Below are 72,089 nucleotides of genomic sequence, written 5' to 3' on the forward strand. Positions count from 1 at the left end.
CTGTTTTACTTGCTGCTGTAAGTACTGCTCTTTGAAATATGAAAAAAGACTGACTGAGAGGAATTTGTTAAAATTATCTGATAATATTTAGTAATCTGATAAATCTAATAAATAAATGCAGAGGAAATGTTAACCTTCTAAAACTCTTAGCCATCCACTAGGCTGAATGGAAACTGGATGGCATCTTATTTCATCAATTCAAAAAACGATCTTGTTTCAATGGAGTATGTTTTCCTACATAGACAGGACTCTGAATAAATATCTTTTTCTGAATCTGCGTAATCTTTGAGATTTGACTTCTTTATTTATTTCGTATTTTAAAATACACATTAGTTGCAAAAATTTATTCGTTAATAAATTAAAAAGGAGCCCTCATGGAAGACACTACTGAAGTAGAAAGTAACCTAGTATATTATTGATAGCAACTGTAGAAAGTGATAGCATTCCAGATCATTTTCCCTGGAAAGTAGCAGCTCAGAGAATGTGTTGACTGTCCCTCAAAATCTTCAAAACCAGAAAGAAAAAAAAAAAATTAGTAACTAGAGTATAATCCTGAAGGAGCTAAATAAGCCATTGGCGTTTAAAAGTGAAACCCATACCACTCACTTCTGTCCCAGAAAAGTGAAAGATCTGTGCAGATTATGAAAGGCACCAGCAGTACAAGGATATTACTAATCAATGCAAATTTTTGCTTTGGGTATACTGATAGAATACATAATAGTTCCTTTATAATATTTTCAAAAACATAGTTAATACAGCGTACTACTGTTTTACTGGTCTCTTCTGAGATTTAAGCAGTACATTGACATTATTATCCTTAATGTAAATGTTAATGTCTTTATCCTGACAGTAAAACACTGTGGGATTTAGTTCGAGATTAAGATATCTAAATGTATGTGTCCCACAGTAGCATAGTAGGCATTCATTTGCCTAAATTCAGGTGTCTAGGACTATTTGTGATGCCTTAGGGTGCCTGAGACATCCACAGGTTTCTGGCAGATGTGATAAAGGACCTATGAGACATCCACGTGTTTTTGGAGACACAGCCAGGTGGGAAGCTCTTCCCACTTCTGGTAGCACCAAATATTTGGGGGGGGGCAACAGATGGATCCACAAACGGTTGTAGCTGAGCTGCCCTCCAGTCTCCACTGACTTTGTTGACTAGATCACTATCTCTGTGATGAGAATTTGGATATCTAGCACATCACATCTGCCTAAATCTCAAATTGAATCCTGACATAATTAATTGCCTGCTGAAGCGTGAGATGAGCAAAGGAGAAGACTGGAAATTGTTAGGAAATATACAGTGAATAAAGTGTTAGAATGGGAATCAGCTTCCAGAACTACACAACTGTAACATGATTTCAGAATAAATGATGAGGAGAATTAAGACATTACAGACTGAAGGACTTGGATTCTGTCCATCTTAAACCATCAGGGATAAAATCAAAGAATTTAGAGAAGAGGGTAAAATTATCATAATAAACAACATGGAAATTACAGTTCTGATATGTATCAGTTTTTCACAATATAGCACAAAATCATAAACGTACAATTTGGTTGAACAAAATTAAACCAGAAATGTATTGAGCTAAAAAGGTTGTTAAACTAATCTAGGATGCATTTGATGTTCCCTCATAGCTTGGAGCAAGAGCTGCTTTAGAGACCAACAGATTGGAAGGGAAAATGACACTTTAGTTAATTTTTCCTGTAAAACAGCTGTGCCTTGGAGTCTTAATCATGGAATAGAAACCTTTTGTGCTGGGCATTGTAAATGAAAATTATTTGCTGTAAAAGAGCAAATCCTGTTGCCATTATCTGCTTTCAGAATGTAATCTTTAAAGAAAAGAAATGGGAATCTATTAATGAATCTGAGAAGTATCAATGTTTTGACTCTAAGTTAAAATCAATGGGAATTAATAAATCATTGTCACTACCTCATAAAAAACTATGACACTTTCAGAGTTGTTAGCTGATATAATTTCTTTAATACAGTCAGTATTGTATCTCCTCCTACAGTTCTTTTTCTTTCTCTGACAGTTCTTGTTCCTGAGATCCTGTAGTTCATGTAGCCAATGTAGGTATTACCAATTTTTCCTAGAGTAGATCTATCCAAACTGTGTGTTCTTAACCAATGACATCACAACCTGGCTGGAGGTAATCAGAGATTTCCAGTGTCTCCAGGGAAGCCAAGGCTTTGGAGGCTACTAGATGTGATAGTGAGCAGTAAATTAGACATGGAGTCTGCTTTAGGTATGTTAACAACATTAGAAAGAAAACCTAAGAAGCTGGGATTAAAAGTAGGTAAGATCATGCACGTTTTGGGTAAAGAATTATACAGTGTATGACTGGAGCGCTACGCTGAATCTGATAAAGTCACTGCTAGGAATAAAAAGAGCAACAGTAACAGGTATTTGTGTGGCAAATTGAGAAAAGAATAAGTTAAAATATGTAGACACTAACAACCTAGATGTGTGTAGGGCTCAAATACCAAGCAGAAAGAGAAAATTAAGTGTCATATATTAGTCTATAGAGAGAACAGGGGGAAGAAGTCCAGGAAAGAAAACATCAAGAAAAAATATCCCAACAATGAAGTAATTTAACATCCTGTGGGATTCATTCCCAAGTGGAGATGACAGAGACTTAAAAGTGAGTTGACACATTCTTGGACAACATCCATTAGAGAGCAATATTACGTTTTCTGGAAGATGACCAAAATAATCTAATAGCACTTTTTTGTCTCTTGCTTTTGTGATTATTCCAGCTTGATATTTACTCCAAAATGAAAGACATTTCAAAAGCAAACAGATGCTAGACCTCATTACTCACAGAGACAGGGAATCTATTAGGGTTATTTTTACAAAGCTTTAGACCATTAATGTCCCCACCTTTGGTATTTTTTGGAAAAGCTTTCAACCTTACCCCCTCCAAAATTTCCATTTTTATTAAGAGGAAAAAGAAGAGATTTTAAGGAATCATTACGGAGAAGGTCTGCCTATCAATTACCAAAAATCACTTTAAAAATGGAATTTTCTTCTGTCTGAAAAAATATTCTGTAAGAAATACACCACTTAGCTTTTCCTAAAGAAACTATCATGATCTTAAATCAAAAATAACCTTCAATAAAAAGAAGTCATTTCAGCAAATTGCATTCAGTCCCCTTTGGGAGAAAAAGTAAGCAAGATACTTCCATTTACTCAAGGGAAACCAGCTCCAGCTGACTCTGTGAAGAGAATTCTGGTACTCTTTCAGATAAAAGGATGAGTACTTGTGTGCTTCCATAAAAGGATTTTAATAATTTTATGTCCAGTTTTATATAGTAGAGGCACCTTAGCTGTCCTTTTCAGTAATAACTTTCCCTTGTTATTAACTCTGCAAGAGTAGGCCCTGAATGCACAACACTGCCTGACAGTTAAAAAACTAGAATGTGGAAACTATTTCAGTATTCTTCCACAGAATTGAAATTGGTTTTGTCTGAACATTTCCTAGTTTCTTTTTCAAGAAACTGTATCACTACAATGAATCACTTCACAAGAGAAGTAGAAAGAAAATTTTCAGAAAAATCCATAGTAGTTGATAATTAAATACCATTGAATAAAGCAGTAAAAAAGCTAGAAATACAATCTAACACAAGAAAAAGGGTTATCAACAGTGGCTTCAAAATGGAGGTGTTTTGTAGGAGAACAGAAACTAGATTCTAGCATGCTTACATTCAGCTTTGTGGGTAAAATGCTGTTAACAGCAAATACAGCAAAGACATCTGAAGAGTGTGTTAAATAATAATATAGAAACTGACTCCTTAAGACTGAAGATGTCAACTAAAAAGAAATAAGGCCTTAAAAGTGAAGAAGAATGACAGGTCTCAGATCTCAAGCTATTAATTCCTGCAGATCTGTCAATGTTACTGGAAGCCAGTGCTTTGCGTTAACCGAGGAGTTAAACTCTTCACTGAACACCAGTGCTCTAGGAATCAGCATTCTGCATCATCTTTCTAACTTCTGACATTCAACAATTTATATCTAGAACAGACACTTCTCACATACTGACAGTCCCCATCTACCAATCAAAAATACACAAACAGCAAAACACAATTTTAAATCATTCCTGCAATGTTTTTCCAACCACTTCAATTCACAGTTGCAGTTTCCAAGTTGCAGTTTCCAAGTTATACAGTTTGTAGGTTGAATGTCCCGTTCACTGACATCACTGGCAAAACTCCCAGATTTACAGGAATAAAGCTAAGATTTGTCTCTGATTTGTTTGTTTGTTTGTTTTTGTTCGCAATGTCTCCTCTCTGTCTTTCTAGAGTCGGGGTGCACTGAAGATAGAATTGTGTCACATCCTATCTTCACAGACAGAAGCAATGAATTTGTTAAAAAACAGCATACATAGAGGATGTTTAAAGGAAACATGTGTATTCTGTTTTTAAGGTTACGGTCTTTACTCGTTTTTTGCTTTGTCAGTTTTTTCCTAATTTTCTTGTTTTTTCAAATATTTTCATTTCTGTTAACTTCTGCATTCACAAGGATCTTCAGGTCAAATAAGACAACTAGAAAACTTTACATAACTTCCCATACAACCACAACATAGACTTAGAATAAAATATATCAGTTGGAAGGGACCTACAATGATCATGTAGTCCAACTGCCTGACCAAAAGCTAAAGCATATTGTTAAGGGCATTGTCCAAATGCCTCTTAAACACTTACAGGCTTGGGGCGTCGATCACCTCTCTAGGAAGCCTGTTCCAGTGTTTGACCACCTTCTCGGTAAATAAATGCTTCCTAATGTCCAGGCTAACACACACACACACACACACACACACACCCCGCCCTGGCACAGCTTTGAACCATTCCCACGCGTCCTATTACTGGATACCAGGGAGAAGAGCTCAGCACCTCCCTCGCCTCTTCCCCTCCTCAGGAAGCTGTAGAGAGCAATGAGGTCGCCCCTCAGCCTCCTCTTCTCCAAACTAGACAAACCCAGAGTCCTTAGCCGCTCCTCATAGGACATGCCTTCCAGCCCTTTCGCCAGCTTTGTTGTCCTCCTCTGGACGCATCAAGGACCTTCACATCCCTCTTAAATGGTGGGGCCAAGAACTGCCCACTGTACTCAAGGTGAGGCCGCGCCAACACTGAGATAATCCCCTCTCTTGACCGGCTGGTTATGTTGTGTTTGATGCACCCCAGGATGCGGTTTGCGCTCTTGGCTGCCAGGGCACATAAACCATGGGATTCCCACAGTTCTATATTTAAAGAGATATTTCTGACCCTTTCCATCTCTGAAAAAAAATGTTGGTGATCAAACAAGACTTGGTGAAGTCCAAATTCATCCAATTCAATTTTAGGGAACTGAGACATTTGGATTAGGAAAGAACCACTCTCTACTGTCAAGAGAGAGGGATACCTCCTGAAGATAATTGATCCCACCTAAGTGCTGACAAACTGGACTCATTTGTCTCTCTAATACTGTGCTTTCTATATAGGCATTGTGAATTTGCTGTCACCACACCGGCCAAACAAACGATGAAATCTCTTGGGCAAAAATACTGTCTTCTCATAGACTACATATACACAGCAACAGTATACAAAACATTACTCAGTCCCTCTCATCTTGACCTGACTTATTTTAATACCAAAGTTCTGCTTTCGTAGAAGGCTCACAGTACCTCCTTCTCCAGAAAAAAAGGGAGTGGGACAGAAATACCTGTGGTCTAAAACTTTTCATCTCACTTTCTTCCCTGGTCGTATAACAGCCATAATGCTACCAGACAAAAAAGGTATAACTATTACAGGTTATGTCCTATTCTTAGTGCTGTAACACAAACTCCTAGTACCTTTCAAAGATTAGGATTTTCATCTACTCAATTAGACAAAAGTTTAGTTCTTAATCTTTTATTAATAAGAAGGTGGTTAGGGTCACTGACTAGTGTTCTCCACGAGACAAAACTTCTTAGAAAATGGTTGCTGGAATTTGAAACTATGGTTTTGCTTGGACTTTTCAGCATGAGAGATGAGTCAAATTGTCAATGAGTCAATAGTTAAATCATTCCCACAAATCTACCGTAATGAATTACATGGGAGATAGTCTCATGGATTTAACTGCATGAATCATCAGACACTGTGTATCTTTTCCCCATGATCTTTTATTGTATTTCTTTTTTCTGTGAAGTATTTTTGGGTGTTGCTGTTTCATTTTTAAACTATAATATCTGATGTTGATTGTCTGACAATAGTAAAGTAGATTTTTTCCCCCCATGAAAGAAAAAGGGAACTCAACCCAAGGTTTCTTTAGTCAGGAAGAAAATAATTTGGGTCATGACTTTTGGTGGTTTAAGATTTGCTTGTTTGTTGTTATTCTGAGTCTAAATTCGAATGTGGACAAGTGAAGAGGAAAATGAAGAGAAAAACAGTGTCTTCAAAGCCAAAACCTGAGACGTCAATAACAGTAGTCACTGGTATCTTTTTTAAGCCTTTGGACTTTGCACACGTGAGTCATTTAATTGTGTATTAAATCTTAGAGGGCTGTTGCTCTGTCTGGCTCTCCCCTCAACACTAAACCACAAGTTTTTGCCGCATGTGTCAATTTTATCTCCTTTAGTATGGCTTTTTGTGTTAAGAAACATTCAACAAATATTTTTTCAGGGCATAGATATTTCAATGCCATTTAATCTGCTGCACTATTGAATTTAAAGCTTCCAGTGAATCATTGATAAAAATAGAGGGGAAATGTGTTTCCAGTTAATGTACTTCTCTCAACGTCCTCTTATGAAAGTCCTTTGTCATTCTGAGCACCTTCTAAACATCTGAAAATCTATCGTGTTCATGAAACAGTATCTAAGGTTTTTAACAAAATTATTCTTGTCCACTCCAAGCCTTAAGGTGACAGTCCATAGATTTGATTATAGCCAAAGACTTTTGGGCTTTTGGGGCCTTTCTGAATTTTTCAGTGTCAGGGGATCAGCAGATACAGCTTTTTGAGTGAAGGTATGAATCAGATATTGTGGCTTGGCACTGATACTGAAGTGATGCAGAGGAGAGAATCTGAGAGAAGATTTGTCTGAGCAGGATGCAAACATTAATGATGGATACTTTACTTCACTATGCCTAACTTTGAAAAGAGATGTATTTGAATTAGAACTGTAGCTATTCAAGCCAATGTACTTCCTCTATGCTGAATAGACTCTGACATCTTTACACCATCAACAAATCTGCCTCATGTTTTCTTTTCCTATGGATACTACATTTCTCTTCTATCGTCTTTTCCTAGGTGAAACAAAGAAAACCAGAGAAGCAGAAGGAAAAGAAGATAAAAAAAAAAGATGCACCAATTTTATAGAGAATCTGCTATGGAATAGACTTGACAGGTTTGTTCAGTAACTCTAGCTTAAATGTATAGATCTGAGAGATAAATCTGCTACCAAGTTCATCTTTGATGTGAATTCAGTCTACTTCTATTATTAAGAGATCTTGAGATAAAGATGACAGTTTCACGTGTCATTTTTCAGTCATTACTCTTCTTAAAGTAAGAGCGCAGCTGAAAAAGTGAAAATAACCAAACTTTGACCAATTTGTCTTCCTTAGTCCCACTTACTATTTGCAGTTTCATTGTGCCTCTTTAGCTTGTTTTCATTCTGGTGTCATTAAGACTTGTAATTGTATGTGTATATACACATAGATCCATGTATGTGTGTGTGTACATATACACAAACATACATATGCAAGACATCCTGAAGATACTATCTTACTATAAATATTATGTACCAGTCAGACAGTCATTTTGTTTTTAAGCTACTCTATGATACCATTACAAGTGAGATTCCTCTAGTCTAACCTACACATTTTAATGTTAGCTATGTAAGTCTGATGTTACCCCACAGGTTCTTTTATAGTCAGCAAAGAGAAATAAGATCCAACAAAGCAATTCAGCTCACCTTAAGATAGATACCTAGGATAGAGCAGATGAATAACCATGGAAGATAAAGGGAACTATGGCTGCCTAGCAGAGACATAGGAATTTAACTTTTACACATCAAAACTTAGCTGTTGTGAATCCCAGTCTCTGTTCCTCACTTTTTCTGCTTACCTCCCTGTCTCTGGAATACAGACACAGAAACTGCTTGAGAGATCCTACTCTTTCTAAATGTCAGTGGGGTCAGTCCATCCTGCCTTCAGGTTGCTGAAAACCCTATTTCACTCTCCATAGAGACCATGATCAAACCCAAATGGTCTGCTACCCACAACGCCCTCTGCCTGGCTGTTCCACATTTTCCTCTCCTGCTTCCATGCTGTTTTGTCTTTTCCCATAAACTCACTGTACCTCACTGGAGATAGACTTATAGTCCTATCAGAGCTGATTTTATAAATAAGAAGCCTTCAAATGATAGAAAATAGCTAGCAATTTCAAGTTGCAGAACAAGGGAAGCCGGTCAATGCATTTACAATCCTTATGATCCAATGATCAATTAGGCAGTTTATATGTGCATTTCTGGTTTTGTACAAATAGCTCTTGCAAGCTTCACCAAAATTTATTTTCATTTTATGACTCCATCACCTTATATGTTGTACAATTCATGGGCAGTTTAAGGCATTCTCAAAAACGTTTCTGAGAGATTACAAATATCAATTCAATATGGTCATTCATTATTATGGCTGCCTTTTACAAATATTGGATCTCTTTTACAGAAGGGATTATAAACAAAAAATCAGAGTACAATAAGCATCAGCCCACACAAAACTGCATTTTTTACCCTATGTGTCAGCATGTCTCAGCTCCTTTTCCTCTCTCCAGGAATAATCTCATCTAAGCAGAATGCAAATAATCATAAATATTTTTATTTTAAGTCCAACTTTAATGAGATTCTCATGAGTTTTTTATTTAGGTCAAGGAGTTTGCATTATCCTTTGCTCAAAAAACCCCACCCAAGCTATATATGAGTGGCAAAGAACTTATACTTGGGCCACATATTTTACATTCAAATTAATTCAAACAAATGCATTATATGAAAAAGTGATAGCTTAATCCTGAAGACATTAAAATCTATACAAAAGAGTGTTTTAGACTTCATGGTGCAGAATCACATTTTATGACTGGATTTATCATTGCTAGAAACTCAAGTACACCTAGCCTTGGGCTCAAACAGCCTCCAACTTGCCAAACTTGAATTCAATTTTTACAGCTAAACGCCTCTGCAAATATTTTTATAGGGCATAATCTCAGAGGTCAGAACACTTATGCATTAGACAATGAAAGGATGGGTAATTCGTTATATTGTTGGATCCATTGGATACTTCAGCAATGTTCAATGAAATTTAGTAAGTAAATGCATTTCCCACGTATTAAACCTCAAACCAAGCTGAGGTTTCTGAAATATTATTGCCTTCAGTTTTTTTCTTTTTCCTTCACTTCTAATGTGCTTCTTCAGTACCAGACCACTTGGCTTTCCTCCTACTCAGTGTTTTGCACTGACCATTCAACAAAATCCTCTGCAGGGAGCTGCTGGTCTCAGTCAAGGTGCTCAGTTTTTTGCTGAGGAGCGGCTCTCTGCCTAAGGACTGCTATCTTTTCCTTGCACAGCCTATCAGTTCCCATTTAAATCAGCATCCACTTTAGCACATTAATAGCCCTCCTCCTTCCTCAGGCACCATTTTGTCCCCCTGTGCCATTCTAGCTTAATCACTCACCTCAGTAGGTTATTCAGTATATATTTGGGGCAGCATGTCTGAGGGAATAGCTGTCATCACTCCACGCTTGCACCAAACATGCTTCATAGCCCTCCCAACGCCTGCACTCACAGCCTCACAGCAGCTCACCTCTGAACCGAGGTATTCAAATTGCATTGCAAATTTTACTGTCTAATTTTACTGATTTCTCATAGCCTTCAGATATACCTTAAATACACACACATAAACCGATACATACCGGCTGTCCTTCATAAACATCTTTTCCTAGTTCAGTCCTCCATTTTTCCAAGCTAAATTCCAGTTTCTTCTCTTTCTTTCATTATTTCACAACATTCACTACAAGCATACTTCAGGAGCTTTTCCTCTACTAGTCTGAGTCAATACTTTTTGCAACAGTATAGGGTCAAGGATGATCCTGCATAAGCCTGCTGCTTCTCTTTGCTGCTGTGCCACGATCAGGCACACTCTTGTAATTCATAGCCAGCAGTTTCCACAACCGCAGGCATTTCCATGTCCTTTACAAGGATATCTTCACTAAGATCACAAACACAAAACGCACTTCATTTCATGACTTTATTTTCTTGAACTACATGTTGAAAAGGCTCTCAGTAATCTTCCTAGCACAGGCCTGAATCATTATTTATTTGATATTTTACATCACCTATAAAATATTTGTTTGAGACTCTCCAGTCATTTCTCTGAGTAACTACTCATTCGGTGATTTAATAAATTAATCCTTGCATATTCCCTCCATGTCAAAGAATAAAGCCCTGTGGTGTGTTCTGTAATTTGAGTGTATGCATTATTAGATACTTGTCAACTTAATTATAGTGGTACTGGTCTACATTTGAGGGGAAGTCCACTAGTGTATTACACACACTCTTCTGCAGCAGTTTCAGTCCTGAGTGTGTATTTCTTGTGCATCCCAAATAAAATCAGCAGCATCCCAGCAGCAGTTGATTTCTGTTTCGGGCATAGAGAGCCCAGACTGTTGTGCCAGTAAGCTGTGCTTGTTAATTAGGAGGCCATTGGCAATTTTTATGTTTCCATTTGCATTCTGCTTGGTGGCATGTTTGGAGGAAATTTGTTGTTCACAACTTGATGTGTACATGGAATATTTGTGAATACTCAGCAAAACATTTTCTTCTATAAACCAGCATATTTGAAGTTTTAGAGCGAATGTTAGCGTAGATTAAAAGACAATGGGACTATACCTCTTTCAAATGCTCTCTAAAATTCTCAGATATACAAAAATGAAACAACAACAATCTTATGTTGGGAGCACTGCCAGTGCTCCACCTCTGACAGTGAAACTTCTCGGTTCCAAACTGGTTATTGACATTTTACTATGTTCATGACTGGCAGAGGAAAAGGGTAAAAGAATACACTTTACTCACCCAAGGAGTTTGACTGAATGAGTTTTCCATTTAGATCCTGCTTTCTGGGAGTGTCTATAGATTCCCTCTTTGTAAAGGAAAAAATCTTCATACACTTTCATTATAGCTAAAAACAATAGGAAAAATCAGCATAGTCAGCAAATATGGCTTCTATTCTTGTTTGCTCCTTCATTTTACCAGTGAGATTTTTTTGTGTGTTGGACTGCATAAGTGTACTTTGTAATTACACCAAATTCATTAATTGCTCAGAAGTGCCCTGCTGTGAGTGAACTGAGGGAAATATTCCAACAGAGTTCTCTCAAAGGTCTCTTGTCAAGTTAATTGGGTTTCCCTGTCATGGAAACTCCCTATCATGGACTTCTTCCAATACAGTAAGAAGAAATATTGCCTCGTGTAGGCTTACATAAGTTTTCTCAATTCCGGTGAAATCCAATTCAATAAAACAAGTCTCCTCAAGGTTCATGTATAAAATCCTCAGTTCTGACAAGCATCTGCATATTCAAGAAAAGTATTTAACAGACAATGTATATCCTGTGAAATATGGTGGAGTGATATGTATGCCTTTTTCTGAAACTCAGAGTTCATAAAGTACACAGCAATCTCATAGAAAACTAGATTGTCTGTATACATGTTCATCCTGACTTTCAGCTAAAAGTGTGGAAAAAAAATCTTTGTGTCCATAAAAATGTAAGATCAAAGAGCTGATGAACTGGAAATTTTGTGCAAGAGAATGAAGATTACAATTTGCATTTTATGTCTTCATGATGCATTCATTATTTCCTATGAATACCATTCTCTTGTTTTTTAAGAAAAATTTTTCGGGTTTCTTTTCCACATTTGTTCTGACACCTTAGTACGATCTGAAGAGAAACCGGAGTACCATTTGCTTTGCTATATGGTGGGCTACCAGATCCAGAGAAATGAAAATATTTTCCAGGTCTACATTACCTTTAGATTCCAGTGAATCAGAAACATTAAATACAAGCTTAACTCCGACTTACTTTTAGCTTATGATTTTAACAGTCTTAGACTGCCACACAGCTTGGAGCATGAGAATTAGTGAAATCCAGTTTCCTGAAGTCTTGCATCTTGGGAGTCCCATAAAGTACAAGTTTCACTGACCATTTTTATGTGGTTAGAGCATTTATAACGTATGTGCCTGCTATAGATCTGCAGTATCCAGTAAGGTGAGCTCATGCTGCAGTTTTTTCTGTCTGGCACACTTTCAAATTTATTTTTCCTTCCTGAATATTTTCATAAATTTGAAGGAAATTAACTATCTTTAAAACCTCTTGGCCTCTATCATACTTGGCTGAAAACAGAAAACATTCACAAATTTTAGGGGATAAAAGAGAACAGCTCAAAATGTGGTCAAATGAGCCCATTTTCCTAGGAAACCTGGCTGAAAATACACTTTGCTAATGAGGTCACTCACATAAAATATGTATGCCTGTAGCAACACATGGGGAGTAAGCAGCCATGATGCTACCTAGGTGGCAAGTCTGGGGAAGAGCTATATCAGTTAAATCAGAAAAAAAGTTAAATGCTTTTAATGAGTAATGTTACAGCGTCTGCCGAGCTGCCTGCAGAACCAGAGCTCACACATATTGACAGCAACAGACCAAGTGGAAAATAGCACAAACTTTATTCTTGGTTTCTAGCTGCAAGCTCAGGACTCCATTAGAGCTCTCTGCAAAGGTTTCCCCACTCCCTCAGCCCCCAGGCTCACCAGTGTGTAGAGCTAGGAGTTTAATTCCTGCGGATGGCCCTGTACCGCTATGTAAAACACCAGCTGTTGAGGCTTCTGAGCTGCAGAGGAGCCTGTGGAGGGAGAGCTTTAAAGTGGTACAAAGGAACTGAAAGGGGGAAGAAGACTCCCACCGGCCTAAGTCCAGGTGAGGGTGTCAGAGGAGAATGAAGGGGATGAGTCATTCAAAAAATTACTGTAGAGGCTTCCCTGGGTCTTGTTTTGACACCTTGGCCAAAGGGAAGCAAAGAAAGAGGGGTGAGTGCAAGGACAGTAAAATTCACTTCTCCCATGGGAGTTCTGAGGTTAGATCTCATCTATCATCAGGCTGAGACAGGAGAAGGTAGTTTCATTTCTAAATCACATTGTTCTCTGAAATCAAGGTCTGTATGTTCAGTTTCAGAAAACAATTTATTCTTTATCAGCAACTCTAAATCAAACACAGGTTCTTGGCTCTCTGAAGAAACATCATACCTAAATTATTTCCACTGACATGAAATAGAAAATTCTGAAGTGTGTTTCCAGAATAACTTTAGTCTACATGAGAGAATTTTATCCGTTATTACATATTATATCTAAATTTTGTGTGTGTGTGTGTATGTATATATATATTTGTATATATATGTAAATACATATACTTAGTGTATGTATATGTATATCTATACGTATATACCCTGCAATCAGGAGCTAAATAATGGTACAGTCTTTGGAGTTAAGTGGGCTGGGTACATGAAGCATAGGGTGGACAGAGAAATGGTAATTCAAAATGAAGCACTGAGATATTTTTATTTTTTCAGTTACTTTTTCCTGATATGAACTGTAACTTGGACAGGATGAGATGATCACAGTCCAACTTTGTTCCCTCCCACATAGAAGAGATTTTTGATTTTCCAAAATGAATGGATCAATTATTAATGAATCAGAAGAGGTAGCAATTTTCATAAGGTTGACTGTAGCTCATGCATGAGCTACCTCACTCATGCTGAGCTGTCAGTTCTATGCATATAAATGCAGCAGATTATAAGATTCATTTGACTATGGATTCCTCTGAATAAAATTCCTAAACAAGAATTTGTGTCTCTAAGGCATACGAAGATACAAAAAACTAAAAGTAGTTGCTACAAAAGGAACTAAAGTGTAGCACTGTACATTAATGTAGCCTAGTGCTTTCTCCAGATCTTTTTCGTGTGTCAGCAAATTAAAAACTCCTGTTTTTTTCCAAGATCATCATAGTTGAAATTATAAGTTTTGTAGGGTCTAAATTTTGATGTATTGCCAACAATGTGTTAGCTTTTCTTTTGATTGAGACTGACTAATGTGACAGAAAGGATTCTTTTCCTACATCAGCACTGTAACTATTAGAGTATTTGCTAAAGTCCATTAAAAAAAAAAGATGAATGGGCAATATTAAATTGTCCATTTGAATGTTTTCAAAGCATTAATGAAACTTCACTATGTTTATTTGAAAACGGATTTTTTAAAAAGCTAGTGTTTCATCATTTGCATCTGAAAGTGCTAATTGCTCTGTTCCTGTACCATGTAAAACAATGACGTATGTCAGAGAGAAATTGTCATTCAAACTTGAAAGCTGTATAACATAAAGTTTTCAATTACATTCCTACATCTACTGTTTCACAATTGTTAAAAAACATTTTTTTTTCTTAACTTTGAATATGCCCAAAAATCCAAGTACATTCATCATCAAACAGGATGACTTTCTACATCATGATCTTGAAAGGATCTTGAATGTTTTCCAGCTGCTAAACATTATTTAGTACATTAGATAGGATTGGCCATAAGCACTTTGTAAGTTCTTGAGGAATGACAAGTGAACGAATAATGGAAAAATCTCTCTCAGTAGCTGAAGATAATTTGCAGGATGTTTTGAAAAAAAAAATATGATATGGTTTTAAAATTAGAATTATGCCTGATGGCATTTGTTGTATGGGAAGATAGAAGAGAGAATCAGTGACAAATTATTGGGTCATAACTGTGACTCATTTAAAAATTTCATTATAGCAAAAAGAAAAAATGGAAAGTGATTTCACTCAGTGATATACACTCTCGGTTATATACTCTTTTATAGATCTTGGTTTTTTCACATACAGCATTACCTTAACGTGATACAGGCATTTTCTCTGAAAAAGCATTAACATTTCAAAAAATTGTGTGAATTATTGAGTGGTTAAAACCTAACAAATGGCTGAATAGAGATTATTTTATGTGGAAGATTTGGTACTGACAGATTAGTCCAGCAAACTGTGTATACATGGACTACGAATGCAATATTAGAGAGAGGTCTGAAATTTTTTCTTGAGAAACCTAATTTTTTCATTTTCTTAAAGCCAGCGGAAATTCCTGTGTTCACTTCTAGATCAAATGCAGCATGGGAAAGAATATTTTCCTTGAGCAAACAAACTTGGGCAGAACAAAAAGGACTGATAATATTGATCTTGTTAAGTCTGAGCTTCAGATTAATTGCAACTGCCCACATAAAGAGCTTTAAGAAGTAATTTCAACTCCATGATACACTGAAATGAATTCAATCTAATAATCAAGACCATTTCAATAATAAATTGGAGGCTATGATAATTCATTATATAATTGAGGGCACTAGAAATGCAGCAGTCCCCTGAAGTAAAATGCTTTGGTTTTGCATCAGCCATCCACCCAAGAGGGGTGGACATCCAGCACTATGACCTTTCCCATCATCCCTCAACCTCTCCAGTTACACTGGCCTGGGGTGTGAGCAGGACCCTGTATTTTCAGGTGCTGCCAGCACCATCCATGAGTGCAATCAGACAGTATTCAGGCTAAACAACTCTTTTGCAGTCCTTCATTCCCTGCTGAAGGCTCTTTATTTCTCTAAGAGGTCAGGGATCTTCATTGCAGGGTTCAGCGGAAAAATTCAAAACTGATAGCCGTCTACAACCAACAAGAGCATTTGGGCTCTGAAAGGGGAAATTCTGGGAGTATTCCAGCACTGAATGATTTGTTGGAGGGCCCATATACCGCAGCATTGCCTTCAGAGGAGAGCAGGCTTGGTGGGTTGGCCTCAGCCAGTGGGGAAATCGATCCCAGCCCTAGAGAGCAGAGCTTTGCTAACACTTAACTCCTTCTGCACAGCCCCAAATTGCTATTTCATCAACAAGCAAAGAACTGTCATGGGAAAAAGGCACATTTGCAGCACACAGATTTTGCGCAAATTTTCCACAAATCCAGCTCAAGGTCATTTTACTCGTTATGGACTCTGGTGCAGTATAGCTGCCTTTAAGGGCACTACTTGCCCACCAAATGTCCCTGGATAAATTACAGTGCATATGTCTGTTTTATTCACTGTGGAATGCAATTTGTGTTTTCTAATATTTTGATACAAAGACATTGCACGCTTTAATTATTTCAATAATAATGTTATCATCTTCCAAACTTACCATACCTTGCACTGGTCCTTTGTCCATGATTTCTTTCATTATATCGGTTTCCTGAGGGGAGGTGACAACAGCAGCAGAGAGGGCAAGGGAAGATAATACATTCTATTAAATGAAATTAAAACTCATACTAATTTATTGTTGTGTACATATATATATATGGTATAAATGTACCATTGTACTTGTATTTCTGCTAGAGAATATATGCTTTACCAAATGAATAAAACCTTCAGAAACATGTTTAAGAAGTGCTAATGCACAGTTATGACTGCATACTTTCTTTTCTATCTCTAATTTCTATAGGACCACAAAGCAGCAGCTTTAAAGAGATGATGTAAAACTGAGAAACCATAAAGAATTAAAACTCTTCTGAAAATACAAGGGCAATATAAAGGAAAATTCACAGCTCTAGTCTTCAAGTAAAGTGAACGTATTTCCATATGCTGGATAATTTTCAAGCCCCAAAGGAGAAAAATGGATGAGACAATGGGTGAACAGCGTGAACTTACTTTTGAGGAGACCCTGTAGTAAGAGGCACACCGATATAACCGATTAGATTCCTCTAAAGCATTGGGACATGGCCCGTTTGTATAGTTTTTTCCATATTCACTTGACACATAACAGTGATTTTCACCTGATGGCTCCAGGTGACTGTTCCAAAATGATGGATAACAAGCATAAGATACAATCCTGTTCAGATATTTTAAAAAAAAAAAAAAAAAAAAAAGTTGATAAGAAGCTTGCTTAAACATTTTTGCAGTTTTATTTCAAGCTTTTAACTATTTTACAACTGTTGCATTTCAACTAAATTTACAGAGTCTCTCATTCTTCAAAAGTGTGAATGTCTTATATGTTCAACTGGAAGGTGTTTGCTTGGATTGATGTGCATGATGTTTATGATTAAATGTCAGTTGCAGTAGTTCTCTCCCCACCCTTCTCCAAAGAGAGGTAAGGTAGAAAATGTGTTTCAGCACTTGTCACCTAGTACATCCATCTCATTAATGATGCATGAAAGTTCACACTGAATAAGATCAATAAATTACCAATTTGTCAACAGGATCCATTTAGCAAAAATGGCTTGTAAAATGGGCATGTTTGCAGCAGAAAATTTTTAAGGGAAAGTAACCTTTTTCTATTTTATCTACATTTTCTACATGAATGCTGGTGAAAAGCTACAAGTCTTTTTCTTTCTTTTAGCTAAAAAGTTCTCTGACCTTCCATTTTTCTGACAACATAAAGGAAACATTTGCTCACATTTTTGTGAATGTTTGTTGAGATAAAAAGTCCTATGTTCATTTTTTAAAGGTTTGTGTACAAATAATTGGTGTCCTGTTGGCATATGAGTAAATGTAGTGCTTCTTCCCTGGAGAGGTATAACCCTTAGTGATTAATACCAATAGCTTAGTTGATACTAACAACAAACAACTGTACCTCCTTAAAACAGAACTTAACCTCTACTACTAGAAATACATGGGAGATCAGTACAAGCGAGAATAGAGCCTCAGAAGGTGTTAAACACTGAGCTTTTGGTAAGTTAATGAACAATCCAACCGCAGAGCAGTACTGGGGGAAGCATTTGGACAGGGGCTGGTGACTGGGTTCCTCCATCTTGATTCACAGGGGGAAATAAAAAATAATAAATAATCTGGAGTGATGCTGGCAGGAGGGACTTTGCCCAGGTTGAAACACTGACAAAATATATGACATAGAACAAGTGAGATTGGGTAGGTGTCAGAGAGGTGGGACTTATTGCAATTTCACAATTTTTCTATTTTGCAGTAACGTTCATGTTATAAGTCACTTTGTGACTTATAAACATGTGGCATCCAGTGTGCACAAAAGGCTGGGGACTATCCCAGGGGGCTCAGGCCACAGGGCTCCTTCTGCCAGTTCCTGGTTATTGGCAGCAATCAGCCTCTCAAGGAAACTAACATGACAGATTGCGCCATGATATCACAGGGGTATGTGTCTGGTCTCTACAGCTCCTGAAAACATTCTGGCTATTTCTTAGAAAAGCATCTATCTCAAAACGTTTTCTAAATAATGAGAGAGTTTTTGCTCATACATACAGCAGTTAAGTTTTTCGTACCACTTATTATAGATTTGCATTAAAGCTTTCAATTTCAAGGTTTTAGAGTTTATCTACAGGAAATATGACTCATTTTTAACACTTTTAAATGAAATTCTATATTCTACGAAGGTGTTAATTTAAAAAAAAAATATTAAGTCCAGTAATCACTGGGCAGCTTCTATTCTAACAAAGATTTCAAAACCACAAAAATCCATTTATGAAAAGAATCATCGGGAAAATGTGCAATAGCAAATATGTGAATTGTATTTATTGTTTTAAAAGAAACAAAGACAAATCTTTGAATAACAAAGAAAATTTCATCTGTCTGACACGTTTCTAGTTGCAGGCTTCAAAGACTCGAAGGCATTTAACACTGATGCTGTCAGAGAAGTGATTGTGGAGGAGCTGTGATAACTCACCTGAGACTTAAACCCATGTTAAATTTGGATTTGAAAATCTCCAAAGTGCTAAATCAAAAGAGCTTTGAAGCACAGGTTAAGAGCCCTCATTGCATCCAAGAATTGAGAGGGGCAATGCAAATATGAGGTGGTTTCAAGGAAAGGTAAGGAGGGGTTTTAATTCTTTACCTTGGCAGTACATCAAATGAACTGCTGATTCATACAGGAAGTTTGTTTCTTTCACGTAGCTTATCCTGAATTTTTCAGCCATTTTGACTGTTTGACTAACTGAACATCCTTTTTACTTCAATAAAGTGAAGGAAACATTTATGCACTTACTAACAATCTGAAATACCCAAATAAAGGCACACCAAATCTTCCACTCATTATTTCATCCTTTTTATGAGATATTGGGACCTCTTAGTTTTCTAAGTTATACTGCTAGATGTTTCCAAAACAATATACACCTTTCTGTGACAATGCCATGGAGGCCAATGAGAGGGTTTCTTTTAAAGAAAATAATTAAATAGTTCACTGAAGCAAAATATTTTAAAATAGGCAGTCCTATAAAAAGGATACGCATTTAAGTAGCTTGCCAATAATACTGAACTTTCTGAATCTGAAGAACTGGAAACTGTAATTCCGTGCAATATGGAGGATAATTATGTTTGCCTGTGTATACATAGCTGTCAGGATTTTTACAAGATGAGCACATGTATGCTTCAGCTACTTTGAATAAGACATGGCATTTTCCCATTAGCATTTGGTGGTAGAAAAATTGACCCTGAGGAGAATGTCTTTTTGCTTACCAAAGTCTTTCTGCCCAAACTAGACTAACACACCCAGGAGCTGCAAAGAGCAATAATTCTGCCTACATGAAAAGGAATTGTCCATCTAAGGTTGTTAGGTTGTTAGGCTGTTATTGCTTAGGTCTTCAATCTACTCACTGGCAACCCCTTTTAATCCCTTCTGAATGTCTGAAGGTATTCTGGATTCCCGGATTTCCAACAGGGAATAGTAAGTATTTAGGCCAAATATACATGGGTTGTTGTTTTTACTCTTTTTAAAATTTATTATGCTTTGTTTCTATTGCTGGGTAGAAAGAAACCTTTGGTTTATGTATGTATACATATATAATGTTTTTTAAATGTATTTATCTCTATATGCATAATCATTCTAGTCACCATTGATCACAGATTTCCAAAAGAAATAAAGGATTACTGCTGAGTGCAATCAGGCCTGCAAGGCAGGTACGGTGAGCAAATACAGTCCTCAGAGCACAATCTAGCATAAGCAGGGCAGGAGTAGGTGATTGCAACCTAGTGTAAGGAATGGTATGACACCTATTCCTCAGGTGTACTTAGAAACACCTCAGAGGGAGACAACAGAGGAGAAATTCATTCCTGGGGTAGGGATTTTTTTTCCCCTCCTTTCAGCTGGATTGTCCTTCTGGAGTTGTCACAGGTTCTGTATGGATGGGTCTTACTTCTGTGGCAATGGAAGTGAAGCACCAGATGACGCACTGTCACACTGGAGCTGTGTGGTAATCCCGACGTGATGACTCATTCTGAACTAACAGTCAGTTTTGAATCTTTTCACTAACCATAGTTTCTGCAGTCATGATTAACATAATTTCACAGCTCTTTGCTGAAACATGAGTTTGTACATGCTGAAGCATCAGCACAACAGTAAAAGTTAAAAATATTTCAAGACCTTGCCAGAAGAGTCATAGAAGAAAAACAGAAATAAATGTGAATGTGTTTATGTGCACATATACATACACATACAAAAATACTACTAGGTGCAAGCAGCATCCAGGGAGAAGCAGCAAAATTCTGCAGTGTATTCATGCATTCTTGGCAGAATTCATCTGAAGTCATGTTTATGTGTTCAATTTAATGAAAATTTGTGTGGTTTTATATGTTTGAATTATGAGATAATGTTTTAAATTATGTTATTAGCAAGTTGCCAAAACTAATAACAGTAATATCTTATCCTTATACTGCAACTGCTAAGAGCCCAAGGTACAAATCAGATGAAGCCCTGATTAGAAGCAGTATTTGCGTTCAAGTGTATAAACTTTTTACTGTCTGAAAATGAAATGTTTCTTCCTCATTCTTAAAGACTATAAACTTTTAATTTCCCTTAGCAGATAAAATAGGTGTTTTCAAACAACATTGATTCCTCCCAAATTATGGCTTGTAACTGAAATGCCTAAAATTAATAATAGAAATAGAATAGAGTTTTATTCTTTAATTAATGGAAAAAGACTGAGAGAGAGTGAGAAACAAACAGCGATTCAGCTCCACTTATAGCAGATTTCACCGTTAATTGGGTGCTCAGTGATTCTGAAAAAGTCAGTTCTCAGCACTGGCCTAACCTCATTGAGCTTTCTGGAAGTCTTCCATTGACTTCACCGGGGATAGTTTAGGCCAGCACTCGATTTTCCTGAAAATCTGTCAAAAACCTGAGATGAGTACACTTCAGAAATCAAAAAACCAGAAGCTTTAAAACAACATTGAACACCTGCTGTGAAAATTTACAAGCCCACACAGAAAATCAATCTGCTTTTTCCCTATTGCAGGGTATGGAGATAATGAAAAAAATGATTGCAGTATACTGGCTCATAAAATAAAAGTCACCTGAAAGTGTGAGGAAGCAAGCACTATTTAACAGGGCTCATTCAAAAGACACTTCAGACTTTTATGCCATAAATTTCCTTTTTTTTTCATTGTCAAAGGTAAAGGGTTATGGGTTATGGGGTTTCAGCTACAAAAATGATTCAATTATCAGTCCAGTGAAACAAAAAGGTTAATTTTTTTTATTTTTTTTTTTAAATACTATTTGCTCTTGGCCACTGTCAGAGGCAAAATATTGGGCTAGATGGACCCTTGCTCAGACCCAGCATAGCAGTTCTTGTGTTCTTCTAGAATCTGTCCTCACAGATATCTGGATGTTTTCCTTAAGGTGTTTATTTGTGTCTGGAACTGTTGGAAGAGAATTTGAAATATCATTTGAACTTAGGGAATCAGGATTTAGAAATGCTGTTTATAAAAATAGGTAAGTAGAGATATTTTCATGTGTGGTACTTTGACGGCAAATCAATGATCCGGGATAAGAATGGGTAGCAGGCAAAGGTCTGTAGGAGCGCAGAGTTGTTGTACATGTTGGAACTGGCTCCACGGGGACAAGAAAGCTGGATGAATGACTAAGAAAATAGTCTTGGATTGCGGAGATTTTTTGGAGTTGTAGTCTCCCAAAATTTGTGATGGTTCTCACAACTGCCCTGCAGATCCTTTACTCAGACAGTCAGCTGCAAGAGGCTGGTGAATACCATAAGGCATCTCAGGTGACTGAGCAATAATGCAAGTACTTGGGACTTTGGGGGCGAAAAAACAGTTCACAAATGTGCTCTGGTGAGCTGAGGTGCCTTGTCTGTGTGCTTCCAGGCTTACATCAGTCAGAAAGCCTGCTCTGCACACCACTTTCACATTGGTACTCTGTGGTCAGTCAGGGAGCAATCTTCTCACTATTGCGTTTACACCAGCACAAGCTTCTGTGTGGGTACAGCTATGTTGATAATGAAGTGCCTCATACAGCTTCAGCCTGCCTTGCTTTCCTTATAGAAATAAGTTAACTCTTGTACACTTAAACTGCCTCTGCAGAACAGGCTGCGTCACTAGCCACACTGCTTCAGGTAAAAAAAATACAGCTTTCTGGTATAAGAAGAATCTTATTATTATGGGCTCATGGTGGTTATGCTCATACAGGGATAACAGTCAGAGGGAACAGAAAACTAGGAGGTTGTCCTATTGCTGCATTCTTTAGGGCTTTTCCTCTAAAAATAGCTTGCTCCAACTGTTCTGGAGATAATACTCATTAAAATGGATCTCTTATCTTATCTACACCGGCAATTCTCCTGTCCTTAACATAGTAGGCAAGCAAACAGTCCTGTGAGAAAGAGTTGTATTTACTCTCTTAAGAGCATAAGCTACTAATTAAAAGCAGCCTGTTTTTCTAGTTACAGAAAAGTGTTGCTTAAAATGTTAAGCTATAACTTTCATTTCTTCATGAATGAAGCCTTTGGCTTTGCACCCCCATGAGGTGCTGAGGGGCCTTTGCTGGGTGGAATCCATTACTGCCCACTGTAATCACTCACTTAAACGGTTTCCCACTCAAAACCTAGTTTAAGTGTTTAAACCCTGAGACAGAAGGACAGAGGAACACTCTATGTAAACTCTCCCCATAACAATAAAAATCCTTGTCAGGTCAGAAATAATTTAGAACACTTGAAGAAAGCAGAATGATCACTTTGTATACTGTGTCCATGTGAATGACAGCGCTTCGGTCTTCACCTGGATCCCCAGGCTGCCTTGTCAACTATGACCTATGATGCATCATGTCTAACATTCTTTCGCTCTTTCCATGGTTTTTTTCTTTGGGGTTTTTTTTAACTAAAATTAAATGTTGACAGACAGTACACCTGAGATCTCTCTGTCTGTCAGTATCAGGTATATCAAATACAGAGTAAGGGATGAGAGTATATGAAAGTGAGAGAGGAAATAGATTTTGGTATGGAACAAAAAATTTTCTGTGAGAAACAGTGGAATGTAATTATACAGTATGCAAAATCTGGTTATTACAAGTTCTCCTGGAAGCCATTTCCAGGCACGTGAAGTTCAAGGAGTTGACTGGGAATAGGCAGCACAGATTTACCATGTCAAATTATGCCTAGAATGAGATGATCTGACTATGATGAAATGACTGGCTCCATGGAGAATAAGAAAAGTAGTGGATATCATTTACCTTGACTTTAGCAACGTTTTCAGCATGGTCTCCTGTGGTGTTATTCTAGTTTATTGGACTAACTAAGTTGCTTACAAGGTCAGTAATTGAACTGGAATGGCATGCTGAAAGGTCAACAGATCAAAGTGACTGGTGTCTGTTTACTAGTGACATTCCTCAGGAGTCAACACAGCGGCAACACTGTTTTGCATCTCTATTAACAATCCGGACAGTGGGACCTAACGCACTCTCAGTAAATTTGTAGAGGATGCCAAATTGGTGGGGAGTGGTTAGTATGCAGGGCTGCCATTCAGAGCAACATTAACAGGCTAGAGAAATGAGCTGACAAAAACCTCATAAAGTTCAACAAAGGCAGAAGCCAAATCCTGCCTCTGAGCCAGAACTGCCCATGCAGCAGCACTGGCAGGGCACTGCCTGTGTAGAAAGCAGTTTCACAGAGAAGGACCTGGGGTCCTGATGAGCAGAAAGTTGAACATGGGTCAGCAGTGGGCCCTCTCAGCAAACGTGGACAATCAATACTGGGTTGTGTTAGCAAGAACACAGCCAAGACATTGTGAAAAGTGTTTATTCCCCTCAAATTGCCACTTGTGAGGTTACATCTGTGTTCAGTTATGGGATCCCCAGTAAAGACACTGACAAACTGAGCAAGTCCAGTGGAAAGCACTTAGGGGGCTGAAGCATACGGTATGCAAGGAGGGGCTGAGGCAGCTGGATTTGTTCAGCCCAGAGAAGAGAAGGCTAAAAGGGGATCTAATTACTGTCTTCAACTGCATCAGGAGAGGTCATAGAGGAGACAGAACAAGACTCTTCTTGGAGATGCACAGTGAAAAGCTGAAAGGTACCAGGCACAAGTTGTACCAAGGAAAATGCTAATTAGATATAAGAAGAAAAAGTTTGACCACAAGAGTGGTCAAACAAAGTGACTTGCTGCAAGAAAGGTTGTGGAACCTCCATCCTTGGAGATACTCAAAATATGACAGGGGACATGGCCTGAGCAGCTTGATCTAATTTCAGAGTTAGTCATGAGCAGAACATTGGACTATGTGACCTCCAAAAGTTCATTCCAACCTAAATAATTCTGGGATTCTATAAATTATTGTGTGTCATTTTAAAAAGCTTCTAGCTGTTCATGTAGAGTTTGAGAGCTGTTAACTTCTCTTAGTCAGACCTGAAGGAAGAAGGATCTAGGTATAGTCCTTGCTACAGTGTTACATTCTGGCACAAGCTTGGGATGGGATGATTACAATTTGCTTTATAGAAAGACAACGTTTGATCGTTTTGAATATTCAAAATGTTTTCTCATGCAACTGGCTGCTTACTCAAGGTTGTTTAACATAAAGAGCCTGTATCCCAAGAACCATAGAAGTTTTGAGTCCACTCACGATATTGTCTTTGACTCAAAAATATCCTTTCTTGTTTGTCTTGCTGTTAGAGAGGCTACCATTTTCCCCAGTTGTGTTACAGCTAATGACAACATCTAGACATAATGAGGCTTAAATGGGAGCTAGGTGATTGCAGAGTTTTCTCACTGAGAGCCCTCATTCAAAATAGTCTTTACTTATTTCTTTGGGAAGGCTTTGTAGTTCCTGAGCTTCATGAAGGTGATTTAAAGAAGATGTAAATGAGAGAGTGTGATAGTCTTGATGAAATGATACAGTTAATCTGACCTAGGACAGAGCTAAATGCCTCTTTTTTGAAAGGTCAGAAATCATCACTGTAACACAAGCAATGTTGTAACTTAAGCAACTGGTTCAAGTTAAAATAATCTAAACAGATAGGTAAAATATTTACCCATGTGTTTTCAGATATCTCCAAGCACCATCAATACTTCCACCATTACATCCATGTTGATTCCTGGTATCACAAGAGATCAAATTCTGAGCGGAAAGGTTGTCTGTGATCTGGCCCTCGGAATGAATTGCTATTCTATCTGCTGCAACACCTGTTTTGAAATAAATTTTCTGTTATCAAAAACAAATAATTACTCACAACTTCACACTGGTTATTGTGAAAGAGGGACTGAAATAGAACCTCAATATTTTCTGTCTGTGCAGATATCTTTACAAAACAATACAGATATAATCTGTACAAACTTTCGAGAGAGAGGATTGTGAAACTGCAAAACATAATGAGCAACTTTGCTGTAATATTATAAATCCATAGATTTACTGGTTATCATAAAGACCCACATATCTGAACATCAGATGAGGCATTTACATAATTTAGCCTCATAGTCTCTACCATGTTTGTAAATGCATATTAATCTCTGGTTGACTTCAGCAGAAGATGCAAATACTCCCCCACCTCTCTGCAGCTGAATCTTCAAATCTCTTTTCTTTCTTTTTTAATTTTCCTTCCTTTATTTGAGAAAAAAGAAAAGAAAAAAGAACAGTCCTATGAAGAAGAAAATTCAAGACTGAAAGAATGTATTGGTTTTACTAGAAAGAATATTTGGAAATGCTTATATTAATGTGTAAATGTGGGATTCATTTGACCTCCTTCCCTTATCACACAAAATTCTTCTTCTGAGATAGACACCTTAGATGTCTGAACTCAATCAGATAGTCATAATTCTCAGTACTAATATATTTAAAGGCAGACTAGGTTAACTAAGTTCTAGGTGAAATTAAGCCACTTCTCCTTTCTTTAACAAGTGATAATGAAACAATTATTAAGCCCCAATCCCAGTCATTACTTATGCTTAAATTATATTTTTACTATTGTTAGCTCTTCGCTTTTGAACATGAAAATAAAAAAAAAAAACCCTTGAAATCTAAAGCCCCATCAAAATCAACATTAACTTCAGTGAACTTTGGACAAGACTTCAGAAGACTGAATCTGCTGATGGCAGCTGACAATGACTGTGTTTTGTGCTTTTGTGAGGTGTCACACAATAATGAATTTATTTTCATAGGTGTAAAAGCTTTTTACAGAAGAGTTTTGGAATACTTATAGGAATTACTCATGATAAGAAAAAATGATACAGCAGTGTTTGTCTATTCATTGATCAACAATTAATCTTACAAAGAAGGATTGAAAATTCAGGTTGAAAATGTTAGATGCACCTAAACAACATGGGAAGGCATCTCATAATATTTAGCATTGAAAATAATTTTGTGAGTTAAAATCAAAAGATTCACTTATGAAAGGGAAAATTTATACTGAATATCTGGAAAGTCCCTTAGTGAAAAAATGTCTGCAGTAATCTATCAGGAGAGCTGTTAGAAGCTTTCTTGGTTTTCTCTTTTAAAACTACACTGGACAAGACTTATTGGTAACAGAGGGTTTTCAGTCTGGCTTTGGTGATAAGCTGGGATTAACTGACCTAAATGCTCCTTTCCTTCTCTTACTGCTGTGATTTAAAGAAGCAGTTGCAGAAACCTGCACCTGTGAGGACCCACTGGCTGGATCAAGTCATAAAGATTGATTCCATAATTTTTTCTCTATCTTTATAGATGCCAATATGTACTGAGATTTATTGCAGTTTAAGAAAAATGAACATAACTGATCGCTGTAGCTTCTTTGAAGTAAGTGACACAAACACTTGTGGCCATTTTTCATAAAACCAGAGGTTATAGCACATGAGGTTGAATTGCATTACTGACGTTTCTTTCCTTACAGAATTTGAAAATAGATTCTTCCACAAATATCTGAACAGTTTCAGGGTTTTCTTCTCATAAAATTATTTAAAAGATTATACTTAATTTACTTCAATAGCAAAGGTTGGACAATGGCAAATGCACAAATATATAAATACATATAAAAAAAAAAAACCTAGCTGTTTTAAGCTTTCAAGTCAAGCGTGTAGTTGTGCAAGCAAGGGATGCAGATTTTTTAAAAGTTACTCTAACAGTTACGATAAAGTGCATTAGTCAATTCATTTTCTACTTTCTGTCACCAAAAATCTCCTTATGTTACACAAACTTATGAAAAGCAAACACAGCTCTACAGCTTAGACTGCTTTTTAAGACTTTGGGACAACTTACTTAGAGGTAAAACTGTAACAATTTTAGATGTTCCTATTTGCTGATAGAAAGTGAACAGCAAGCTGAAATTATTTCATTACTAATCACTACAAATTTTCATCACGCATCTAATATCAATGATATCTTTAAAAGGAAAAAAAAATTAATATTACTTGCGGTTGAAAAAGCCCAGGATGCTCCACAGTTTCGTTGATCCAGAGGATCATGAATCCACTCAGGCCATGCATAAGTGGCTGCAAAAAATGCAGGAAATTTTTCTTCTGGAAGTGAGTTTCCCTAAAACAAAACGTAGGAGATCTGTATATGCTTCAATTCCTAATTTTGTCTTAAACTTTTTTAAAATTCTTAATTTTTAAATTGAGGAAACCTGTGGCTTCCTGAGCATCCCTGTGGTGGTTACCCTGTGGCTGGGTGCTGTGGACCCCCGGAGAGCGGGGGAGGTTCTAGCACTCCACTAGCCGAGCTGGAAAGCTGAGCTTCACAACTGCCAACCTGAATAACCTGTGCAGTTTCTCTCTGATTTTTGTCTCAAACAACAATTCCGTATGAAACATATTAATTATGACCCAGCCGGCATTTTTTGAAAGAAAAGCCTTCTGCTACAAATAGCAGTGAAGATAGGTACCTGTTACCCTATTCTCCCCAACATGTGGCTGTAGGTAGAAATTTTTAATTACCATGGAGGAGGCATGAGTACAGTGTATCATTGATTTGTCTTTTACACAGAGGTTTTTCAATCTCCAGCACTTATTCTCATTCCAGAATGAAAATCAGTGATTTTCCTTCTGCTTTGCAATCAGATGTTGAGTTGATGAGAATTCATGGTCTGCTCACTTTGGCTTTTAGAAGGCTTTTTGAAGTCTTCATCTCTCAGCCTTAATTTATGTTCTCCAAGCTTTGCACAAGTATCCAATATGCAAGAACCATCTGGTACAAGTGCTAATAATCTGCTCTGTGTTCAACATATCAAAACCATTGACCCATTTTTTTTACTCTTGAACTTTATGGAATGATTGCTTATGCTGCGCAGAGAAATAGGAATGACCACAAAGAATTGCAATATTAGTCCATCCAGACTATCAGTTTGTCTCAAACAATTGTTGATAACATCTGTTCCAGAGGAAAATACAATATACAAAATATGATAATCTGTTCCTAAGCAAAACATTCCCTGATGCTTCTTTCATATAAGCAGGGTCATACTCTAAAGCACAATGGCTTCGATCCTGTTCAAATTCCTTTATTTTACTTTGATTTACTTAGTCTTCTAATTCTGGATGTCCTTGCTGCACCATTTTTCTAAATTGCTTGTGTTACTTATAAGACTACATACCTTTTCCTAAGATGATTTAAACATTTGAGGCCAGTTCTTTCAAACTATTTCAGGACTCTTTGGGGAATCAAACTTTACCACTTTGGCTGTATCCAGATGACTTTGTGGCGTACATTGGGAAACAGCGGTGCCTCCATCCAGCTTGTACACCTGGATTTCCCACAGAAAACCCATGGTTGAGAAGAAGTGGGTAAGGAAAAAAGAAGCTTGTACCTCAGGTCTGTTTCTGATATTAAATTGGGATATAGCCCCAACAAACAGATTGATACAGTCTGTGCATATGCCCAGATCCAGTAACTCTCAAGTGCTTCTAGGTTCACTACATTAGATGTAGTCTGTGAGTCCTAAATACCATTAGAGTATACTGCAAGCTGTTAAGTCACTTAAGTGCTTTTGAAAGTTTTACCTCCACCCATAACAAGCCAGTAATCTTTTAAATCTTGCTAAAATATTAATCTCAATATTTTGATTAATTACTTTCAAAAGTCTGCTTTTTCAAAAGCTTGTTAGATACATGGGATTTGCAACCTCAAATGACACACAGAAAGCAACAGCTAATTTAAAGAATATCTTGCTAAATTATCATTAGGTTCATTATTAATGAGCAAGCACAAGCACAAGACTTGCTTTGAAAATGAATCAAACAGGCAAAATCCCAGACAAATAATGTTTCTTTTACATAATAAGACTGCTCACTATCAACCAGTAAACAAGCAAACTTTGGCAAAGGTTGTTTAGTACACAAATGTATGTGGGCAATGACCGCTTACAATGCTACAAATGAGGCAGTTAAGAAAAGCAAAATGTCAAATAGATCTTTGGTCTGAGACAATGCGTTACTTTACGTATTCCTAAACTACTGCCAATGTATTAATAGCCTCATATCGTAAATCCCAGAGCAAATCCCTCATTAACCCTCAGCCTTGTCATTTAGAAATGCAGGATTGACCTGTAGCCAGAAACATTAGCTTTTTGTCTGAGAAATTGCTACCCTGATATTGAGAAGTACTGCTGTTCTGTGACAAATAGTAAGTCTAGACAATTGTTTCTCAACGTATGTTCCACGGACCAGCATCAGACCGCACAATGCAATCAGCAGAATTACTGGCAAACTATTTTTAAACCTTCATATGTATTCTCTGCAGTGAAGCTAGCAGTCTGGCCAAAGCAGGAAGGTAAGTGGATATAAAAGAACACTCGTACTTCAGCTATGACTTCTTCAGAAAAGTTAGATGGCCCATCAGAGAAAAAAGGCTGAAGATCTGAAGGTTACTGAATTTGCAAGTGTGGAAATAGTTTTTCTGAGGGAAAGCAATATTTTTTTTTAGTGTAGGAAAAAGGTTCTGTACATCACTTGCTTTGTGAAGACAAAATGGGCATGCATGACCCTCAGTTTGCAAGAGGGAGATCTACAACTGCTGAGCATTTTTTACTATGAAAAGCCGTATGTAAGAGGAACAGCTGCTGTACTTTCTATATCTTCACATTGTCTTTATGAGTTTTTTGATACTTAATCTAAAATGGTGCTTTATTACTAAACTATGTATTCCATTTTCTTGTAAGATGGCACTTAGGTGAGTACCTTGTTGCCAGCAGGTGCAGTTCCCACCATTGCAATGTACCTCTTGACAGAATACCACCAAACATGTATCATAATGTGTTTTAAAGTCGTGGCGGTTATTTTTGTGCTACATAGATCTTCAGGAATGATTACACTATTTCCTGCAGTGACTAAACACTTTCAAAATGCCTTCTCAGATAACACACATGACACTATTGGGAGCTTCAGCTTTGTCAGGAGTCACAACAGTTTTAGTGGTGTATTTAGCTGTCGGTCTACGTTCAGGTCTAGCCATACTCTGCAGCAGACGGTCATCAGTTCAGATTTAGTTCTTGTTCCGTGTCATTGTCTTTTAGGTGTTCTAATGTGCCGTCGTGTTAAACTACCCTTCCAGACATAAGCATCACCTTATTGAGCAGGTATAATCTTTTATTAATAGCAGAGCTTTTAAAAGCTCTATGAGCAACTTCAAGAAGTTTGTGTTTTCCCCAAGGTGAAATGTAGCTCTGACACACCATTTAATGTGAAGTCATGTTATGAAGCTAGATTTGTAGTCGGATATGTCAGTCAAAGAAACAACTAAAAAGCCTCTACTCCACAACCAAACTTTTCAACACTGCTGAGAACTAAGACTCTGCCGTAGATGTGAAGTGGTTAACACAGAAGGGCTTTACATTCTTGAATCTTTTTTTCCGTGCAATTGAGGAAGGAGCCCTTTCTACATAAAAATGCTTTTCTCAAGCATCCCCAAAAGGCAGTAGAAAATAATCAGAACAGCTGGCCCTTAGGTACCAGAAACTGTCATTTATTCCCTAAATAGCAGACCAGTAGCATGCTGAAGAAATGGGTTTTATTTAAAGTTAAAAAAAAGTTGTATTTAATGAATGGGTAGCTATAGTTTTCTTCCTACATTGGCAAAGCTACCAGATTTTAATCAGGTCAGCACAAGACAGAGCCAAAAAATCCTGAACACTAATTGTAGCATTTTTATCAACTAAATATATGACTTTGGGCAAATGACTTGCAGTTTTCTCCCTTGCAAAATGGGAAAGGCAGTAATAATCCCAGAGAATGCATGAATATTTAATTAGTGCCAATTTATCCACAGTAAGTAACTAGTACCTTGGCCTGCAGATGAATTAGTACTCAATAAAGTTGCTTAAAGGTCAAGCCATTAAGGTTTGGAAAATGTCTCTGAAAAATATTAAAAAGTAGTTATTTCTGAATTTCATCATTCAAATCTTTTTACTCTCTTCTGAGCTGTCACCTAGTTACAGGTGAAGCTTAATGGAAACACTGTCATGAAAAGTCACTTGGTTTTTTTCACTTAGGACTTTGTAAATGTGTTAGTATGCTTCACAAAATATCAGTGACCAAAAATTATTCATGGAAGGTGAAGCAGGGGCAAGTGTCTCTGAAAATCTGGTAAGATACTGATCTTAAAAAGTGCCTGGAAGTTAACTCCATGGCTACTGTTGGTTTATCGATTGGAAGAAGCTGTTGATGTACCCCTGGTGAGCCCAATCCATGTTATGAAATTGCTGGATCATGCAGTGTTGGTAGATATGGAGCTGGCTATGAGTGAAGAAAACCAATTTTTTTGTATGTTTTTGTGAAGTATTAAAATGTGGCAGATAGGAAATTTCCCAAGGCGGAGCAAGGACACTAAAGAGATTATGTTATTCTAGAAAACTATAGAAGGGGACAGAATCAGGGAGATTTGGAGCTTTGCAGGAAGCTTCAGAGGAAAATATTTTTACGTCAAGACTAGCTAAGATAGAAGCCACTGGGGTAAGAGCAAGAAAGTTCTAATAATTCTGAAGAGAAGCCATAGGTAGAAGACAGGCTCATGTACAATTTAGGCAATTTTCTGTAAGCTCAAAGAATTCTCCAGAAGCTGAGAAAGTCATACAGAGATTATTATTTTATATTTTTAGCTTTTGTAAGTAGAGAGAAAGATTTCTTAGAATCCTGTGCAAAGCTTGTGCTTCCAGCAACATGTAGGACTTCCTGAGGGCTAAATGCATGAATGTGCAAAGCTGGATTTCTGGAGAAGAATGCGTTGAAGTCCTCAGATGTCTAGCAGGGCCAAAGATAGTTGGGTTGTAGATCACAGATTTCGTAAAAAGATAGAGAAAATATGCCTGAGAAATGTATCAGTGGAACAAAGGCCGTAAGTAGCATAGCAGTCAAAGAAGCTATAGGAAGCTTAACAACGATTCAATAGGCTGGACGTAATGCAGGATCACTGAGTGACCAGTTACTCCAAACTGAATGGAAAAGAGGAAATATTGTAAAGAATTTCTTGTAACCTTCCCTTTCTTGTTTTCCTAGGTGGGATTTGTCTCACCTAGCTAGATATCTAGTAATGTAGATGTCAATCTCTGAGCTAGGTACATGATATCTACTTTTTGCTTCTGCTGTATAAGCATCACACTGTATTCCTCAAGGAAAAAGCTAATAACAACAACAAATGAACCCCAACTCTCTTGAGCCTCAATGCAGTTCACTCGTAATTTGTGGCAGATACCTACTAAATATTGCACTAAACTCTTTTATGTCATTGTCTTATTTTGACATAAAATATTTGCCATCTTCAACTGAAATGGATCCTTCTTTGGCTGCAAAGAATAGTCTAGCAAATCATATGAAGCAAAACTCCAAAGTTTAATTTCTGTCAACTTCTTGCTCTGACAACCCTCCATAGTGTAATTTTGAGAAAGCTGGCCAATCTGGGCCACAACCCAATGCCTCGCCACGCTGGTGCAGGGAGCTGACTTTGTGTGGGACAAAGAACCAGTCTGCATCAAGCAAAAGGGTTAGGATTGTTCAAATTGTTGCAGAGCCACATGGCTCTCTCCCTCTTTCCCAAATTGCCTGTGAAGTGGTAGCTCTGCACTGCTGCCCCACAAGGCCTTCTGTGATGTGGAAAGCCTTCTGCCATACACATACACAACAAGCAACAACAATTGACTTGAAATAGATAATCAAATGGCATCACTTGCCTGAACTATACAGAAGCCAAAGATAAAAATCTGTTATATTTAATGTCATTTGCAAACCTTGGATCTATCTACTTATTCTTGCAATTTTTCTAATTTCGCTATGGTGAGGTAGGTAGTTTTTTCAGTCTATGATTTCCATAATTTTGGGTCTTCTAAGAAAGAAGCTAAGTAACTGATCCAAAGCATTGGAAAATCTACTCTGGATTCAATAACTATGCATTTCTCCTTTAATTCCTTAACCTACCTACATAACTTAAAGTATATTTGCTTTGCTGCAGAACTAATTTGAGCATAAGTATGTGATAGGAAATTTAATATAGCTGCCATGAAAATGGCCATGGCCCAAGAGATTTAGAAAGCTGGTAATAGAGAATCATCTCATTTTCCCATGCTTCCCATAATTTTTCTTTCTATTTGGCCAAAACCCTAGCCTCCTACTGCATCTTTACATTGCTTTATCCTATGGGCTTTCAGAGCTTCTTTCAAAGATTGCTGTTTAGCCTCAGTTGTTAGCCTTAATGAACTATGCCTAGATTTTTTTTTTTTTTTATGGTTACAGCTATGTGTGCAATGATTAGCAAATGGAAAGGATAGTATGGAACCATCCTAAAGAAGCAAACACCAGTGATCTACAATGATAAGTTAATATTGATGCACAGCTGCCCAGTGGTTAGCATTTGCTTTTGCTCCTCCTTGTTTGATTTCCATCAATACAACCACATACTCTATGGCTTGGAGAACTATTCTGGGAGCTTCATATTCAACAGGGAAGCATTTAGTGTTAAATCCTGAATCATAATCTTATAATTGTCTACATTTATTTTTCCATGTGATAAAGTTATTAAAAAATTTAACAATTGTACGTGACACTTACTGGAGCTTCTCTCATATTCAGCAAGGAATGAGATGGAGGGAAGGTGCCCAGGCGCTTTTTGAAACCTTCTTCCACTGTCATCCCCCAGAACTGACTGTAGTTGTCAGCTTTCCATCTTCCTCACAGGCAGAAAACAAACAAACGAAATCCAGGTTAGAGATACCACTCACATTAATATCTTGTTCCTTTGTAAAAGCACCGCTAACAATAACATCCAGAAATAAATCTTTCAAATTACATTTCAAAACCTTGTATTCCATATGCATGAGAAAATATTTAGTACGGGCTCTTCCACTGCAAATGAGCGTAGGATGGAGCAACACAGCAGTATATGAAAAGTGATAATTTGAGGTCAACATTATGTCAACCTGCAGGAGATGAGCATGCAATGCTTCAGAGAAGTACTGGAAAACAAGATGCTCAGTCATAACAATTACTGTTGCTTGAAGTTATGCTGAAATTATGCTTCAGACCAGATGCCCACAGAGAACTAACAGCTTCATGTAGTGAGTTACATTGCCTTCAAGCTCTGGTGCACCAGCAGTGAGACACAGTTGAACCCAGCAGAAACCTTCTGCCTGAGTTTTACACCAATAGCCAGGTTGAGAGAAAGGGCTCCCCGTGACTCTTCAATTATTCCCTCCCTACTCTCAGGTAGACTAGACTCAGACTGTACCATTAACACTGCAAACTGTATGCACAACAGAAAAAAAAATACCTTGCAGCCATACACATTTGGAACATACTGAAAATTATTATTACTGGAAAAGAGCTGAGCCACAGGGGAGAGCATTCTCTTTGCCCGTTTCTTTTTTGCTTGTGTATGAGGAACAAGGAGGTGGGATTCATGCTGCCCAAATGAGAAGCCTCATTGCTCTTGGTCTGCCTGTAGCCAGTGAAGAGTGCAAGCACCTGCAGAAATTGAGTCATATTTCGGGTGGGCTTAACCACGCCGTGGCAAACCTTACCGCTTACCACTGACAAGAGAGAGGTGAAGGGCTCCCGGTGCCTGACTTAATTGTCTATCCTAACTCAGTTGATTTGATTGTCTGCCATGAAGTACAAAATGTTTCAGCACTGAGTCACAGCTTGAAATCTGGGCAGGCTTCATTGGTGAATTTAGCACCTCAGCTCCTAGGGAGGCAACCCCTGTATCTCTGTCTGTAAAGGGCCAGCAGGCTCCCAGGGCACAGCTCTGGTCCTGGGGTGTCCCTTACCCCTCTGCGCTACCTGGAGGGGAACGAGAACTGGTAGCAAGAAAAACATCGAGCCCTGGAAAGTTCTGATATCTTGGTCCCCATTTGGCCCATCCTCTCCTCTTCCAATGTTACCTAGAGTCCTTTTATGTGTAGTTTTCTCCTGTATATAGGAGAAAAAAAGACTTTAAATATCTATCCCAAGTAATAAATAAAGTGAAGAATAAGGGAAGATGATCTAAATAGCTTTTTGTGAGAAAAAAAAGGGGACTAAATATGAAGAATGTTTTAGATAGATGTTTACAATGTCAACTCTTACCAGCATGAAACTTTCAGTATCTTTCTCTTTAAAACTCTATAATCTGCCGGAGATTTAGGAAAGTTTCAAGATGTACATTTACTGTCAAATTGCTGTAATGTAATGGGGGAAGGAAGGGGTGGGGAGGACTGCATAACTTGTAATTTGCACATACATACAATGAGCAATACAGTGGTTTACAACAAAACCTTAAAATAAAAGTGTTCTCACCCATAATCTCCTGAATTGATGTTCTGAATTAAGTCTTGGCGAACAAGGCATACTTCTTTTGAACACTTCCAGAGACTTTGGAAGCATTTGCTGAAAGGGCAAGAGTATCTCTGAGCAGAAAATGAATTGTCAAAGGAAAAATATGCACTTTAACAGCAGAAGGAAGATGGAGAAAAAAAAGCATAAACAATATAAATGTCACATAGTATTTATGAAAACACTATGCTACTTCTCGCTACTTCACTACCTAATGAATCCTAAGTGGAACAAGGTGGGAAGGTTTACAGCTTGTGGGAGAGGTCGTATTTGAAACGCTTCGATGTTTGTGAGACCAAACCAGGGAAAAAAGGCAATGTCCTATAAACGAGATGTTTTGAGGAAGTTTCACTCTGTGAACCCAGAAAGGAGCCATGTGGCCGTAGACACCTTGTTCCAAGGACCCTGTGGGGGCCCCAGCCCTGTTTGCATTCTGCTGGAGCCTCCCGGGCTGCCCTGGGGCTGGAGATGCAGGCACTGTTTTTTGGAGAGGCAAAGCAGGGAGGCGGCTCAGGCAGCCGACTGCCAGGGCCGGCAGCAGATCTCCCCTGCCTGCGCTGTCTGCTCCTGTCCCAAGGCAGAGAAAGGGATGCTCAAACAGTTCATGCCTTTCCTATGTAAATATACATATATATATTCTTCCCTTATGAAATTATGTAAGGTCTCATCAGTCATGCCAAAGAAACAGAGGAATATGTTCTAAAATAATCCCCTAAACTTTAATGATATTTGTTTTGTCTGCATTCAGGTCAATGCCCAGGTCTAGGCTGAACCATTTCGACTCAGGTCAGAGCCAGCAGATTGACTGAGCAGGAACAGAATTAGGCCAGCGAGGAGGAGATTTTAGTACTCTCATTTTCAAGTCTCGATTAGAAAGCCCATTGACCTCTTGCCATTCTTTTAAGTTGGCTGTAATGTAGTTCTACAATACCTTAATACAGCACTACTCTTCCAGCCATTTTGATTTGATTGCATGTTTAATATGAATTTAAGGATGCTCACTACCTTAATTCCTGTTTCATGACATACGCTAAATGAAATTCAATTTGCTGTTCTCTGAAACGTTACCAGGAATTGCAGTTGTCTTTAATTATTGTTCCTTCTCCGTAATATCGGCCATCTTTATAACAACCTGTCAACATAACATATAGATGTGTGAAAAAAAATAATCATTTTTGAAGTGAATTTACTCAAAACTCTTGCTACTACTGAATTAATTGGTTGTATGTGGTAGGCATAAATTATTTAGTTGAAAGTTGGCAACATCTATTTCCAGTTTCTTCCAAGTAATGAAGGCAGTTCGATGTATTTTAATTTTTTGCCAGGTACATTTTCATTCATAGCAAATAAAATCAGCAACAGATTCAAAACACCCATTGAAAAATGATTACATGTAAATAATAATAATTCTTCAAATAATGTTATTTTCCAGTGATAAGAAGAATACATTTCTAATAAAAATCATTTTCTAATTAAATGTTTTCCAAGTTACAGAATTTTAAAAACTAATAACTATTCCAAACCTATTATAATATATTCTTTTTCCTCACTGGTTTAATTCCTCTTTGAAAAACAAACAGATCAATTATGTTTCAAGGCAAATGTATGTTTCGTATACACTCCAAAACCCAGTACAAAACCTAAATCGAGTGATTATTTTTCTAAACAAACACATGCCTCCTAATTTTTTTCTTTGGTAACACTTCACTGAGAAAAGACTTTGCGTGTGTTTTAAGATCTTCCACATAAACTGTTGCTACACTGTGCTTGATTGTCAAAGCTTCAGTAAAAGAAAGATCCAGAATGCTTTGCTTTCATGTGCGGCTTTTGCTTTGTCTATTAAACTGGTGATGCGCAATGCAATTGCTCACGACCCGCCAACCGATGCCCAAGCAGCGATCCCCCTCCTCCACCAACCCCCAGTTTATGTACTGAGCATGATGTCATATGGTATGGAATACCGCGTTGGTCGGTTGGGTCAGCTGTCCTGACTATGCTCCCTCCCAGCTTCTTGTGCACCTGGCAGAGCACAGGAAGCTGAAAAGTCCTTGACTAGTGTAAACACCACTTAGCAACAACTAAAACATCAGTGTGTTATCAACATTACTCCTGTACTAAATCCAAAACATAGCACTACACCACCTAATAGGAAGAAAAAATAACTCTACCCCAACCGAAACCAGGACACCTGTGCAGGGCTTTGGATCAAGACTGTAACAAACATTGTAGTTTTATCACATGGGTCTTTGTTTTCCAGCCTGTCCTCACGGTTCCTCCACTGGTGAGCCTTACAGGTAGAGATCATGTTCCTTCCCCAGCTGAAAGGATTTGGAACCAGAACCCCAAGTTCTCCTTTCTCCTCCATTTTCAAGAAGCTTAAACCGTATTTCATATGAACATAGTGTTGACTTGCATTTGCATTATATCACGCTTTTTCCCCCCTACAAGCGTGAGGAAGGCCATCCCCCTCTCATGGCAAGGGCTGGTGTTTGTCTGCCCAGACATACACGTGTGCCTCGGCTGCCTAGACCTCCTTTATTGGCAGGAGAGAAATACGCACTTCTAAGCCATGGTCAATTTCATACCGAAGTGCAAAAGTAGACTAGAGCTGATGAATTAGTTATAAGTGACTATCTTTCCCTGTTAGTCATACAGCAGGCTATGTTAGCTAGCGCAGACGTAGGTGAGAGATATCCCACCTAAGCAGTGTGAGGCCCAAAGTATCTGCTTTAATTCAGCTTCTGCTAAGATCCGAGACATTTTTCAGAGAATACCCAAAGCAAATTACTTAAGTGTCACACTTTGTCACAGTCTGCCACAAAGTCAGCGTCAGACAGTAGCTGGAAGGGGGCGTCAAGCAAGATATTTCAAATATATTGAGGGAAGGCAGCATTGATGCAGCCTCTGAGCAACAGGACGGAGTTCTGCTGACAGGCCTCACCGCCTCACATGCCCGAGAAAAAATGCAAACCTGGACAAGTACAGAAGAAGCTTTTAATAATGGATGCTTAGGGAATTGATGATTAAAACCATACAGTTTCTTTAGTCTATCCAAATTAAGACTTAGAGGGCCCTCGCTGGAGCTCTGCTGACAGGCCTCACCGCCTCACATGCCCGAGAAAAAATGCAAACCTGGACAAGTACAGAAGAAGCTTTTAATAATGGATGCTTAGGGAATTGATGATTAAAACCATACAGTTTCTTTAGTCTATCCAAATTAAGACTTAGAGGGCCAGGAGTGCTGCCTGAGGCATCAGTGGAAGAGAGCAGAGATATCTAAGCTAAAAGACGCTGTTTGCATGAGAACACAGTGGGATTGTCTGGCCATGAATATATTAGGTTGGAATATTAATATATTAAGTGGGAAATTAATTAATTTGAAGATGCAGCCTGATGACTTTGTGAATGGGATTATATGATGTGAAAATCATGATTGGAAGGAAGACTATTTGATAAACGAGGCCTTCCCTCCCAGTCCAGCGTTCCTATACCCTTACAGTTCTTCCTCCATTTGCCCCCAGTATTGATGTAAGTACTGCTGCCAGTGAAATGTCTCCAGGTTTACTCACTTGTAGGCCAGATCCTGACGGTGTAGTGTAAAAGCAATTAGCAAACTCTCTGTATGTCACTTTTATACCACCGCCAGGGTGAGATCCAATGTGTTGACTCTGACAGGGCTTTTTGTACCATCAGAGTAATTGAAACAAAAAGATAAAATAAATAATAAATATAGTCAAAAAATAAAACGCTAACAGTTCTTCTAATAACAAAAATTAAAATAATAATAATTAAAAAATCCAGAACTTCTATTCGGTATGTAAGGCAGGAATGTGCACAGTTGCTTCTGAAACTACAGGGGAAAGCCAGCGAAACGTACTGAATGCTGGGTTCATAAAGGCAAAGTCAAAGCAGTTCCACATTGTTAAATCAAGACTGGCCCCCACCATGGTGCACACCCATGGAAGAAGTCACAGCGTGGCTTACTGCTGCCGCGCACCACGTCAGTGAATAGACGGGGATCCAGACATAAACTCTGAGCAGTTTTGTTGCTGTTCATTCCAGCCCATGTAAAGCACTTCTGTTTATTGGTTTGTTTAAAGTAATATGACTCAGGAAGCACTGAGAGCAAAACCACAGGCAACCAAAAGATCAAAATCTTCCAGGTGAAAAGTACTTCGGTGTATGTGGTCTTCTAGTGCTAATAATTCTTAGCCAAAGGCAGAAGTGTAGTCTTAGTTACTAAAAGTCAGCTAATATACTTGTATCATTTCTAAAAATGCTTCATAGTTTGCTTGGTCTTCAGACATTCAGTCTTTCCCAGTTTTTTCCTTCCAATTTCATTCTCTCTTCCCTGTTCCTCAGACGTTTCAGTTCTAGAAAATTCCTTTAGAGTTATATTTTTTTTCTGCTGTATTTTGACTGCTTTGTTATTCTCCTTTTACCCTTTAAATTACTTGATAACAAATCTCAAATAAATAGATTAAAAAATGCTGCAGACTTTCCATTAATGAAGAACTTTAAGGATCAGAAAAACAGGACCTTGTTTTGAGATGAGATATACATAAAAAAGGTATAAGCTCACCTATAGGACAAATAAAGGTGCTTGAATAGAGCAAATGTAATTGCTACCTCTGGCAGATATGTGCAGTCCAGGAGTTACAAAACACTGAACACACATGCAAAAAACTGGATTAAGAAAGGCAGTAAAAATATTACCCCTCCCCTATTCCCTTATCTAAGCCTTCTGTTATATTTTTACCTTTTAGAGGTAGACCTATAGCAGGGCCCACGTGGCAAACTGCTGCAGGTTTTGTAGTGAATCGTTTCCATGAAACAGTTTGCCAAACTAGACCCGCAGGCTGTCAGCTCTGGAGCAGAAATGCTGCTAAATGTTTATGTAGAGCTTACGACAACAACCCCTGATCTGTTGGAAATAATATACACCACTGCACCAAATAAATGTGAAACAAATGTCTTTATTTACATAAATCACAGAACATTCTTTTAGATGATTAGAAACACTTTGGAAAATCAAATTTGTTTTACAGCATTTCTGTCACTCCCTCTTATCAGATTTTAGCTGCATGCCTGGCTTAAGAGCACAGCCTCCTGAAGAGCTTGTGGTCTGAGTGCTGGAATGCAAGCAGCAGGGTTATTGCAAAGAAACGGTTAATTTTAAAAAGCTATGGTGGTATCTTTGTTGATGTTAGGCTTTTGAAAATTTGGTACAGTCTCCACATTTTCAGCTAGATTTGGTCTACCAATAGTAAGAAGCTACATATCCACTATTCTAAACTTTTCTCACTAGCAGAGATTTGGCCCATGCAGGAATCAAGGGAGGACCAGCTGTTTGTAGATAATTTTTTTGTTATCTCTAGTTCTAAAAAAAATAGGCTGAGTTTAGAGCAGTCCTGAAGGAACTTCCACTACAAACTAACTAGTAAAAAACTAAAATATGCCAGAAATCCTTGTTCTAACCACATCCCTTCACCTACTCCTGCACCTGAGCTGTTACAGGAAAATGGTGTCCCACAGGAAAGCTATGCTGGATCAAACCCGTTGCAGAATACCTCACAGCAGTATCATTCAGGATAATTCTCAATTTTCTTGATGATTAGTTGGTACTGATGGATATAAAAATTTAGATGTTGCTGTACATTGTATGTTAATCTGTGAAGATCTATCGAAATTGATGAGATTACTCAAATTTTGTTCCAATGAGGTTATCTCTGAGAAGTTGCAGGTAAAACAGAGGTTCTGTCCAGCAGAAATATGATCTAACCAATGCTAAAAATCAGACAAAAAAAATAACAGCAATCATAATTCTTACTCCAGTTTCATACTCAGTGGCTTTGTCCACTATGTCTTAATCACATTTTTAGGATGTATACACTATATTTACTGATTAATCAGTAATTTTACTTCCAAGTATATTTTTATTGTGATGCCAAGTGAGCATTTTCTCTATACGTACCCGATGTTGGCGGTGGCCAAGGCTCGTCTGACCTCGTGGGCTCAACGGGCTTATCGCAGACTTCCCAGTAGTCAGCACAACAGTCTACAGGGCCAGGAGAACCTGAGGCACAGAACTGGTCACAATAACATATAGCTGCTTTGGAGACGATGTTAAAACTGCAGTCATCATCTCTTCCTGTGCAGCAGCCTCGTATCCTGCAGGACCTTCCCTGGTACAGACTCCTTTTTAGCCGGTTCCACTTTGCAGAACCGCCGTCTTCAACAGAGTAAAGTCCTCGGGCGAAATTTCTTCTAGAATCAAGCTGCTTTGCCATCCAAACTTCACTTGCAATGCAATATAAGAGCAAAATCTGACTTTTGAGCCACATCCTTCTGCCTCTAGCAGCCTTTTTTAAGGTTCTCTGTGCTTCACTTTATCGGTAAATGTCCATTTACTGTAGGTGTAATACCTTCAGTTAGTATTCAGAGAGAAATCTGAACAGAAAGCTGCAGAGTACGGTTTTCTAGGAAGACTCTATACGTGTTAATTATTAGTCAGACATGTTGTAAACTGATTTATTTGCCCAAGATACAGAGATACTGGAAACAGAGCCACAACTATGTATTCATCATTATGAAATGTTGGGTGCATTCTTTTGCAAGTGAGAAAGTTTGTAGTAAAGATTCCAGAATATATAGAATATACATGGTCCAATATTTTAGTTCTATACTTTTAACTTCTAAAATCAAAACAATGTGAGGAATGAGTACATGCTGTCAAAGGAAGCTCTCTTTCTTTCAAGCTTCGTTTAGCTGTAACTAATATGTTCTCCATATGACTGGAAACTATATAACACTTAGAGTGTATTTCATTTACATTTTCCTTTCTGATATGCAGAGCTATCACTGCAGTAAACTTATCCTGCATCCCCCATTCCAGTCGTGTTTCCAATTATCTAGCTTAGCTTTATATGCTTAATTTTGCACTGCTTTACTGTGGACAAATTAAAACAAAGTCAGGTAATATTTAGTATATTACCCAAAGATATTCTTTTAAGGTTTGCATTTCTTTAGTCAAAATGAACTTGGTAATCATTGTAAATAGTGTAATAAATACCCACTGATGAGTGCTCATTCCTATTTAAAGAGGAAATGGCTGTATTAATAAAACAACAAAAAAAAAAAAACAGAGCAGATGATATCAAAAGATATGTCTAACAGCTTTTACTACTTGATCTATGATCTCCAGGTTTTTCAACAGCAGACCTAAAGAAATATACATGGTACTGTTGCCAAAACTTCAAAAACTCAGAAAAAAGCAGCAAAGAACTTTGAAGTTCCTAGCAGAGGTAGCATGTAAGACTAAACTGCAAAAGATATCGTAGTTTGAAATCTGAACAGTTACAAGACAATTTAAGTCTCCAAAGCTGAACAAGTAGGAGTAAAAACCAGTCATCCTTCCATTTTGTAGTAAATGAGAGGAACCTGGAGAAGTTAATGGCAGGCTGTTTTCACGGGAAAGAAGGGAATCTTTCCCTTTGTGACTTCAACGGGGCTGTTCAGTGCTGCAGGAAGTCATAGCATCAAAGGGTGCTACCTTTGAAAGCACAGCTGGCAGCACAGCTGGTTTGGATGCATTACCATGAATGGCAGAGACATTAAGAGGGAATATGTGTGCGTGTTTAAACATACATGAGCTTGTAATCCAAACATTCAAGTCTTTAATACAATTTCTTGCCAACAGTGCTCTTATTGGACCTGCCTCCCACACTGTCCCCACCACAGCTAAAGAACTGTGGATGAGGGAAAATTGCATCAGACCACATGATTTTTATTTTTCTCTGTTGCAAGCAATCTTCTGTGTGGAAGTTAATAGAAAGGCCAAGGTCAGCAACATGCAATCACTGTACATCACATAATAGGACATAAATCTTAGCCTTCAAATTTGCTCTGTGTTTTTTTTATTAAGTTTTGTTTATGAGACAAAAATCTGGACAACGTTAAGTCCGTCACTGACTGCTATAATGCATCAAATATAACGTGAGGAAAATGACAGAAGACATATTCATGGAAACTCAAGTGAAATGTTTACTAGAAAGGATAATCCAGTTCTTTTTCTTATGTCTATGCGGCTCCATCAGTTCCAAGGGAATGACTTCTGATTTGCACTGACAAATCTTCTTTGTTATTACAGATCCTTGGAAAAATTTTACAAAGTTATCTCCTTGCTCTGGAAGCATAAGAAAGAAAAAAACCTACCGTATGTGACAAATGTTATCAGCCAGTCAGATTAAGTGAACAGGCACATCTGTGTTTTAAGTTACAGACCTCTGGTTTCATTTGGTTTTGTTTAGTGTTTTTTTTTTAATTTTCAACTTTAAAGACTTGCTGATGATAAACCAGAGGCAAGGGATTTGCTTGGAAATCACGTGAACTAGTTTACACAAGAATGAGATTTCTTTTAAAGGAATGTGAAAATGTAACTTATGCTTCTAAACAGCTTTGTTTTGTGACACAAGAAACCATGCTGATACTTGATAAAATTCAATTCCCATTTGTTGGCATGGGTTCAAACCTTAAAAAAAACCCCACAAATCTATTCTGTTGTGGTTCAGCACATATTTTTATTTCAGTAGTTTCCTTTGTAAGCAAAAGTAGCCCTATGTTCACTGTATGAAAGCACGTGTTGATTTACCTGTAACTATTTAGTAACAGTTAAACATGATCCTTTTTCTCTATTGAAGATTAACTTATTCCAAGCATAACAGCCCTGCTAAGCTTTTCAGTTAGGGTCCTAGTACAATTAAGTACAAAAATATCTGACTTGTAACTGTTTCAGCTCTACATGATGTCTATCCTTGAGCTTCAAAAAACACCACACATTTGGTGGGAATTCAAGTATTAATATCACTGAACATTTGGTGTAAAATGTCCAAGAATCTATTTAAAGCTGGCGCAGGATTATTCCACAGCCTTTCTTTCAAAAGTCTCCCTGATTTGTCTGAATGAGCCTATTAGACACCATAAAATCTCATTTCTAATCACTTTCAGAGTACAGGTGATAGCACTACTGGCCGGGGAGGCTCTGGGTGCTGAAGGTCACTCCCAGGACGGACGGCATAGCCCACCCTATCAGAAGACCACAGCACCTTTCTTTCTCCTGACTGCTGCAAGAGGGCTGGGGTCAAGCCTTGCGTCTAGACCCAGGGGGAGAATTGCGGTACTGTTACCTTGTGCCAGGAAAATGAAGTGACTCTTAGCCAGTTTAGGAAGAAACCAGGACGCCAGACCCCAGTTCAGTCGTTTGCCAGTAGACAGGACTCAGTGCATCAGAGAGCCTGTGTAATTGTTTATCTCCAGTTTTAATTCTGCAATGATACGGGCCATCTCTTTCTTTGAACTTAAATGGAAACTTAACTGATGACTCCTTGCACAAAATATCACTGATTTGTAATGGCTGCAATAGTTTATACTTACTACTCTTTATTATTAATAGCTGCAATGCAGTAAAAGTTTTTTAAGCAAACCCACTTCACCAGAATTATTATCCCACAATGTCCTCTCTCTCCCATGTACTAAAGACAGAACAGGATTCACCCTCCCAAACTGTGAGTGACTAGCTCCTAGATGTGTTTATGCAGAGAAAAGCTGTGTGTTGAAGTGATTTTCTCACTGTCGCTTTGGTCTCCATGTTTGGAGCAGGCGCAGGAATGGGGGTGCTTTCACCCTGCTTGGCAACAGCCTGGCAGCTCATTGCTGTGTGTTGTTGGCACGGTATCAAGCAGTGCCACTTTTAATTCAAACATTTCAGGGGTGCCTATCTCAATTCTTATGATGCTAATCCAGGTTACGCGTAACTCAGAATAGTGGTGGCTTAGGTGACAAATTTCATCAGATGTCTAAGTGGAGTCCTGCTACAGTGCAACTTGCTGTACGCGGCCTCTGGGACCAACATGTCCAGTTCCTCAGATATTTAAATCAACAGATTTAGGGTCAAAGTCAGAGGTAGAGGAAGAGAAACTGACCCCAGTTGCCCATGCCAAAGCAATCCCATTCCACACACACAAATTCACACACACAAGTGCTCAAGCACTCAGAGTCAACAACCACAGGTTAAAGAAGATGACTTTATAGGTATTACATGGTACTCAGTGGTTGCTACAGCCTCATAGCCTTTTCACTCTTCCCACCACTCTAATACACCATGCATGCTTCCCACCCCAGCTGCATTGCTTGGTTGAACCCAAGGCAGCAGGTGCCGTCTCATTCTTCTTATTGTCAGCCATGCTCCAGCATTGCCCTGAGATCAGCCTGCTCTGGGCTCAGTTAAGTAAATACACGTGAAGAATGGGGGAACCTGTGCATGAACCAGTACAGTATGCATGCAGCCTTACAGCTGCCAGTGCCCTCCTAAACAGTGCTTCACTAGGGCTTGCAGAATGGCTAACAGCAGTCATTGTGGCTTATATCTGGATAGGAACCGCTCAGGAGACACAACCGGCCACGGAAATCTTGGCAGTGGCCCCGTCATGTCACGGGCCACGTGCCACCTTCGTTATGCTGTCAGTGTGGATTATTGTGGACAGGCCTGTGCATGGCTGCGCATAGCTTCAGAGAGGTGATGCTTGCAGTGAGCTTGCCAATCCCAGACCTCACCAACCAGTTAGAGGTGAAGGAGAAGGGGAACATATTGTATTTCCCTGTCAGTATGAACTCTCAGAAGGTATAATGTTGGTGTTGCATGGCAGATGTGTACCTACTGGTGTTCATCTCAAATGTGTGGCCCTATCTGATCCCACCAGTGGATGTTGGCACCCCAAGTCTGAACTCTTCTCTTGACCATGATGTGCTGGTTTTGGCTGGGATAGAGTTAATTTTCTTCATAGTAGCTATGTTTTGGATTTGTGCTGAAAACAGCGCTGATAATACAGAGGTGTTTTCGTTACTACTGAGCAGTGCTTACACATGGTCAAGGCCTCTTCTGCTGCTCACCCCACCCCACCAGCAAGTAGGCTGGGAGTGCACAAGAAGCTGGGAGGGGACACAGCTGGGACAGCTGACCCAACTGACCAAAGGGATATCCCATACCATATGACGTCATGCTCAGCATATAAAGCTGGGGGAAGAAGAAGGAAGGGGGGGACATTCGGAGTAATGGCGTTTGTCTTCCCAAGTAACCGTTACACGTGATGGAGCCCTGCTTTCCTGGAGATGGCTGAACACCTGCCTGCCGATGGGAAGGAGTGAATGAATTCCTTGTTTTGCTTTGCTTGCGTGCGCGGCTTTTGCTTTACCTATTAAAGTGTCTTTATCTCAACCCACAAGTTTTCTCTTTTACTCTTCTGATTCTCTCCCCCATTCCACTGTGGGGGGAGTGAGTGAGCAGCTGTGTGGGGCTTAGTTGGCAGCTGGGGTTAAACCATGACACATGGGTAGACTGACAAGGGCAGAGGCAGAAGTAGCCTCCCAAACCAATACTAGAAACCTGAACAGGTTTTCCATGTGCCTACCGTTAGCCTTACCAGCAAGCAGGCTTAGAGGCACTTCGGATACATATTAAGTTTGGCGTTATTGCAATGTGAGTGTCACCAGTCCACTTCTAGTGAAGCCAGCTTGCAGCAGGCTCTTCCCTTAACTCGTTAGCTGCTGCGTGCCATTTGCTTTGGGGTGTATGACTTGACTGGTGTAGACATAGCTTAGGATTGCCCTGTGTATGGCTAGATACTACTCCTTGCATAAGTGAGAGCAGTCTTACATAGAAATCACTAGCTCGTTTTTGTTCAGACATCTTTTACAAGGTACCAAGAGATGCTAGAAGAACGATATATGCAACTTATTCATATGAAACAATTATGCCTTGGCTAATGCACACACTAGATAGCTACTATCAACATGCTCACCCATCCCAGTAAGACAGCCAGTGAGCCTGTGCAGGGCAGGCAAGCATCAGTTGGGTGGGGAAGGACTGGGCTTCTTGATCCTCATAACAGTCTGATCCTCAGTGTTGCTGAGTTGCCACTTCCCGATTCTCTGTTTTTAAGGATTTTTTATGCCTTAAGGTATAGATTTTTTCCTTTTGTATCCTTGAGCTGCTACTGTTACACTTTTAACAAAATGCTTTTCTTTGTGCTTTCACTTTTCTCATTTTGCATAGCTTTAGCTTGTGAACTTCCTGATCTTTAAGCAATTTTCTCATTAAAACTGAGTCAAGACCACAGAGCTGTGTTACACTGAACCAGGCTTTGGGTCCCAGACAGCTGAACCCTTGGGCCAAGGGCTGCCCTTAGTCTAATGCAGCAACCCAATTTCCTCAAGTAATGAATTCTGACCCTCCTTCCCATGGCCCATTCTATGTCACTGCCCAGGTACATCCCTTGTGCTAGGCAAATCTCGCTTCTCACCACCCAGGCCAACTTTAGTAAGTCTTTTTTTGCCAGCTGAGGTGTGCACATAGCAACAACGAAACACCAGAAGCATGCACAGGATGGGGTGAACACTGTGTATCAGACTTCATGTTAGCCTGGAGATGAGGGAAAAAGGGGACCACAGGCCCTCGCTAAACACAGGCAGTCATTGTGATCCTGACAGGAATGTATATTTAACTGGAAAAATAATGAATAAAAGCAGGGTAAGGGCATCAGAACTTGGACTAAATATATTACACTTTTGAATATGCAACATCCATTATTTTTATAGTACCACTGAAAAAGCAATCATTTTTTCGTGTTGAGTTTTGCTCTTTATAATCTCTCCTTAAAGGATTTTTTTCTCTTAATACTTTTTCATTGGTTTCTCAGGATAGAATTCCTAGACTGTAATTGCCAATATGCTTTCATTTTTCATTCATAGATGGAAGCTGTTTGAACAGATAGAGAAACTCTTTTTTAAAGTATGCACAGATGAACAAACTCACAAACCCAGGGGTCAACAAAAAGATTCCTCTTTTGCCCTTCCTATAGTCCCGGCAGTTCTTTCTCTTGCTTGTGTTCCTTCCACCTATGGGCTTCAGTCTATCACCTGGGATAATTTAAAGCTAAAACATGCCATGTGAATAATTTTCTTGGCTAGGCATGCTAGATGGGCTTTGGGCTTTACAAAAATGAAATTTAAGAGGAAAAGAAAGTTGGGTTTGGAACAAACTCAGAACAAAGCAAGCGCTTTGAAAAAATGGGCAGACTTTTGAGAATCACACAGATCATACTGGTTCTAAATATGAACCTTGCCCACTTCAGTGCTTGACTGAAAAGAAGAAATACTATTAGGTCCTTAGTGGGTAGACCGATTATATCTTTTACAATATTTATAACATTTATAGCTATAGATGTGTTTATATGTATGCTTTTTTTTTTTTTTTTTGAGTTTTCAATACATTTTTGTTATATTTACCTATATATGTTGATTTCCATCCCCAGGAACTCTGTCTTGAACTCACCGAAATGCTTTTCTCAATAATTTTTTTGCCAGCTGGTTAATGGATATGCTGTCCACAAGATGTACACACTTAACTTCTATTACTTTTCCATTGAGAAAAGAAACAAATACAAAAACAAAGGTTATATAATCTATCAGTCTGTTCATGACATTTTGAAGGACATGTGTGCTCCTGTAAGAAAAATGTATATTTTACCTATATAGAGAGACTCACTGTTTGCTGAATTTCTCTTCTGTTTTCACAGTTCCACAGCTCAACAGTTTAAATGCCAGCTGGATTGAAATTACACCAGGTCCAATAGTGCAAGAGGCTGAGTAGCCTAAGGACTATTCCATTTAAATTGGTTTTAATTTTAATGTTTAACTGATGATAATATTTTATAAATTAGTTCATCACATTAATTTTAATGAAAGCAGCAGCATGTCTGTGGGTACTGACACAAACGTGAATAAAATTCCTGGAGTATTTCACAAAACATAAGTGTCTGTGTGGTGGCAAAATGTGGCCAAGGTGAAGAGCATGGGAGCATTCCTTTCCCAACGATGCTGGCATTCGTTCTCAGCTATTTGAAGTATGTGGAGCTAGATTTACAGGAGTAAAAATAAGAATCACAACAAACACTTCGCAACAAAAATATGGCTTTATTTAATGTCAACATTTATATTATTTCTAAAGAAAATATGCTGTGTTATTTTGGGCATCTCTTAAACCAGCAAGCACGTCAAGAAGTTATATTTCAATATGGCACATTCATGTGTGTATGTCTGGGGTTAATTATGCTAGTACATAAGATTATCTCTTGAAAGAATATTTGATTGCTATTACTGCTTTACAGTTAGCATCCTGGAAGCAATTTTTTTTAAAAATGGTGCTTTAAATAACATTTGTGCTGTGGATTCCTTCTGAGTATAGAAACAGGCCTCAAAATACTCTACGGTTTTAGCTCTTGATCCTAATTCGGGGCTGCAAAAGAAGAATTTTCGCATGAACACGAGTAGTAAAAGTACAGATTAGTAAACTGTATAACATGCACTCAGGTCACTTAGTTTTCCTGATTTATACGACCTGTGATCTGACTGGCTAACAATGTAACTCGTAGTTGCACAGAAAAAGAGGCTTGAAGAAATATTCAGCCACCTCATTTGTGCTATAGCTGTTGGAGAAGATGACAGCTGGCACACCAAACCTACCTTGTGAGATGCTTGCCTGTCTTTGCAGCAGCCTGAGGTAAACTGAGTACTTAAGTTTCCACATAGCTGCAACTGTCCAAATTCCAAACTAAATCTCTCTTCCTGAAATTTAGGCCCATTTCTTTTTCTCCTACTCTCAGGAAGGGTGGAGAAGTCACTAATATGCCTTTATAACAGCCCATTATGAAGAGATATAATCTGCTGTACCCCTGCTTTCTCCTTATTTCTTTTATTCTGTGTGAAGACACTGAAACAATTACATCTTTTCTAAAGCTCCCATTTGTTTTCCATATCCCATGCAACTGATTCTTCACTAACACTGAACAGAGATGAGTAATTACCTCAACCATATTATAAGCTCTCCCTTCAACATCTCCCTTGAGTGGTGTTTCTCTTAAGAGCATCACCTCTTCAACTCAGTTTCAGTTTGTGGTCCCCTGTAATCCCCAGGTTCTCTCCTGCAGTATTATTTTCGTTCCTTTTCTGTCTGTGCTTTTCATATTTCCTTGGTTTTGTCTTCAATTAATTTTATCATATTGATTTCAAGCCATTCCTCTAACATAAGTGACATTTTTTGAATTCTAATCCTGCCTTCCAAGCTGCTTGCAAGTCCTCCCAAATGAGCATTATCTGTAAATTTGGTAAGCTTACTGTCCATGTGATTGAGCAAGTGATTAATGGCAATGTTTTATAGTGCTAGAGCTACAAAACAGCATTATGGAAGCCTGCATGAGATGTTCTCCCACTTTGGCAGCAAATGACTGTTCTCAGAGTCAGCTTTCCAATCAGTTGCACATCTACCTTATGTGAATTTAATTTAGTCCCTATCTGCTTTGCTTGCTTATGAATGTCATGTGGGACTGTGTGGAAGATATGCTGTATCAAATACATTCCCTATATCTCTTTTGCTGTCAAAGAAGGAAATGAGATCAACTCGATAGGATTTGTTTGTGACACGTCCCTGTGCAAGTCCTCTTATCTCCTTACTATTCTCTAGATGCCTACAAATGGGTTGTTTAATACTTTGTTCCAATGTCTTGGAAATGCTATCAGGACTGATTTTTCTGTAATTCTTTAGATTTTCCTTTTCTCCTTTGTTAGATATGACATTGTGTTTGCCTTTCTCCAGTTTTCTGGGAACTTGCTCATCCTGCTAATCACTAGTATTTGAGAAATTGCTTTGGTTAAGTATTTTAAGGGTAAGTTTCATTACGCTGTACCATCCTGAATATTCCAATTTATCTCAGTATTCCTTCAGGTGTTCTTTTCCTATTCTCTCTATGATCCTCCTCCCAAATTCTTAATAATAACTGAAATAAAATTTTAGTAATTAACCTTTTTTGTGAAAACTGAAACAAAAATAAAGACATTGAACATTTCAGCCTTTTCTATATCACGTGTTTGCTGACCTCTCTTGTTAAGTACTATATCTGTTCTCAAGCATCGCGTGTTATTTGCAATATAGTATTGTTTAACTCTAGCAAACCATTCATTCTAATGGCACTATGTGGTTATGCACTCAAATATAAAATAATATTCATCTTATTTCAATGACATTACTTCACAATCTAATTCCAGACCATACCTCAATTTATTCCAGCTATTTGATTGCATCCCACTTAAAATTAATTCAGTTGTGACTTTATTCTGTGATGCTAGAAAGTGGAATTATTCTGTATTGGTAATTATTAATAGAAAATCATTCACCAGACGTAGCCAGTTTTTTATCCAAACACTAAATTGTATAGCTAAAACATCCTATCTTCTTTTTAAACAAAACCATAAAAATTAGTTAAAGTGACACTAAAGATGTAGTTACATATTCAAAGTGTGACTGTAATCAAGTCAGAAAAATAGTAATACTCACCATCATAGCTAAACAGAACCTCTTTCATTGGCAACCTGTAGAAAAAAGGGAAATAAAAGGTGAAAACAAAGTGTAGAGGAGAATAAAAACTGCAGTACGTTAAGCAGGCACAGTTCTACAAACTGTGGACAACTTCATACAGCACCTTGTCTTTTAAAAAAGTTGGTTTCCTGCACTGTTAATTTATAACTATGCTTATTGAACTTGGGATTATTTTTCATACATTGACGTGTTTGAGGAAGTATACTGCACATAGCAAATTTCAACAAACAAAGCATCACCTTGGCTAAATGCACATTAGAGGACATTTCAGACTCGTATTAGGTTTCCACTTCTTTTTTGGACCACATCCTGGGAGGACAGACCGTGTGCCCAACTTTGCATTCACACGGCATGTTTTTTTCCTCCACCTTTGCAAGGCTTTCGACACAGTCTCCTACAGTAACTTGGTACCCAAACCAAGGAAGGGGGTGGACTACAGAGTGGATGAAAAACTGGCTGGACCACTTGTCTGAAAAGATAGTAGTCAACAGTTCAAAGTCTCTGTTCCAGGTGGCATTTCAGAGGATGCTAAGGTGAATGCTATTTGACATCTCCATCAGGGACCTGGGTGGTAGGAGAGCCTACATGTCCAGGAAGTCTGTGGATGTTCCTAACTGGGAGGGGAGGGAGAGACTGATATGCTGAGGGTATGGCTCCCATTCTGGAGGACTTTGCCAGACAGGAGGAATGGGCTAGCTGGAGCTTTTGTGAACAAAGGCAAATACAAGATCCTGCATCTGGAAGGGGACAACGGGGGCAGAGGAAGTCAACAACCCCACACAATGGTACAGGCCAGCAACTGACTGGCTGGGTAGCAGCTCTGCAGAGGAGGACCTGAGGTCTGGTTGACACCAAAAGGAACGTGGGTCAGTCCACCCTTGTTGTGATGAAGGATAACTTCACATACGGTTGCATTAACTAGAGCATAGCCAGCAACTTGGGCTTGGCACTAGCGATGCTCCATCTGGAACATAATTTCTATTCTTGAGCACTCCCAATAGAAAAGAGTTGTCAAGCAACCAGAAGAAACCCAATGGAGGACCATCAGGGTGGTTGCATGGGTTCCTTGATTTCTGGGAAAGGCATATGATGTATAAGAGGAGACTACAGGGCATGTTTAACCTGAAGAGTAGGCTAAGGGGTATCTATTTTCCCTCTCCAGCTATTTAAGCGGGGTTTGTAGAGAGCTCAGATTTGCATGGTGAAAGGAAAAGAGGCAAGAAGTGGGGAAATTTTAACTAGCCATAAGGAAAAATATTTTTATCATAAGAGTGGTCAAACACTATAACTTTTTTTTCTCTGATTCTGTGATTCTAATTACTTATGCATTACTTAAGTATTGAAGAATAAAAAAGCCTTCTTCAAACTACAGCTGTGTTCTGACTACCTATTCAGGGCAAGCTCTTTTCCTCTAAAACTGTTATACAGAATCCTGCCATTATTTAAAGGGGACCAAATACAACAGCTGTTTCTTAAAGCCAGATAGAATTAGATTAAAATAGCAGTTTAAATGACATACTGACATTTTGAACTTTCTCTGTATCACATTTATATTACTATCCTTTCAGCCTTTTTAATGTAAATTTACCATTTACATTTACAGTAATTCTTTTTATAGCAATCACATTAGAAATAAAATCCAATAAATGCATAACATGATTTTTTCTTGTTAATGCATGGTTATCTAATAAGCCCTTTCATGTCAGTAGGCTATAAATGAAACTTTTTACTTAAAACAAGGAGATACTGTTGAAGCTGTCAAAAAGTATTGCCCAAATACCTGTTGCAAGTATAAATTTCCTGTTGTACATATAAAGTATTAAAAATTATAAAGCTTAAAGCATTGTTAAAGTACAAAGTAAGTAGAAAGTATGTCTCCTGATATTTAAAGGTTTTATTTGAGAATTTACAAATGTGCGTTGTTTGGACCTACATTTCTATTTATAAATATCAGAAGTTTGCAGTTACTGTTCCCTTTTAGTGGCCCATCTGTTTAGGAGGTTAAAGAATTTATCACAGCTAACATCTGAAATTCTTATTCCTTTAGTAAAAGCAGTAGTTGTTCCTACTTTTAATGCTCTTTTGCAGGGTCATTAAATTTTCAGTTAAATGAACTGTTATGATGATACGGAGAGAGCCTACTGCTACAGTCTTTGGATTGGTCAAAATAAACTATAGGTGGTAACAGAGAGGTACTGTTCATTTTGTTCCAAAATATTTTGGAAGATTACAGGTCAAGTCATAACAGTTCCCATTTTGGAGGTAAGTGACATCAAAGGATTTTCTAATTTGAATCGTCCGAGAGCTTTTTTTATACGTCTTGCTGTTGCTCTTTGCCTTATTATTTGCTGCCTTAATGTCTATGCTTAGTCTCAGTCTATGCAGCATTCTTTACGGATTGCCTAAGGCCCCCTAGTTCATTAGATAATTCATAAACTTTGCAAATCAGCAGTGCTGCAAAGACCACTCTGACCCTGCATCCCAGGTGTGAGAAGAGATGCTGACTGTCACAGCGATGCTCTGCCGTACTGGTGTATACCAGCTCTCCACTGTCTGGAGAACTGGGATGTAATTTTATGCAAGACTGAAAGTAAAAAGTTAATAATGTCTCTGCAATGTGGTGGGTGGAGAACCCATGTTTGTGGCTCCAAGGAAAGCACAAGGAGCGACACAGTCTTTTGCCCCAGTATGTCAGCATGCAGGGAAGGACTTCTCCCAGTCCAAATGGAAGACAAACGTGCTTGAACAAAGGAGTTGACATTTGAGTAGGAGCGGCTGCCGATACAGTTCCCTCTAGTTTCATCTGGTATCTACCATACCCCTATTCTTGCTTTGACAGAGATCTTCTTTACCAGATGAAGAGGTATTGAACAGTACGTGAGAGCTGGATCATTACAGAATACCTAACCACCACCAGCAGCCTCCCCCAGGCTGTCAGGATAAGCTGGGGGAGAGGGCAGCCTGTACCCTGCCCTCCTGCCTTCCCACCGGAGGCAGGGAAGGGGAGGCCTCCGCTATGGGCACAGCCCGCGCTCATCTATCCCCGCTTCATAGTGATGATGATGTCAAGCAACTTTGTGGGGGGATTTTGTAAGCTCTGGGAGTTTCTTTGTAAATCCAGGGTACAATGCCAGTATATTTAACTGGAAGAACACCACTCTCTTCTGATACTGCCCTTACATAAATTTTTTAGCATAAGGATTTTTTCATAAAATGGGTGTATTTTCTTCTTATATGTAGAATCTATCAATGATTAATACTAATGTTGACCTCTGACCAGGAACACTCCTTAAGTAAATAAAGATTAAGAGCAATATATAACAGAACTTTGGACCTTATTGACATTTTCATAGAATTTAAAATTTCAAGAACTTTTTCTATTAAAGTTGTTTAAAGTGGAACAGGGCAGATGATTAATTGTTTCCCCTAGTAAAAAAAAATAGCTTCTTGTACTAAAATTCTCAAATACTTGCACAAAAGTGAAATATTGTCACCACTGAAGTCAATGGAATCAGCTTTTTCTCAGCTTTTTTATGAGTGTTGACCTTACAGATGCTATTATTATCTCGAATGATCTTTCAGGAATAATAAACAGATAAGACAGAGTAGCAGCTGCAGCAGAAGATTATATGAACCTAAAGTAATTGTATAATAGACTTGGGATTTTGCAAGTCATATATGAATAAGAGAGTACATACTTTTAGCACCTGCATGCAATGCCTTTTTGTGACACGTGTCCCATGTTGTCTCTAAATATTCTGACTCAGTACAATTCTGAGAATGATTATAATGTCATTCACACATCACAACCTGGGCAAACACTAGGTTTACTTTAAAGGAAGACGGTAAGTATTGGAAATTACTGGTATATTGCTTCGTCAGGTTGGTCAGGACTATTCTTCAGATCTTCTCCAACTAAAAAGCACTGGTTGTAGAGAGACGTTTCACAAGGAGGAGAATGTCCCTTATTTGTTTTCCTGCTTTCACAGGGAAGTGACAGATTTTATTTGCTTCATGCTGTTACAGAATGAAAATAAAGCTGCATGAAGAATAGAATGCTGTTCTTCTGAATACAAAGGTAACTCTTCTTTTCCCCCCAGTAAATACTTCACTTTGAGGACAACAATATGAATTACTAAGTAGAAACTAGCAACACCTTTCCTTCTTCCCCCTCTCACTTCTTCCTAAAGGTCAAGAAGGTGGTTATGTTTCAGAGAGCATCTGCCCACCCATTCCTTTTTGGCATTTCACAAACCACACTGACTTTCTCTCACTGTGTTTTTAGCTCTGAGGGAGGAACATTGCAGGAGAAGAAATTAAGTAGGAGCCTATACGTAATTTTAGATAAAGAAGAGCATTTTGGTGAGGGCAGAGACTATAGGACAGAGAACTAAGGTTCTTATTACAGCAGTAAGAGTAATGTTGGACTTACAACTTGACAGATTTTTTCCTAATCAGTTCAGCATCCAAATAGGACTTCACTGATAATAAAGGACATTTTAAACTACGTGGAGACTTGTGGGTTATGCACATTCATAAAGTGTAAATTCAGCATAAACGGTTCCTAAAGTCAAGATAGGTTCCTAAATAAGAAGGAACAATACAGGTGCCCAAAAGATGTTGTGATTTTAAAAATCATCCATCAAGGCCTAACTTGTTTTCTTTCTATGGAAAGCAACATAACACACAATTTTGAAGAACCAACCACGTAAAAGAGAAAACGGTGAAAATTTAGTCGTTCTTCAGAGGCAGCTCAACAACAACATATCTCAAAGAAGGCACCACCCTCAGGGCAGCTAAGAAGAGTGCTCCAAATGTTTTGATCTGCTCCTGGCTCTATGTTGTCCTCCTGTCTGTCTCCAAGATAGCATAAATGTTGATCTCCTTTTGGGTATCAGTGCTGTCTGGAGCTGGAGCACCGACTTCTGACTCCGGCAATAGATCTCAAGGCAGATGCCTTTGTTCAGTCCTTCTTGACTGAGAATGAGCAAAGGGGTTCATCTCTAGATGTATTTGTGTCTTCTCTGCCACTCCCTAAACATAGAAAGACTCAGTCTCAACATGGTCAGCATGGTGTCCCTGGTCACCTCCTCCTGCTAAAAATGAGATTAAAAATTGGAGAAAAAAAATAGATAAAATGCTCTGTACAAGTACTTTGAAAAATTCATTGGAGAAAGCTTCCTTTGATTTGTAATAGAAAGAACAGAAAATGTGTCGTCTCTTGATGTTATTTCCTGACCAGCTTGTGCTGAGCCTGACACAGTTCTTCCCACTGTGTCTACGTGTGGACTGGAGTCCACCTGTATAGTCATAGTTATGTGACAGGCCCCAGGGAACCAGCACAAATACTCAGCTTGCTCAGCTGTACCAAATGGTATCTGGCACTTTTTTTTATGTTAAGGCTAAGTATTTGCCTCCAGCTAACATTATTTTAGATATTATAATAAGATATTATAATAAGATGTTAATCAAGGGAAATACAAAGAGTACTGATAACAGCCCAGATAAATCCTCTTCTTTCCAATTGATTGTCTTTGCTCTTTATAAATGCAATCACAATTTCATCAAAGATTTTTATTCTACAGGTCATAGTACAAGTGTTCCAACTGTTGAAGTACATTTAAGCTTTTTAATAAATCAGTTGATAGAAATTTTGTTCGAAGTGTTTGTTTAAAATAGAAGGGAACTTTTAGGAGATAGTGCTATGTATTTTATCTGCCTTGGAACAGACGAAGTTGGCCTCTAGCCAAAGGAATTTTGCACTTTTGTTGTCATTGTCATCAATTTGGAACATGCTACAACCTCATGTTTTCAACTATATCTCAGTCACGGTAGTCTGAATTTACTATGTCAATATGAGATGCTTCGCTTTCTGCACTAATTTTAATAATGCATCTGTTAAATTATGTATCATGTTTCTTAAAAGAGTTCTCTTTGAAAAGATCTCTCTTTCCATTAGATCTGCAAAGCTCTCCCTCAACATATAAATTGTAAAGAAAAAAGATGAGAGATGGGGATCTAGCTGTTCACTTTCCCCTTTTCTTATTTTCAAATATGGGAAAATCAGTTGCATCATCAAAGGCTGCGAACAGCTAGATCCGCATCTCTCATCCTTTACTTCAATAATATTTCAGAAACTTTACAGACGAGATGGGAAAAAACAACCTGTCTGAGAAGCTCAGCTAGCATTTGTTGTCTAACTTCATTTTGTGAAGGCATCGTGGGGCTTCCTTTGGATAGATCCACAGCAGAAACCATAACAACTGCTTTTGAGAGAACCACAAAGTGGCTCCTGGGAGGCAAAGCAAAGGGGATTCATGGTGTAGAAACAAACAGAAAGGTCAAAGGCAAGGAAAAAGGGAGGAGGCTGGAAGACCATGATGAAGATTCAAACAAAAAGAGGTATGAAGTAGCTCTAAGTCCCTGACCCTATGCACAGAGAGTCTGGGTACGCGCATGAGAGTAAGAGGCTAAGTTCATGTCTCATATACTCCTGGTGCAGAACAGCAGGCCGTTGATCCACCCAACAAGTGAGATGTCTACCTTTTCTCTTCTTTCTTTTACTTTTTTTTAAACCTTTTTTTCAGTGGAAACCAAGATAAACTGTAAGGATGTATTGACAGTCTCTGTCAACAAACTCAGAAATCAGGTAAACCCTCTGCTTCCAACATGTGAAGGGCTTGACCTCAAAACTCCCTCATTATTTTTCAAAACAACAAGAAAGTTACTCGTTTGGTAGCAATTATTGGCAAACATTCATTTCATTTATTTAAATGCTCATTTTGCTGCTTTTAGCAAGACTAGAATCTGATTTTAAAATAATAAATTAAAAATAAACTCTTTCAAAAATGTAATTATCATTCCTATCTATATTGTTAAACTCATCAAAAAACTTGTGAAATAATTATGAGCATGCACCTGGTAACCAAAGGAGGTCTCAATAGTAAAAATTCATTCTTGTGTCATAAATGTACTCATACTGCTATTATTGGTAGTAAGTTATGCCTTCTTATGTGAATTTCTAAAATAATGTTGAAAATGTCCTTTAATTAAAGATGTTCTATTACATTCCAAAACCTGCAATAAAGAATATGATAGTTAATTAAATTACATATGTTTATTTCAACATTGAGGCTATAATTCATCTTCATGTTCATGACCTTGTTGGAAAACAGACTTGCCTGTGCCAGCAGAACCTTTTTAATTTTTATATGCCCTGTCTCAAGAGAAAATTAATGATGTGTAGCAGATTGCTTCAGCTCTCACTTGAGTGAATTATCTAGGGTGGTAACCACTATGGTCCTAGAGTTTAGATATGCAAAAGTAGTAGGGAATTGGCTACTAAATTTAGACTTCAAGAAGATTTGTTTCCTTCTTCAAAGTCAAATAAAACTGGCACTGAATTTTGATACTGGGCAAATTCACGCTATGTGTTGTCTTATGTTTTCTTGACAGTCCTTTACGAAATTCTCAATAACTAATTATCCTAAGTGCTTCTGGTAGTTGTTGTATCTGGTGTTTAAAACAGAAGCTATACCAGTGACTGCAAATTGTGGAATGTGTGATTTAAATGGGGCTAACTGTATAATTTGACAAATCCCGCTTGCTAACATCCCAACAGCACATATCAGGAACCTGAAGTGTAAATGTTAGTGTTACTCCAAATTCACATAAGCAACACAGTCTGCAAAACAACTCTGGTTTTTTTCATCATTAATCATTAAGAATAATTAATGTTTATCTAGTCCATGCACTGGACAAAAGCACATTTAGAGCTCAGCACATTTTTGCTCATCAACTCTATACAAGCTACATAAACAAAAGATAAAGCTAGCATACAAATGATTAAACCCATTAAATGTCAAAATGATTAAACCCATTAAATGTCAACTGATTACCTCCTTAGAGCCGAGTGTTTCATTTTCTGGAATAGGCACTATGGGGTGACTGGGCTGCCGAGCCAAGATGTCACAGGTTGAAGAGAGCATGAGGTTAAAAACAGGAAAAAGAAATCCATTATCAGTTCAATTTCTGTATAAAATATCACTAAAGCTTAATAATGAGAGCCAATACCCTCAGTCATGCAAAGGATAGCAAGGCAATGAGATCCCATTTGTCTTCGACAGGCTCCCTGTTGAACAGGATATCTCTTACTACTTGTCTGTATGAAAGTCTATTTCAAGGTATGGCCTGTTTTCTGTTATATCATATTCCTATAATTAAAAGGGTGGGGAAGGGATAAATCACTTTCCAATTTGAAAGAGGCATCTCAAGTAAAAATCACAGCAAGGGCACCTGCCTTATAATCCATTTAGTATGAGATAATGCACATAAAGTTATTTAAAACTGCAGCTGTATTTCTGTCACTTTGAATACCTGTCTTCTTAAATCTCCTCCAAAAGAGCTCTCCTTAACCTTAAATTTCATAGACATAAATCACACAAACATTTAACTAAAAAATGCTCTATAACAGTAATTAGTATGTGCAGAAAGGAGTTTTAGATCTCGGTAATTTTCCAGTGTTTTGAGTATTGTATGATTTGCATCTGAGTAATGAAGTTTGATGGATGTGACTCAAGTGAAGAACCATACCAATTTCAATAAGATTTTGATTAGAATACAGGTAAATAGATAAGCTGGAGCTTATAAAGGCAATGTTAAGATCATAAGCTTGTGAGGTTTTCCTATACAGTGACACAGAGACATCCTCTTTAGAGCAAAGGCAGCTGAAAGTATTGGGGTTTCGGGAATTTAGAATTGTACAAAAACAGGGCTGGAAGAAGCCTGCTATTTTCAATGTATCAAAGGCATTACTTTGTTTTGGTGTTTAGATCAAATAGTAAATTAACAAATAATGTGTTGCTTAAAAAAATATTGCTCTTGCCCTAACAAAATTGATTTTGAAACTGTGCTTTTTGAGAAGCAAAACTGATTTGCTAAACTGGCCCTATAAAGAAAGAAGGAATCTGAAGCTGAATTTTCTGTAATTACATTATGGATCTGCTATGTATTGTGCTTTCCCTTTGCAAATTTGCCCTGATTCCTTTTCAGGGAAGCAAGAATCAACTCTAAAAACAACAGCAGCAGTTACAGCAGCTTTGAACCATTCTACTTCTTTTTTTCCCCCCCCCCAAAAAATGAAAAGGCAAGTGAATAACTTTAGGCGATAAGTTCATTTAGTTTATTTATTCAGTAAATTCAGTCAAGGGAATAATTTTAGGCAAAGGAAGGGTAAGGAAGGGGTAAGGAGCCTAGATCCTTCAGCGGCAATATCTCACCCTCTGCCACACACCTGGCTCCCGATTTCAGCCAGCATAGATGCCGAGGCAGCCTCCAGGCCTTACACCACCCCGCTGCTGCAGTGCAGCTCTCTGTGTTAAACACAGGAGGTGTTTAACAGCCTATGTGGCGGACAGAAGTCCCGTTTCCAAACTCAGAGTCCTGCAGCTACCGAGGGTGGGCAGTCCTTGGTGATACACAAGTACAAAGTTCTAGCAACACCTGCAGTATCTTGGCAAGCTTACTTCATTGAAATAAACCCTAGAGTTGAGTTACCTATTGCCTCACCAGAATATGGCATCTCTGTATTCCAGGCAAAGTAAGAAGGGTCAATCACAAAGAGAAGAGGGAAAGTATTGATGATTTTCTGTTTACTTTCTGATGTCCGGCTAAGCTCTCTGAGAAGAATTGCCCACTGCTTGCAAGAAAGAAAAGCTCCCTAGTTAGGTAGTGATCCGAAAATGCAACAGCTCTTTTTCTCAAATTGCACAGCAGGCCAATCAATGAAAAATGCACCTTTATTGTGTTACCTTGTCCTGGCCTTTCTTACTGGTATTCATTGCCTACAGTGTTAACCTGAAATGCCTCTCTGAGTCATGATTCTGCCTTACCTTGTTCCTTGAGTATGAGGTCTCAAGTCCCTCCTTAGACCTGACAAAAGTAATGATATTTTTTGTCCAAGAAATATATTTGCTTACTTTATTTTGATAGCATCCTTTTTTCAAACTAAAGAGCCAACATGTATAACAGCCTCCATAGAGAGGGAAAATTATCTGTATTTTCTGGGCAGACACTCTTAACATTGATTATTTTGGAAAGGCTTAATTGAAAGAAGACAAGTGAAAGGCAAACAAGGACTTCACTGATTAATAATGGGGGGAAAAAAAGTAAAAACAGGCTTAAGTCTTGGAGAAAAACTGAACAACGTACAGTTCTCTCTGCTTTCACAAGGCTTTTCTGACTTAAAACCCCTGAAGTTATCATAGAAGAGTCTATGCGTTCTACTAGTCAGGTGTCTAGAGACCTGATTTTGCCATGACATGGGGTCTAGTCTTAAGGAAGTCACATATGGCTACATTTATAAAGAACTTCAGTGAATATGAAGCACATAAGCCAAGTGTTGCATCCTTTCTGCTGAAATAATGCTTAGTCTTGTAGGTCCCTGAAAGGAGGGTGTTGGTTTTCTCCCTGGAATCACACAGCTCTGCCTCTGCCAGCTGAAAAGGAGCTGAGTGTCTTGGCCTGGGTGACTTCATCCTAATGAGCTGGAGGCCTGTTCCCTGTGTTATTTCCATCAAGTATCAGTGTAATCTGAAATGTGTCAGCCTTGCTGTGGAACAGGTCCCGTGCCTGTCCTCCCAGAGTTTAACCAAGAGGCTACAGAGTCTTATTCTTTCCTCCCTGATTTTTCCTTACAAATATGATTGCCGTGTTCTTGAATGCACACTACACCAGTCCCACAAGCAGGATGGAACTTGCTGTCCCAGTGCACTTGCTTTCTGCAGCTCCGTGAGTAATGACCAGATTCTTTTGGAAGAGAGAGAAGTTTGAATCTCTGCAGGGTGAGATGAGCACTGTAATCAGGTCTCTCACTGTCTGGGTAAGTACTAAAGGAGGGCATTGGCATCTCCATGTTTTCTTCTCTGCATGGTGGTCAGCCCAGGGTGTTCAGAGGACACTTAACAGGACAGATAGCCTGCCTGATTAAACTCAGCCTTGTACCTGAATCGTAGTACAACTTACGGCCCTAAGCACAGGGGAAAGATCCTCACAGAGTGTGGTCATCTCTCTGCAAAGACGAGCTATCAACACCAGAGTACCAGACGGTCAACTTAAAAGTACCAGAACGCAAAGTAGGCAGAATGAGGTGGGATTAACCCTTCCTTACTAGACATTGTGTGACTATCATCCCTGAGTTATATAGGAATGTGCCCATGTCCACAAGATCTTAAGTGTGAATGCAACTTGGACTATGTACTTTTTACAGGTGTGTTGTCTTAGTGAGACCTCATCAAGCTCTGTCACTGGCAGCCTTCCATCTCCAGGTCAAAGCACCTGGCCAGAAGCCCTATTTTCTTCCACAAATGTAAAAGGATTGCATCCGTTGATGGTGGAAGATGACAATATTGCTTTTATAATTTCTATTCTTTTTTTCCTTTGACAGTTACAAAATTCTGCATTACTCTTACAAGGTTAATTAATAATTCCTAACTTTTCCAGACGTTATTCATTTTTCTGGTAATGTGACATTTTCTTTGTAATTTCTAAGAACAGAGAAAGAGCAGACTAGACAAATCTGCATTTGTGGCTGCAAAAATTGTACTGAGGAGAGCAGAATATCCTGACAATATGTAAGTATTTGCAGCATGTAAGTTCAAAGGGAAATTATATACCTGGCCATAATAACCTCTTACAGACTCAATCAAGGCTTTGGAAAGAGGTGGTTATATAACATCTTAGTTAGACCTTTGTTCATTTAGCTCTGTAGAGTAATCAGCAAGACATATCTGCCTTTAAAAAGTCAATTTATCTTTATTGTGCTGCGAATCACAGCTGCCTCTGAACTAACATAAAGCTTTCTGAGCTGTTCTCAATGTAAGACCTTTTTCATAAATCTAAGTCACTCTCTAGAGGGTCTGTAACCTTTGCTAATTGAGACACAGGTTTAAAACTCTTTGGAATCAGTGAGCGATAATGTACATAAGAAATAAGAATGTTTCAACTACAGTAACCAGAGAATATTCACGTATACACTATTCTTTCAAACTACTCCGTTAAGTCTTTAATCCACTTTGAAAATAAATTAGGTACTGTAGACTCTTATGAAACAGAGTCATTCATTCACAGTAGGAAAAATTACTAATTTCTCAAAGACTAAAAATGTTTATTTATACATGTATAACAAGCAAACTTTTTTTATAAAACAATTTTATAAATAACCGTGTTTTCTGAATACAAGAACATGAAATCTAGGGTACCAATAAATGGTAAAACACCCATAGCAGCAGAGCAAGGACTACCTTCAACTAAGGGGAGAGAAAATATATAATGTAAAGGGACAATTTATAATTATTATGTCTATAGTCCCTCTGAAATGACACAATATAAAATCCATTTCAAAGATTCAGTCAGTTAAGCATCCAATTCTTTTGCACCTTTCACCTCTCTATAAAAGGAAATGTAAAGTAGAAATGGTGATCACAACAAAGATTTATAATATGCCTTCAGCTACGTATGCAATAGAACATCCTGACTGACTTGCAAATCATCGTTATACACTACTGTACCTGTGCATTTTTAACTTGAAGATTTCAAAACTCTCTCCAGATACTGATAAGTAGCTGCACAAGAGGGATAATTTGCACCCAGACATGGTTCCCTGACAGGTTCTCGCAGGACACAGCCCTGGAGGGCACCAGAGTGGGTTGAGACACAAAAATTTGTATCTGAATACCAGAAGCCGGAGGAGTTACAGGGCTTTGCGGTAGGGATTCGTTATCTCTAAGTGGAGCTGGAGGGAAGGAGATGCACGCAAGCCCAGCAGTGCATCGATTTTCCTTGGGCTGCCTTTTCCCAGACAAAGTTCAGCTTCTCATGCAGGGCTAGTCTACAATGGAGTTGGCTGGGGATTTTCTGCCAAAATGATCTTTAAAAGTAAAATACTAGCAACAGAAAAATGAAGCTTTCTGCAAAACATTTTGCTATCTCTTGCAAACTCTTACTAGTCATTTAGAAAATTAAAATGAAGCATTTAATTGTAAGAAATCTCGTCCGTAACTGGAATATTGTGTTTTCTGACCTGGATGTTTCGTTTTGGATCACTTCCATAAAATATTAAAATGTATTTCATTACCAGTGCACTTTGTGGCAATCAAGATAAGAGTCTCTATTTTCTGCTCTGGGCTAATCAAGCTCTGCAGTTCCTCACAGGGCTAATTTCACTATAGGTGATTATGGGAGATGGTGGCCAGCAAGGGTACCGGGCCCATAACGAAGACTTGAGGCCTGAGAACCACAACCTACCCATAGAATAAAGCAGCAGAGGAGACAAACATCTAATCACATGGATTAGAACTGTCTGCTTTGAGTTAGTTCATATAACCTAAATGATGCATATTGATTTCTGGAGTATTTAACTGTTTTCAAATTTTCATCTGTATTGGAAAGAAAATTTCAGAATTTCCAACAACACAAGTGTTTGAAATTTCCCTCAGCATATTGACTGTGAACTATTTATGGAAAATAGAAATCGAGTCATTGCTTAGAAGAGACGATGTTTCCCTGCCCCAGGAAGGGGCTTATTGCTCATTGACTGATAACAGCCAAAGAACTTTAACTGCTTTCCAGGTGAGAGTGTGAAATGAAATGGATTTAATTTTCAGACCTGACCTTCCCCCCACATATTTTCTTCCCAGATTAGCTGCAAAACTGAATCAGCCCTGTTTTCTGAGTAAGCTTCTCATGCAACAGAGATCTTTGACCTTAGCTACTTTAAATCCAAATGGCAAACTTTGAATTTTGAAGAGTGTACATATGTAACTGTCACCTACTATATTAAAATTTATATTTAGATCATATTCTGCCTATCATATAACTACTAAAATGATATCCACTGTTTAATTAAGAAAAAGAGAAAGCTAGTACTATTATCATATATGACCTCTTCATCAAAGTTCAGAACACTTTGCCAAAAAGAAAAAAACCCACTAATGCTTTGAAGTTCATAACATGTCTGCAACATAGGTAAATGCTGGCTTCTTTAATTCAAGCTCTAAGTACATACTTGGAATTTCACCAAAAAACTGATTATATTTTATGTATTTTTCTAACATATCTGGAAGTGGAGTTAATTAAGGCCATATTTCAGAGTACACATTATATCAATACCTGCAATAAAAGTTAAGTGAATTCTAATTGTGCCAATTTGTCCTTTAAAATGTAGAGTTTCCAAAGGTTCACCAGCTCACTGTTTACTTCTCCTTGATACTTCAGAAGAGTTTTTTACAATATAAAAAACCAGCAGGAAATTGTCTAGAAACATCTGTGTTCAGTGAGGTCTAAGATACAAATTTCTCTATAGCTCTGGGTGTTTTGGGATAGTTTCCACTAATTATGAATTTTTTCTCCTTCAGACTTTATTTTCTCATTGTCTTCAATAAAAAGCATACAAGTATCATTTTTGTTTCTCATACAGGTTACATACCCACTAAATCTTGTTTGATATTCTTCACTCAATAGTATATTTCTGCTTTTGCTGTTAATAACAACCTTTACCTCTGAGTGACTTCTGTTCTTTGTAATTTTGTCTTTCGTTTTTATTACTATCTTACAAGCAAAGACATGTCCCCAGGCTGCAGTTCCCATTTGCCAAATCATTAATAGAGATTATTTTTTAACATTCCCATTTTCTATGGTTTCAGATTCCCCTACGAATGGAGTTGTATCCAGTCCAAATCTAGTCATGGATCAGGATCCTAGCATCAGAAGCAGCCTCTGAGCTATGGCAAGCTTGCCCCCATCACCATGGGGCACGTCATAGAATCCCCTTCACAAACGAACAGAGACATTGGAAGCAGATATAGAGTGTTGTAGTATTTGGGCTGTTGTGTTTCCTTTGGTTGTTCTCCTAAGACTGTGTTCACATATTAATCTGAAGATACAGAAGGTGAAGATAAAGACATCTCAGAAATGAGTTGTTAGCTAGGACCAGAATTTCTATTATATTTGATATGGGTTTATGTATTAAAAATGTCTGCCTGAAATCCACGAGGCAGACTACATACAATCATCCTAGAAAGCTAGGCATAAGACTGAACTCAAGTTTTATATCATGTAGATACTTCTAAGAATGAAAACAAAATATTTTAAAGCACTTTTTGATGCTTGAGACTGGTTTAAACTATCCCAGCAGAGACAGCCTGTATAAATGAAAAGGCAGAAAACAACAGCAGTGGCTGCAAGTATGTTCAAGAGGAAACCTGGACACTTCTGGGCACAGCGTTCACTGGGAAGAACATTTCAATTTCTAAGTGTGGAACATGCCTGCTGGGGTTTGATCCTACTGTGTTCAAGAGAACAACTTTTTTTGTGCATGTCTTCTAAATGAACAGAGTAGACCAAAGAAATACCAGGGTCCTACCATCAACAGCTTCTCCTAGTGGAAATAAGACAACAAGGCTCTCAAAATTGCCTGACTACCCAGGCCAAAAGGAGTGACACAGTAATCAATTCCTTTTTTTTCTTTGGAAGAGCTGTCTCTGCAGGAGTGGGTAGCAGAGTTCTTTCCAGGCAGAGCCAGACTTAAGACATCTCCACGTAAACTTCATGCTGCTGTGTCTCCTGTAGAGCTTAAGCCACCTTCATGTTCTGTTGGTAATTTGACAGCTTTGAAGAAATCAATCGATTACCAAGTTATGATCCTTCTAAAGAGCTTTAGGAGAAATGCTTTTCTTTAAAGATGAGCTGAGCAAGAACTCTAGAGGCATTTTCTGCAGGCATTATCAAACCAAGTCCAAAGTGATAGAAATGTCATCTAAATATGATATGATTAAAATAGCTCACTAAGCCCAAGGAATGCCATAAAAGAATTTACAAAGGAGACACAACAATATTAAGCATTAATATTTTCCCAACAAGGAGGTCCAATTTGTAGCACAGCACTAATGAACCGGCTTGTTTGCCTCTTATTTCTTTTTCAACACTAAAGCAATTGTTTTGGATCACAGACAGTAGAAGGTCGATCAACCACAATACATTACATAAGTACAGCATTTAAATATCAAAGTTCAAAAGAGAGAAAGAAACTCTCTCCTAGAAATAAAAGCAGCTGGGATGATGTCTGGGAGAAAAGTGCTTTTCCATGGCAACCTTGAAAGGTTGCCGCATTCACAGAATGTCAATTCCCACTATGCTACTATTAATCAAATACAAACTCCATTGAGCAGGAGATTGGATGGTGAGGTAAACAACACTGATTTTATTCAAAAAATAATAAAGATTCCCTTTAAATATTCTTCTTACCTATAAGCCTGCAGACCTGCAAGTAATTATGGAAGGTTGACACTTCCAACACAACAACATTCAAGAAAACTCCATTTAGGTCCAGGAAAAATATTAAATTGGCTTGAGCCCAAAGTTGGATGTTAAAGAAAACTTGTCCTCTGCAAGCTTGGACCTTTACTTTTATAAGTAATATCTGATCAGGTACAGAAATGGTAATTTTTTAACGTTTCTCATACCTCTTGCAAAAAACCAGTTCCCTCCAATCCATTTTCAAGGCTGTGCTGCTGAATATTTAACCGACAGGGAGATTTTCACAGGGATGTACATGAATCATGCTCTCAGCCCTTGCTAACAGAAAGAAAAGGCAGTTTGAAAGTCAACAGGGACTGAGAGGTAGTCCCCAGCTGAGGGAGCTACACCCGCTCATCCCCTGCCTCTTCTCCTGGGCAGGTCATTCCTTTCTCCTTCAAAATGACAGACGGTTTCCCAAAATCTAATGCTCTCTGCCCTGACAGATATTTACATTGGTTGTGCCTCCATATGAATCATAGAATCACAGAATCATAGAACAGCCCAAGTTGGAAGGGTCCAGCCTTTAGTGGGAAAAGCCTAGATGAGATTATCTAGCACCCTGTCCAAACACATCTTGAAAACCTCCAGTGTTGGGCACTCCACCACGTCCCTGGGGAGGTTGTTCCAGTGATTGATTGTTCTCACTGTAAAAAAATTCTTTCATATAACAAGATGAAACCTCTCCCAGTGCAAGTTGTACCCATTGTCCCTTGTCTTCTCCATGTGGCTCCATGTGAAAAGAGAGCCTTCATCCTCTTTGTAGCCACCCTTTAAGTACTGGAGTACTGTGATGAGGTCTCCCCTGAGCCTTCTCTTCTCCAGGGAGAAAAGAGCTAACTCCTTCAGTCTTTCCTCATAGGGCAGGTTATCCAGCCCTTTGATCATCTTCGTGGCCCTCCTTTGGACTCTCTCCAGTCTGTCCGCATCTTTTTTGAATTTTAGGGACCAGAACTGGACACAGTACTCCAGGTGCAGGGTAGTGCTCTTCCACCCTACACAGTCCTCCATTAAAGGCTGGAGGAATTCCCAGCAGAAGCATGCTTTGGAGCTAACCACACAGCTAAATGTTACCTCAGGCTCTCCATCACTGCAATAGTTGTGCTCAAGCCCAACTTCCTGAGCTGTTTTATTCCAATCAAAAGGAAAAGGAACTTTTTTTTGTAATAAAAAGTTCAACTCATAATTATTCAAGACCAAGGAGTGTAAATGAGAGCAGCAGCACCTGGTGCCTGGGGGGCAGAGAGGGGAAGGAGACGACAAGGGAGATTACAAGGCCGATGAGAACAGAATCAACTCACTTGAATGGGCAACTTTTTTATTTCATAAGCAGCCTGTGCACAGATGAGAGAGCCTTCTCTACTATTCTCCAAGCAGAAGGACGGACATAATACCTTGGTTCCCGCTGCCTCCTCCCATCAAAGCTGAAACCACATTGTGAAATTATTTGGGGTATAGCTTATGGATTTCATCACTCTGAACAGTTATAATCTACAAAACCTGCCAGATCTATCTTTCAGCCTCATCTGTGTAATTCCATTAGCTATGAAGATTCAGGTACTTGGTGGAGCTTCAAATGAAAACAACCTGGTCCTGGGTCCAGCCTGCCTAAACAACACTACGGTGTCCTTTCAGTAAAGCATTTCAGGTAGAAACAGCTGTTATCTTCTTACGCCCTGAGCCAACAAATAAAACTATACTGGTTTTAGGAGCTCACCATATTTAGCCTCCCTAATATAAGACACACATGATCTTTCTGGTTTTTCCCATATCCCATTTTCCATTTCTGAGGGAACACTTGTTTAAGGTAACTTTTTAATGAAAGTGCGCGTGAAGAGTAGCAACTCCACTCACTGGCACATCCTATCCATTCTCAATAGCATATTTACAACATATTTTAAATGATTGTAAGAATTTATGGCAGCGGGTTTTGCCCTCTAGTGGAAGATGAAGCAAAATACAACATATAGTTAGAAATGTAACATATATATAGATTTACCATGTGGACACTGACTATGTGTTTACTGGATGGCTGGAGAGACAGCAAGTCACAGTACGTATTATCCCTGATCCCAAGGGATGAGGAGCGGAGAGGGGGAACTCCAGGGAATTTACAGAGATGACAGTCCAGGTTTAGCACAGAATGGAAAGAAATTCCCATGATGTCAGATTGTTGTTTACAGAACAGTTCTAACAGTTTGAAGTTTCAACTCCTGATACTGTGTCTACTGTACTGTGTTTTCTGTTACTTCGATTGTTTGTGACAATAAATTAAATAATTTCTTTTTAAAAACATTAATAGCTCAGACTGTAGTTGGGTGGCGCAGAAGACAGGGTTATTGCAAGAAATAATGAGCAAATATTGTCAGAGTTTTTATCAACATATATTGACTCAAATGTTAAACATTGATCATGTGAATAAGATCAAAATTAATCTTCCTTTGGTTATCAAAGAATGTTAATACTATAGACCAAAACAGAAACATTAAAAAAATTATTTTAAGTGGTGAATATTTACTTCTTGTGTAAATAAACCTCTGTTTGTATTAAAATAGCCCAGTATTGACATCTGATTATTCTGTTTCCCAAAGCATTGGGCCACACCTACCTAGAAAGTGACACCAGTTCAGAAATACAATACCTTTTATTAAAGGTATGTACTAGCACTACCAGTAATGCTTAAAAATCTTACCCACTTCTGACAATTGAGTTGTCTCATTTTATGTCAGTTAACCTTATCTTCAATGGCTGAGTCTTTAAAATTATTGCAAATAATTAAATAATTAAAATTATTTTAAACACTAGGAAACAATCAATGGTAAATTGAGTTATACTGAAAATTCTCCAAAGAAGTATCAAAAAAGGTATTAGTCTCAAAAATCTTTGTCATTCTCACCAAACCTGCTTCAGAAGATGTAATTATTGAATTTTTTGTAACTATCATGGTTAACATCGTAGATTCCTGTGGATTTTCACTAGATCTTATGGGATGGAAGAGAGAAGTTGCTACATTAACTAAATTAAGGGATGCATTTGGAGAAACACAAGCATTGTCATTGCATGTGGTCTTGATCAAAGTCAGGAGCCTATTTCACTTACACGACGAGAGGGATGGCAGTGGGAAGTCAACCAGAAGCCTAAATGTGAGAACTTTTTTGCTTAAATTGTCACAGTAGGTCAGTACCAGGGCCTCATTTAAAACAC

At 38.3% G+C, this 72,089-nt stretch overlaps 1 protein-coding gene across 1 annotated transcript; it reads right to left on the reverse strand.

Moving 5' to 3' along the window:
• Positions 1–10,137: 10,137 nt before the first annotated feature.
• TINAG (tubulointerstitial nephritis antigen) lies at positions 10,138–42,482 on the reverse strand. Its single transcript, XM_009576953.1, has 10 exons — positions 42,024–42,482; positions 37,118–37,181; positions 36,014–36,103; positions 34,289–34,403; positions 27,668–27,791; positions 25,321–25,471; positions 16,764–16,944; positions 16,263–16,308; positions 11,080–11,185; positions 10,138–10,216 (listed from the first exon to the last, which is right to left on the reverse strand). The coding sequence occupies exons 1-10, from the start codon at positions 42,391–42,393 to the stop codon at positions 10,138–10,140; spliced, it is 1,326 nt and encodes a 441-aa protein (XP_009575248.1). The 5' UTR covers positions 42,394–42,482.
• Between the last annotated feature and the right edge of the window lie 29,607 nt (positions 42,483–72,089).

The sequence above is a fragment of the Fulmarus glacialis genome, unplaced genomic scaffold (assembly GCF_000690835.1).
Source record: "Fulmarus glacialis isolate BGI_N327 unplaced genomic scaffold, ASM69083v1 scaffold5894, whole genome shotgun sequence".
NCBI lineage: Eukaryota > Metazoa > Chordata > Aves > Procellariiformes > Procellariidae > Fulmarus > Fulmarus glacialis.

Coding starts and splice junctions, on each gene's coding strand:
- TINAG (XM_009576953.1), bottom strand. CDS start 42,393: ATGTGGCTCAAAAGTCAGATTTTGCTCTTATATTGCATTGCAAGTGAA. Junction 25,472..27,667: donor CTGGGCTTTTTCAACCGCAA/GTAATATTAATT, acceptor ATTTCAAAACAG/GTGTTGCAGCAGATAGAATA. Junction 10,217..11,079: donor CATTCAGTCAAACTCCTTGG/GTGAGTAAAGTG, acceptor TTGTGATCTTAG/TGAAGATATCCTTGTAAAGG.